The sequence below is a fragment of the Caenorhabditis remanei genome, chromosome II, assembly GCF_010183535.1.
Source record: "Caenorhabditis remanei strain PX506 chromosome II, whole genome shotgun sequence".
Classification (NCBI taxonomy): Eukaryota; Metazoa; Nematoda; class Chromadorea; order Rhabditida; family Rhabditidae; genus Caenorhabditis; species Caenorhabditis remanei.
Window position 1 is genome coordinate 1425261 of NC_071329.1, and position 66116 is coordinate 1491376.

The 66116-nt window shown below is 37.6% G+C and overlaps 9 protein-coding genes across 9 annotated transcripts in view; 6 read left to right on the forward strand and 3 right to left on the reverse strand.

Moving 5' to 3' along the window:
• Positions 1-9935: 9935 nt before the first annotated feature.
• GCK72_003908 (uncharacterized protein) lies at positions 9936-10424 on the forward strand (the record flags this gene model as incomplete). The annotated part of the gene is made up of 1 exon (XM_003100288.2): positions 9936-10424. One exon carries the CDS (start codon positions 9936-9938, stop codon positions 10422-10424), a length of 489 nt encoding a protein of 162 aa, XP_003100336.2.
• A 6011-nt stretch (positions 10425-16435) lies between these two features.
• GCK72_003909 (uncharacterized protein) lies at positions 16436-21283 on the reverse strand (the record flags this gene model as incomplete). Its single annotated transcript, XM_053724326.1, has 6 exons — positions 16436-16453; positions 16849-17184; positions 18409-18549; positions 18598-18836; positions 20056-20289; positions 21217-21283. The coding sequence occupies 6 exons, from the start codon at positions 21281-21283 to the stop codon at positions 16436-16438; spliced, it is 1035 nt and encodes a 344-aa protein (XP_053588520.1).
• A 1051-nt stretch (positions 21284-22334) lies between these two features.
• Positions 22335-24042, reverse strand: GCK72_003910 (uncharacterized protein; the record flags this gene model as incomplete). Its single annotated transcript, XM_053724327.1, has 3 exons — positions 22335-22548; positions 22602-23216; positions 24005-24042. The coding sequence occupies 3 exons, from the start codon at positions 24040-24042 to the stop codon at positions 22335-22337; spliced, it is 867 nt and encodes a 288-aa protein (XP_053588521.1).
• Positions 24043-28762: 4720 nt separating this feature from the next.
• Positions 28763-30749, forward strand: GCK72_003911 (uncharacterized protein; the record flags this gene model as incomplete). Its single annotated transcript, XM_053724328.1, has 3 exons — positions 28763-28875; positions 29125-29748; positions 30533-30749. 3 exons carry the CDS (start codon positions 28763-28765, stop codon positions 30747-30749), a joined length of 954 nt encoding a protein of 317 aa, XP_053588522.1.
• Positions 30750-31701: 952 nt separating this feature from the next.
• On the forward strand, positions 31702-33036 carry GCK72_003912 (uncharacterized protein; the record flags this gene model as incomplete). Its single annotated transcript, XM_003100275.2, has 3 exons — positions 31702-31787; positions 32164-32784; positions 32829-33036. 3 exons carry the CDS (start codon positions 31702-31704, stop codon positions 33034-33036), a joined length of 915 nt encoding a protein of 304 aa, XP_003100323.2.
• Positions 33037-34477: 1441 nt separating this feature from the next.
• GCK72_003913 (uncharacterized protein) lies at positions 34478-36322 on the reverse strand (the record flags this gene model as incomplete). The annotated part of the gene is made up of 4 exons (XM_053724329.1): positions 34478-34691; positions 34746-35384; positions 35872-36168; positions 36237-36322. The coding sequence occupies 4 exons, from the start codon at positions 36320-36322 to the stop codon at positions 34478-34480; spliced, it is 1236 nt and encodes a 411-aa protein (XP_053588523.1).
• Positions 36323-37721: 1399 nt separating this feature from the next.
• On the forward strand, positions 37722-39668 carry GCK72_003914 (uncharacterized protein; the record flags this gene model as incomplete). Its single annotated transcript, XM_003100289.2, has 4 exons — positions 37722-37957; positions 38240-38552; positions 39048-39337; positions 39398-39668. The coding sequence occupies 4 exons, from the start codon at positions 37722-37724 to the stop codon at positions 39666-39668; spliced, it is 1110 nt and encodes a 369-aa protein (XP_003100337.2).
• A 1091-nt stretch (positions 39669-40759) lies between these two features.
• GCK72_003915 (uncharacterized protein) lies at positions 40760-42921 on the forward strand (the record flags this gene model as incomplete). The annotated part of the gene is made up of 5 exons (XM_053724330.1): positions 40760-40829; positions 40875-41105; positions 42192-42438; positions 42672-42761; positions 42825-42921. The coding sequence occupies 5 exons, from the start codon at positions 40760-40762 to the stop codon at positions 42919-42921; spliced, it is 735 nt and encodes a 244-aa protein (XP_053588524.1).
• Positions 42922-65344: 22423 nt separating this feature from the next.
• The window catches only part of GCK72_003916 (uncharacterized protein), a gene marked incomplete at both ends in the record, with an annotated part of 3838 nt that continues 3066 nt past the window's right edge, over positions 65345-66116 (forward strand). Inside the window, 2 exons of the mRNA XM_003100290.2 lie at positions 65345-65406; positions 65962-66023. Of these exons, the coding sequence (XP_003100338.2) occupies positions 65345-65406; positions 65962-66023 (124 nt within the window). The remainder of the gene's footprint in view (positions 65407-65961; positions 66024-66116) is intronic.

Here is a 66116-nt window from a genome sequence, read left to right on the forward strand (position 1 = left end):
ACTTATAGGCGGTCACCAAGAAGGGAATACGCATTAGGAGACATCTGGACAAACCGACGCACAGACAGACAGACATCTGGACAAACCGACACACAGACAGACATCTGGACATCCGGACAAACCGGCACACAACTGGACATCTGGAGAAACTACCATATAGACAGAGAGACACTCAAAATGATCAACTTTGGATTTCGGTTGAGGATGAGTCGTGAAAATTGAATCCGATTTTGCTGAATATGAATGGAAATGGACATCCGGACAAAGCGACAGACAGACAGACATCCGGACAATTGGAGAAATCCAAACACAGACTGACAGACACTCAACACACAAATTCTCCGAAAAAACATCAAAAATTTTCCGAATTTTTCGTTGGAAATCTGAAATTACGACAGACCGACATCAGAAATAAGTATACCCGGATATACAGACACACCGACAGACACTAACTTACAAGTATGAGCTCCACAATTCAAGGAAATCGGGACAAACAGACACACAGATGGATCCAAAATCCAAAAAACTAAACCTACCTGGATATCCGGACACACAGACACACCGATAGACCGCCACCAGCTAACTAACTGAGGGAGTAAAAGTGAAAAATGAGCTGCTCTCTTCCCCCCTTTCCACTTCTTTTGACTCTTGACTCCACCCACTTTAAGCCCCGCCCCTTTGATGTATCACACACACCTCCTGAAAAGCAGCAAAGTATAGATGAAACACGTGGAGGTTTAGATAATAGAATAGAGGAAAAAATGTGGAACACTCATCATGACAGGATTAAAACTTCTAGAACGATGCACGTCGACGTCTACACCGGATTTACCTCGGTCAACATGGGATTTTCAGATTTTTCCAGACAAAAATCGGATAAAATCGGTCTAAGATGGGGATAGTGGCGATACGTAAGAATTTTTGGAGCGAAAACATGAAATATGGAGGGAAATCTGGAAAAAATGAGTCAAAATGAGTCGGATTTGACTTGAAAATGAGTCAAAATAAGAAGAATTGATAGAGAAGGAAATGAATCAAATGGGGAGTCACTGAAGGAGCCTAAAGCGCGGAGTTATTGGAAAAATGGTTTAAAATCTAGTGCTCCATCTTCATAGTTGACAACTTTTTTTGTACAACTTGGCCCTGGGGAGAAACGGTTGGTTGAAGAACATTTTTTCCTATTTTTTGGTAGTTACATAAAAAAAAAAATAAATAAAAATGTCCTTTGCGTCGTGTAGAGTTAGTTAATACCTTCATTTTTGTAGTTGACAGCTTTTTTGTACGGGCGGTCCCTAAGAGAGATACGGTAGGTCGAAGGAAGGTTCAAAGTTTTCCAAATTTACTAGGGTAGGATCCCAATAGAGTAAGGCGTCGAGACCTACATATATGGTTGGAAAGGAAATCGGCTGGGATTTCCAGAACTACTTTCAAATTTTGCAGAACGCATCCAGGAATAGAGAAAGATGAGCTCAAAGTTTAACCATATTCGGCAGTGCCTTAGGTGGTCCCATACTTTTATTCTTGTGTTAATGTTTTAAGTACTGTGTAGAGCTAGTCAATACCTGAACTTTTATAATTGACAGCTAATTCGCCCCGGATTAATTTTGGAGAGGTCTTGTGGATTCCAGTGAACAGTAGAACTGACATTGTCCTACCATGCCTCTCTTTGAACCGTAACAAAAAGTGTCAACTACAAAAATGGAACTTTAGAACTACATCACTATCAGGTTTCAGTCAAAACTGAAAAAAAACTCCTAAAAGTGGAATAGGCAGCTGAAAATTAGAATTTTGTCCGCGTTTTGCTAAATACTGTAATTGTATGTTTCTAAATTTAGAAATTTTCGTAAATTAGCACTTGATCTAGTTCCTGCTCCAATTAGTCATAGTATGCATAGTCAGTTTGCATTTTAGTTGATGCAGTACATAGTACAAAATACGCAGTATATGAGAACATGCAAATTCCAAATCAATTTTTAAATCCTAGAAATAGACGTCAAAATTAAAAGAGTGAGCCTTAGCTTTTTTGATTCTAAGTAAATTAATAGCTCAGTAAGCACCTAAAAACATATATTTGTAAAATGAAAAGTCCAGATCTTTGATTTCTTTCCCGAAATCTCCTAACACAAACATAGTAAAAAAATTGTTTCCGTGTCATCACATTGGATTTACGTGAGATGATGATTGACATAACAATCCAATCTTCTTTATTTCTAATAATGTTGTTTGCCCACGTACCAAAACGTACGCTTTTCGACCAGCTAACAAGTTGTAGGGCTTGCACTTAGAAAGAGCGCTAGATAGTGCTTTTGCTTTATGGGGAAGAATGGATTCATGCTGTTTTAGAATCCGGATCTACAGACACTCAGATTCTTCAATATCTTTTGTCTAGACAGGTCAAATCTCGGTCAAAAATCTGTCAACAAACTTAAAATAGCCATTGTTTATTTATCTTTCATTAAGAAGACACCCCCAAAATATTCCCGCATCTTTTGACCTTTAAGACAACAAGTGGGTGGATGTGTACCTTGAAAACAATCGGAAAAAAAGCGATTTTTATTCGAAAAAAGGGAAATTGATATCGAGCGGAAGAATTCCAATTTCCGCCTGGAAAATCATTTGTTTTCCTGGTTTATCAAGAAAAAAGTCATGAGACACCCCGGTTTCTGGAAATCATTGGTGATTTGGGGGGATATTCAATTTCCGGATGAGATGGGATTCTGGGTATAGCGGAAGAAAGTAGGGTACTCAGGCTACACTAGGTAAATGTGATTCAATTTTTTTTTTTTCAATTTTGAGGGTTTGAGAGTTCTATAATCAGAATCGAGACATTTCGAAACCAGAAAATTTTAAAACCGGGATTCTGGATTCTTAAGGTTTGATGGCTCAAAGTTTCACCGTTTGCGTCGAAAATCATGGAGAATTTGACGATTCTGAAAGTTTTCAGCAAATTTTAAGAACATAGATGTTTCACAACCGGTCGTTTCCAAACTGGACCTTTCAGAGTCAATGTTCAAAGCTTGAGGGGTCAAAATTGCAACGGAGGCTTCAGGGATTCGTATAGTGTAAGAACTCTATAAGATTCAAGAATGTTTGAAATTCTGAAATGTTTTATGCCCGGACAAACGAGCCGACCACTGAGCGAAATCTGTGGGTTCTCAAAACTCTGTGTACCTCCAGACACCTACTTTCCAACCTTTCTCTAGTCGAGGTTCTATTTGTTTGTTCAACTTCATTCTGAGTGAATTAGGTTAGTCTGGAAGAGAGGAACATGGGTGATTGGTCTTTAAGCGGGAGGTTTTTTTTAACAAGTTTGCAGAGGGATAGCTCTAATAAAGTTTGAAAAGAACAATTAACAAAATACGATAACTCGAGAGCACGAAGAAATGAATTTGCGCTCTATCGTGCTTAGTTAATCTGAGTATCAAATTAGGAAGCAATGAACAGGCGGTACACATTTTTTGAATGCTTTAAGGTCTTATTTTTGGGCGGCAAAAGCTATTTTCAAAGTTAGGGACGTATCTAAACCGTCTGGAAGCTGGACAGTTTCAGAGCTGACGTTTTAGAACCGAGTTTTAGATGGCTCGATGGTTCTCGAAATTCTGGACGTTTTAAAACATTATCAAAAACATACTGACTTCGGTTTTCAAGTGTCTTCCGGTTTCAAAACAACATTCTAGTTGTTTTTCCCAAAAAAAGCATGTCATCTATCATAAGTTTCATAATTAATTTCCTCCGCCTAATCCCTTTTCCAGCCTAATCCTCTAAGAACAACAACTTGACACATCCGAATCATTTCTTGTTAAAGAAATATGAAATTTGAAAAAATGCCATAATCTGGGATTGTCTGAGCTTTTTCTGGAAAAGCAAAAGCAAAATGTTCAATCTCTAATAAAATAGTGTTCTCTGATTCTTTGAAACTAGGGCGGTACAGGTGAAAATAACAGAAAGTGATTTTTGGAGAACAAATGAAAATATGGGGGAGTTTGGGAAAGAAATTTATTATGCATTGACCTTGTTGGTCTGGAATATTGATAAAACAAGAAATAGGGGTCTTCGGGGAGGGTACTAGGCTGCAAAAGTTAAAACTCAAAAAAAAGTCAAATTTTCTATTATACCATCATTCAGAATTAGAAGAAATTCTGAAAAATCGTTAAAAATGTTCACATTTTCGGGGGAAAATTGGAAAAATGAAAAAAAAGGTAATTTTTAGAAGCCGGTTCTTCGGGCCTTACCGGGCCTGGCCTGGCCGACCGACGTACTTGACAAATATGTCGGTCGTTAGTAGGTATGTTTGTCCGGATGTCCAGGGGTTTGAACAACTGATTTAGAGTTACATGGTTATAACAGATCCATCTGTAAAATAAAATCTATGATTCTGCCTTCTCTAGAATTTTAGAATTTTCTCCGAATGTGTTAGTCAGAATACAATTCAAAAAACATACATACATATAAGTGGAAAGATTAGTACATATTAGAATGTCGTCTCGCGAGAATCAGTTACAGCACTTTGCGAGAATTTCAGCTGAATCCAGCATATTCTCGTCTCGTTCTGTCTCGTTTTGTCCAGCATAAAGTTCAGCATATTCTCGTTCAGCATAGTTCAGCAAAGTTCAGTTACAGCATATTCCAGCACGTTTCATTTATTTTTCATTCCCGCATAATTTCATGCTGGACATTGCGAGAATCTAGCGAGACAAACGTGGTCCTTCTTTTGTATAAAAAATATAATTTTGACGTTTCTACTCATTTTTTCATTCAGATTTTTACGAAATGAATGTTGAAAATAAAGCAAAATTGACATTGTTAGAACCGTGACCTTCGAAAAAAGTTCAAAAAGTAGGAACACTGTACTTGATTCACAATGAAAGATCACGGAAATAACACTTTAGCATAGATTTTTCTATTTTTCTCACAGAAAAATAATTCACGTTCGTCTCGCGAGATTCTCGCAATGTCCAGCAAGAAATTGTGCGGGAATGAAAAATAAATGAAACGTGCTGGAATATGCTGTAACTGAACTTTAGCTGAACTGAACTTTGCTGAACTTTGCTGAACGAGAATATGCTGAACTTTATGCTGGACAAAACGAGACAGAGCAAAACGAGACGATTGCGAGAATATGCTGGAATCAGCTGGAATCGTCTCGCGATACGACACTCTAGTACATATATCTTAAGAATGCATTGAATTTTAAGAAATCTCTGTCTCCTTCTTTCCATGTACCGGTTGATTCTCACGGGTCCAGCAAAAACAAAAATCATTAAAATTTTTATTCATTTTTGACTATTTTCTGATCCTGATTTACAGAATTTTGATGGAACTCTATTTGAGATTCGGTGATCATCTAAAGGAGCTTTAGATTATCCGTGAACAGATCCGATTTTGATGCTGACTTTAACAAGAGAGAGTCGAATTTCGGGCAAGGAGCAATTATGCCTATTATGAAAGTTTTTTGGGATTCTGTGATCATATAAAGGACCTTTAGATTATCTGTGAACAGATTCTATTTTGATTTTGAGATTTGATTTGTTGAGAACGGAATTTGATTTTAGTGTGTCGTTTTTTTCAAAGATCTGTTAAAAGCGGAGGACAATCTTCAAAAAAAAACCACTGGCTTATAAAAAAAATCAATTTGGAAGAAGAAAAATATTTAAAACTTATAGAAAGAAACCTCAAGGAAACAAAAACATGTCGCGTCTCTTTTCAAGATAAATTAAACTAAAAAATTATTCAAAATTTTAGATAAAACATTTATTTTGAACTTGGCGCTAAAATTTTCGTGTAACTATAATAGAAAAATCGCTTGAAAGTAGTGAAGGTAAAACCCGATTATTTCAAAAAAATTCATAAAATTTCTAATACTAATAAGCAATTTTCAGACAACTTGACACTTTTCCCCTGGAAAATTGAGCAAAAACACAAAAATAAAGAAAACGTCTCCTGAAAGTGTCAGGTTTTAGAAAACGAGTCGAAAATATAGCTAAAAAAAAACAAAAACAACTTATCGCCCACAGAATAGTTAAAGCAATTACAGATCCCCCTTTTCAAACTTTCCTTATTTCATTTATTTAGCTTTCGAAACTATAAAATGTGGAGAATTTTTCGAAAGAGAAATTTTCGAAAAAAAGGAATGCAATCATCGCCGTTTTGGAATAGGAATAGATATGTATGTAGAACAGAATAATAACAAGGTTTTCGTTAGGCCACCATTTGAGAAAGTTAGGCCACCGTTTGAGAATGCTAGGCCACCATTTGAGACTAATAGGCCCCCAGTTGAAAATGTTAGGCCACCATCAGGAATGTTAGGCCAGGCGTCTTTTTGTTTTGCAAATACGGTCGGTATTATGTAAAGGCGCGTGGAATTTTGGCAAATGGGCCAAAACTTTCAAATACCGATAAAGAAGCCGAATAATCAGGCTACATATTGGAATTTCATTGATTTTTCCGATTTTCAAGCGATTTGTTTTTTTTTTGGAGAAAAATAACTAATATAGTCGTTTGTTAATACGGTAGCACTCGTTTCAGTTGTGTCAAATGATGTCATTTTCGTGGTGAGATACCACCGATGGCCGAGTTGTCAGGTTCAAAGCCACGACTACCCTTTTTATACCAAATTAATAAGAGTATAGAAATTTTGGTCGGTGTGATGGCCTAGTTGGTGTATCCTAGGTCAAGACTTATTTTTATACTATTAGAGACAACAAAACATACCCTGACACCTAGTTAGTTATAACAATTTTCGTTCTGTTACAGAAATCTAGGCCACCTAACTCATCTCTATTTAACCAACAAAAAATGGTCTAAAAACAGCCTTGACATCTCGGAACTCGAAATTTTCCTCGTGTCTAATGGTTTTTTTCGAGGTTTTTTTCGAGGTTTAATACAGAAATGTCTGACTTTTACCTAGCCTCACAACCGTCCACCTGTGATCTTTGCTCCATTTTCCTGTTCCTCCGAAAATTGATCCTTGTTATTTCTTATTTTGGTCCCTTTCCTCTCCATCTCCACCTTTACATGGGTAAGACTTCAATTCCTGTGAATTGGGAGTTAAAAAAAGAATTTCTCGTCGGGGTTCCATCCATCAAAAAAAAGGAAATATATTTCTTCTCACTTCCTAAATTCATAGAACCTTTATAATGCTTTGGGTGTGGTTAAAAATAGGAAGTTATTGGGGATGACAGAGTTTCATATAATTTAAAGACACCGGGAGTTAGCGAAGAAAATAGTGTGCGAAATTGAGAGACTCAGAGAAAAAGCGGCATTTTCAAGGGCATTCCGGTGGAGCGCAGTTGTGAGAACTGTGCCCCGAGCAAATCGTTTTTTTTTTCGTTTTGGTGATCTAGAGACTTTCTAACAAAAAGATTGAGGACCAGAGTTGTGCGGAAATAAAAATCTTGAAAAAGAAATTCATCACAACTCTGTTGAGGACCGAAAATTTCTTGACCACAAGTTTTCTCTGATTTGAACTTTTTAGTCTCCTTAGAACTCCACACGGAGAACACATAAAAAAAGTAAATGACTAGCAAAAAACATATGTATTAGATACACAATATGATGAAAACCGGAAGACTGGGATTAGTGACAATGAGATGACTCGGATATACATATGTATACACGAAAAAACCAATTGGATCAGGTTTTTTTTTCAGACAAACGAAGTAAAAAAAGGAGAAATGATATAAGAGTTAAATAAAGTGCATACATGGGGATCATCTGGATGATTTTTCGAGATCTAATAGGAAAAAATGGCAATTTTTCGGAAATCATCCTAGCTTACGATGGTCTATGATGACAACAGTGATCAGAATAGAATTTATGAAAAAGGTACAAAATGTTGGACATCCGGACAAACAGAAATTTAGAAACTGAGGAGATGGAGAGATAGATGTTCATTTTATTGAAAGTTGGTCTAAAGGAGTTTTCTGTCAAAACGGTTTGGATCATAACTCGGCCAGTTTTGAACGAATCTTTAAGATGTTCATACCATAAGAGACCCCGCATTTTTCTCTAACTATGTGACCTAATTTCGAAAAAATCTGGTCAAAGTGGCGCCCGTTTGAGACAGTTTTGAAAGTTGGTGTAAAGGAGTTTTCTGTCAATACGGTTTGGATTATAACTCAGTCAGTTTTGGATGAATCTTTAAGTTATTTATACGATAAAAAATCCACATTTTTCTCTATCTATAAGGTACAAAATGTTGGACATCCGGACAAACCGAAACTTAGAAACTGATAGTGAGGAAAGGGAGAGATAGGATTAGGACATTTAGTTTATGTCCGGCAAAAAATTGGTCAATCTAGGTGTCTGGATGCCCAGATGTCTTATTTCGATGCAGAAAATACTGAAAATCCGGTCTCCGACCGCTGAAATCGCCCATATTCCGTTTCTGACCGGCGGAGACCTGTCCATCTGTGTGTCGGTCTGTCCGGATGTCATGATAATCCCAATGACCACAAAAATCTCATATTCTGATCAAATAAATCTCAAAATAGAATTCGAATTTTTTGGAGTCGAAAATCCCCCCATCTCGTGCAAAATACATTGTGCTAAAAAATACAAAATCATTTATTTGGAATTTCTGGAAATCCGGATTTAAACTACAAAATGGTAATAAAATATAATAAAATCATGTAGATCAAGTATATATATGGTAGTCAAAAAAAAGAGGGGACTCTTGTTTTTTGATCTACACGCTAAAAATATAAAGAATGGGTAAACAGATGAGAGGGGGCTAGATCTCTCTCGGAATTCAAGAATTTTCAGAATTTTCAAACATAATGAGGTTATTTTTATGAAAATTGGGTCAATTTCAAGTCAACATACATCCGGACAGACAGACACACCGACAGAACACGATTTCAATTTAATTTTGGACATCCTGACACACCGACACACAGACTCACGTCCTAATGAAGTGCTGCCCGGTACCTGGCACCCTCACAGGTGTCTTTTCCGTCAAAATGTTTTTTTCATTTCTTTTTCACAAATTAAAAATGAAACGCTGAAACAGCTGAAACATGAATTAACGATCATTCCCCGTTATATTTCTCTCAATTTTCTCCCCGCTTCTCCTCCTGAAAATTAGAATTCATAAATTATTCATGACGAATTGTATTAACAGAACATCTCATACACCTCGGTGAGTTTTTTTCAGGAGGGAAGAAGAAAAAAGTGATGTGTATTTGAATGAGTGAGTGAGAGCAGGTTATTTCTAGAGATCAAAAAGTGTTTTAGGTTTTAGCAAGAGGGGTCAGGCGGGATATATAAAAGTATGATTGGTGATAGAATAGGTGGAAAGCTTACTGGAACAGATTTTTCACAAAAGATAAAATTGTTCCAAAATACAGTAATATCTGGGTCAAAACATAACTTTCACTGTTTTGCAATGAAATAAGATATATCTTTAGATTTGGTTGAGTTTCCAAAAAAGTTAGAAAGATTTGAAAAACGCGAAAATTCTTGTACAAAAATTTCGTTCAAGTAAGTTAGACTTTTGAGCTTAAGGCTGCACCAAAAACATAAAATTTATGTCTATATGTCTATCGGTGAGTCCGATGTCCAAAAATCCCAAAATTTGGTTATGTTTCCAGAAAGTTGAAAAGTTTTTAAAATGCAAAAACAATTGTGCGTGTCAAAAAGAAATCTATCATTTTTGCAAAACTTTGACCTTGTTTTTCTTGAATCCAGCCCTTGAGGTCAAAAACTGAATATATATTAGGAATCAGCGTTTTCTCAGCTTTCCATTGATATAAGTCACGTACCATAACTCCAATTAGACTCCATGACCTTCCCTAGTAAGTTATTCAAAAATATGAAATTCTAGTCAATTTTCCAATTTTAACGTGTCCCAATCACTTTTTCCTCTCTACCTGTCCCTCAATTCACTCTCCGGAATTCATTTCCTCCATATCAATTCTTCACATATTCCTAACAAAATGAAAGCATCAAAGTCACCATCAAAACAACCCAAGAAAATACCGCCGCCAGGAGAAATTGAAATCGAAAAGCTCGACGACAACTATATGCAATGGACATTCGATGACGGAGAGGTAATGTTAGTGAGGATGGATGACCCAGCGACCCATTCGAGAGTCGGCAAGGAGGCAATGAAGAAAGCAGGTATTGAACCAAAGGGAAAATATCGGATGGATCTTGTCACGGATGCCCCGCCCACTATTGGTAACTATGAAGGTTTGGAGTCACTAGAGGCGGAACCTCAAAAGAAAACGGATAGTGACTATTTGGCAGTGGAGTTGATAGGGTTGAATGATTGGAAAGTTGAGGAGAAGCCGAAGAAATGTGATCCAAAGAAATCAATCAATAAATCAAAAGATAAGAAGGTGTCGGTGGAGAGGGATGGGAAGAAGTCGAAGAATACGGAGAAAAAGAAGGAGAAAAAGAAGAAGGAGGTTCCAAAGAAATAGTGAACTTTGGATAGTGTGATTTTGAGATAAAAGTATGCTTTTGTTATTTTTTGGTTATCTAGAAACTGAAAATCAGGAATTTTATAAAACCGAAGCATTCTAAAACTAGGCCATTTGGAAATCAAAAGCGACTTCAAAACCTGATAGATTGGGTTCATGACATGATTTTTAAAAGGCATTCACCATTTTACTCACGTTTCGACACGATTTCAAAGCGTCCAGTTTTGAAACTCGCCTTGAAACGGAAACATCTCAAAACCAGAGATTTCAGAACCAGATGTTGTGAAACCGGTGTCGAATTTGAGCGAAACTATTGGCTGCGCAGCGGCTTTGAATATCTGATACTGAACTTTTTAAAGTTGATTGAGAATTGGGACTTCTCGAAACCATACGGTTTAAAACCAGACCGGTGTCGAATAAAAAATCTGATACGGAGCCATTGATATTGCTGCAAGCTGATAGCGTAACAGAGCGCACTTTCATAATGTTTATCTCTGACACTAACGTATTTTTCATGTTTTTCACAACAAGTTTTTAATATTCCAATAAGGTGATTTCGAAAATCCGTGATATGATGATCCGTCTAAAAAAGTAATCCCATACATTTAAATGACAGAGATAGGACATCTGTGCATACTTGAAAACCATGCCGGCTACTAAAACAACAGGCTCAAAAATGAAGAGTTCAACTCATACTTGCAAACCGGGCCGAAACGGGCCGACACGGGCCGGCGCGTAACTCGCTTCAACCTGAGTTTTATGAGCTGAAAAATATACCAAAATGTAGATCTCGACGAGTTCTATCTCCGTGGCCCACTACGGGCCGGATGGCTATTTGTTAATGTGTCGCGGGCCGGGAAAAAGTACCAAAAAACGCGAAAATGACCAAAAAAGTCATTCTAGACCTGCCCGCGGCACATTAACAAATAGCCATCGGGCCCGGAGTGGGCCACAGAGATAGAACTCGTCGAGATCTACATTTTGGTATATTTTTCAGCTCATAAGACTCAGTTTGAAGCGAGTTACGCGCCGGCCCGTGTCGGCCCGTTTCGGCCCGGTTTGCAAGTATGAAGATTTGGACTTGATCAATCTAAAAATAAACATTATCCCACTTTTAGACACCTATTACAAAAAAAAAACAATGACTGGAACTGAAAAAGTCAGTTTTTCGTATTTTTGCGATTTTCGAAAATCTATCATGAAAGTTGCATAAATCGATATTAGCATAATGATTTTTGCGTTACAATAATTTTCACAGTCCTAGATCCACAATGAAAAAAGTTACAACCAAAATCACCCGGGTCGTATCCTTTTGCACGGTACTGTATCCTACATGCTTGCTAAAGCCTGAGTACACCTATCTATAGTGTTTTGCAGGGTCTTATTTAGCCACTATTACATTTTTTAGAGACCACAAATTTTTATAGTTGCATTAATACAGAAAACCTAGATGTCTACCTACCATAGTCTGTGTCTTGGCTACGACTACATTTCCTCTGAAGCTTCACGATGGCAAAACCTATTTTACGTCCTAAATAGAGACCGTTGTCATGGCGTAAGTTTTTCCAGCATTAGGCCAAACATATCCTCTTGTTGGCTTCTAGACCATAACACACCCAACTTCCTCTTCTCTACACTCTCACACAGCCCAGCTAACATAACAAAATAATAAAAAAAGCTCGCAACCTTCCAGAATAATAAGAAACGGAAGGAAACAATAAATTACTATGAAACACATGGAAAATAGAAAATAGAATGAGTGTTCTGTTTTTCTCGTTCTTTTTCGAAAATTGGAAAAACTATAAATTTATGGAAAAAATGATGGATTGGTGGGGAGGGAATGATGAATAAGGGTAGGTTTTGTGGACATCCGGATACATGGACATATAGACAGACTGTTCTCAAAAAATATCCAACCAGCTGAGAAAAAAAGGCTGCAAGATTCAGTGAAAAAAAAGAGAAGACTTAGAAATTTCCATCTCTCGAAATTGAATTCATTTTTTTCTGATCTCCGCTTCTTTTTTTTGCTATTTTGTTATTTTTTTCGTCTTTCAAGTGGACGTTCGTCTATACTACGCATAGTAAGAGTGGAGAGAAAGAAATAAGGAATGAAAAATAAGGAGATGGAAGGGAAGGAGGAAATGAAATTGGAGAAAAAGGAATGAAAGGGAATTAAAAATAACACAAGAGAGTTGGGAACAAGGGAGGTGGCCCAACTTTCCACTTAAAGGAGGACTGAAGTCGTATTTTTTTATTTCAGATTCTGATACTTCAGAAAATTCTGAGCAACTTTCATCAAATTCCCGTTTTCCCGGCTCAAATGTCTAGATGGAAGAATTTTTTTTCAATTTATGACGTAAAAAAGAAGAAAAAACACGAAATTTTGTTGAAAAAAGCAAGAAATCGGGAAATAAAAAGAATTAATTTTGTCCGAGAGGACTACACGGGGCAAAAACTCGCGTGGGGAAACTCTTTCACGAAAGCTCAATTTGAGCTCGAAAAACGTGAATTTAGGGCGTTTAGAGCGATTTTTAGCACATGCTGCAATGATGAAAGTTGTTCAGAATTTTCTGAAATATCAGAATCTGAAAGAAAAGAATATGACTTTAGTCCTCCTTTAAGTGGTCTGGATTAATTGGAGCAGGACTAGGAATTGGACAGAATTTTCGAGAATACGCAGTGGTGTTTATAATAACCAGACTTGCAAGGCCGAGTCGGGTCATTTTGAGAATTTTCACCAGATGCGACCCAAAAATTTAAAATTGCAAAATTTTTGGATTTTTTTTACAAAAAAGTCGACTTTTTGGCTATGATTTACAAATCGATAAAACTCAAGCGTATATAGATAGAAATTTCAAAAATTTTGAAAAAAAAACATTTTTTGGCACCGAGACGATAATTTGCTATTATTATCATACACGTCTGATAATAATAGCCTTATTTAGTGGATGATCTAACTAGGGAAGATCATGAAGTCAGTTTGGAAATATGGTTTGTGATCTATATAACTGGAAAGCTGAGAAAACGCTGATTCCAAATATGTAAACAGATTTTTCTCTCGAGGTCCGGTATTTCAGAAAAACAAAGCCATAGTTCTGAAAAATAACATAATAATCTTATTTCTGACAAGCGGAAAGCTTTAGCAATTTTTTTTGCAATTGTTTTTGCAAGTTTGTCAGAAAGGAAATACATTTTTTTAAGGGGAGGGGCCAGTAGTTTTTTTTCTCAAGGAAATCTGGATATTGTGAGGATTTTTGGATTTTATTCAAGATGTGCTGAAAATATGGGAGGTTCCTATGATAATACTCTAAAAACTGAAAAAAAACCGCAAAGACAGGAGTTTTTTATTTTCCCGAAAACTCTCAAACTAAACCAACTAATTAACTAAATTACACAAATAAGTGAAATTCAGAAAATAAATTGTTATTTGAAAAAAAAAACCTGATGGTGCCCTAAAACCCCTTGTTTTTGACACATTTTTCCTGGGAATATCTCTCGGAGTTCCTCTCTTTTTTATAAATGAAAAAAAGAAGAACCAATTTTCAATTACAATTCATCACACGAACCCTTTTTGTTTTTTTTTGAAGTGTCATCATCCAAAGCACATCTTCAGAAGAAGAGTGAGATCATAACACAAAAAGATTTATGACCATGGGAAACATGACTTTCAAAAAGTCATGTGTTCTTATTTGATAATCCTTTGAAGGTGAGCTTTCGAACTTGTTTTTACGTGGAAGGATCAAGAAAAAAAAGACATTTGAGTATCGAGGGGACTGAGAAGATTCCGAACTGTAATTATACCTCAAGAATAAGAAAAACACACTAAACTCAACATTTTTTCCCCAGAAAATGTGTTGAAAAAGCGAGAAGAATGACAGTGGAAGTAATGGCCACAATTCTGACCACTTTTGCCGTTTCCCCAAGTTAATTTTTAATGGATCGTACAGATTAAAAGTAGAGCTCCATTTTTGTAGTTGACAACTTTTTTATACGGACACTCCCTATAGAGTTATGGTCATTTTAAGACGGCAGTTTAAAAAGCGCACTGAAATGGGTCGATTTGACAGAGAAATTACTTTGACGATACATAACTTGCTAGGGAGCGTCCGTACAAAAAAGTTGTCAACTACAAAAATAGAGCTCTACGTTCAATCTATATGATTCATTAAACATTTTTATGGTGTGACATTCAGAATTACTACGGCACACTCTCAAAGTTGGTCATTTTCCACTCAAAACAGCTAAAGTTGATACCTTTTTGTCCGGTACTGTACATATCAACTTTTTTGTACGGACACTCCTTAGCAAGTGAAATGATCATAACACTCTGGGGAGTGTCCGTAGAAGAAGGTTGTCAAATACAACAATGAAGCCCTACTTTTGATCTGTATGATTAGTCGAACATTTACTTGGTGGGGACATTTTCAACGGAAAACGGCTAAAGTTAGTGATTACTGTAAAAACTGCCCATCAAAAGTAAGTTTATTGGCTTTAAAATGGCGATTTTTCAAATCTAAATCACTTCTGATTTGGGCACAGTTATATTTCTGGTTGTTCTCATTCGAAAGGTTTCAATTAAGGACAGCACTGTCGGACAGTCGTTTGAAAAAGAGGCAGCTCCAATATGGGAGAGCTCTGATGAAACCACGGTTTTATAAACAAAAGAAAACATTATCACAAGTTAAAGAACAGCAACAACTGACTAATAAGAGTTTTGACTTGTAAAATCGGTTTTCATGAGTGTGACCCTAATTATTCAGAAGGCCTAACCTGAATTCTCCTCAATAAAGATGCCGAGACATTTTGATACCAAACTAAAAGTGTCTAGTTTCGAAACGTCCCGTAGCCCACTAAACTGAAAATCTCTTTTTTTTTTCTAAATTACTGAAGCTTCTCTTCTCCAAAAAAGAAAAAAAAAACAAAGAAATTTGTCATTCATGTCTTAAAAACCAATTTCCTCCCTTTTTCCTTTTGTTTTGATTTGTGTCCCCGTGGGGGAAGAGTCATAGGATTTTTTATGAATTTCCGTTCGCTTTTTTGAAAAAAAAGAGGAAATGGAGTTTGTGAACATCCGGACAAATTGGACAAGCAGACAGATAGACAAACAGGCGATGCCGACATTCGGACATCTGGACACACATACAGAATTTTCTTATTTTTTCAAAAACACTACTTTGGCTCAAAACCAATTTTCTTAAAAGAGCAAATAAATTATGCTGAAAAAATTTCATACCTCTGGTCATCTGAACTTAAACCAACTATAATAACAGCTACTATTACAATAAAAAGAGAGGACTCTACCAGAATCTAAATGATACTAATAAGAGGAAAAGAGAATTAGACAATGGTGGAGGAGACGGGGGAGGAGACGCTCATTTGAATTTGACGGATCCTCTGAAGGAGAGAGAAGAAAACGTGTTTTTCATTTTAAGAATTTTCAAGAATGACAGGTGGGTGGGGGAGGGGGGAGGTCCTAGGAATTCAAATAAGATATAGTGGTGGCCTAGAATCTGACGGCCTAGAAACTATAAAAAGAAGCCAGATCAGAACACATGTTTCGAATCGAAATTCGAACTTAATTAAACACCAGAGCTGTGCGGAAGTACAACTTTCAAAAAAAAGAAGTCGAAAGTAGGGTTGAAATTCCGCACAGCTCTGTTAAGCACCTTTACTTTGAAATTTAATAAAATGTTGTCAGAAAAAAGTCCCCATTTCTGAATCCGGACCGAGCCGGGTCGGCCCAATTTTGACAAGTTTGCAATCTACAGATCCGTCTGTCGGTTTTCTGTGTTGCAAGCCAAAACTCATTTTATAGTGAACTGATTTTCAGAAGAGAGATTGGAAATTTTCCTCAGTTTGATGATCGGATCGATGGGGAGAGGGTCATACTTGCAAATTTACGGCCCGGCCCGGCCCGAAGGTGCGGCTTCGAAAAAGGTACCTATTTTTAACCGAATTTTTTGAATTTTTTTGAAATTTCATATTAAAAATTTCAATTTTTTGATGCATAACTAGCTTTTGATTGAATTCTGAAGTATAGTCAAAAAGTCGACATTTTTGGGAAAAATTCAAAAAAATTCAAATTTTGTTCAAAATTTCAGTTCGAATTTTTTCAGCCGGGCCGTAGAAATTCTCGTCGCGGCCCGGCCCGTTGCAAGTATAGAGAGAGTTGGATCCTAGCTTTTTCTTTTCTTTTTTATATCAACTTTCTAAAAGATTGTGAAAGGAAACATTGTAGAAGTTTTTTTCGCTACCACTTATCACTTATTACAAACTAATTTTCTAAAGTGAAACTTGCTCAGCACATCTCACGAGGCACAACCTAGTACTGGAGAGCGCGCCTAGAGACGGGGGACGCTGTCAAAAAATGTGAAGATACCGTCAGGCATCGCACCGATTGAAATATGTAGGGGAAAAAACTTACTGTTGGAAGAGCTGGAGGGTTCTTGACAATTATATCGAATTCGAGGGTGTCTTCTTGATTAGCTAATTTTTGTTGTGAGAATGGATGTTTAGATGTAGCTAATTCAAGAATCGATATTCCTAGGCTCCACGTGTCGAGTTTCAAAAGAGAAGCTTCGGTCATTGTTTTAGAGACGGCTTCGGGCGGTTGATAGGAAATTGTTCCAGCTACGCTTTGTTTTTTTTCATCAATTTCGATGTCTTCAACGCGTGCACAACTCCCAAGATCTCCAATCTTTACGTGGCCATTGTCATCGCATAGAAGATTACCAGGTTTTATATCCCGATGTATTGATCCCTGAAAATAGAGAAACGTTGACAAAACAACTTCCACAATCATTGGTTTGTTGTCACACATTGGCACACCCGCGTTAAAACAATGAGACGCAAGAGGTTTTTCGCTGAAACACAAGGCAACTCTACTTTAAGACGACTCTTCATCAAGGCTGTGGAAATTGGGAAGTTCTTACGTTAAAATCGGATTTCATTTTTAAAAAAAGCTCACTTTTTGTTGAAATTATTCTATATTGACTTCTTAAAGACTGGTTGTGAGAGTTTTGTCAAGATTATGATATTACCAGCCTATCTGCCCCGCCTTCGGCGGTTCATCCGGCTGGTCTCACCTCATTCACGTGACCAATCCTTTTAAAATGTTCCAAATTGTTTTCGGAACTCTCGAAAATTTCCGATTTTCGAGAAATCTTTTCGGGAAAACTTTTTCCGAAATTTCATATATTTTCAGGATGATAAAAAAGGAATTTGTGCGGACTCAAACTAAATTGCTCCAAAAACAACGTGAACAGTGTCTAAACGCCTATCCTGACTAGGGAAGGTCTCCAGGTGACCGTGGAGATACGGGACGTGACCTATATGTATCATTGGAAAGCTGAAACGGTGATTTCAAAAACATATTCAGTTTTTCCCCTCGAGGCCTGGAATTCGAGAAAAACGAGAAATTGGTAAATTTAGAGTTTTTACACAAAACTTTAAAAATTTTTTATCAAAAATAGGCAAAAATCCTATGTACATTCAAATTTTCATATTTTTGTACTGTAACCCGGGCCGACCGGGCCGGTGAAAATTCTCAAATCGACCCGGCCCGTTGCAAGTATGGGGGTGTCTGTCAATCTGTCCCAACGTCCGCAAGTTTGGAGAAATGATAAAGAAAGGCGGCCGGCCCAAAATAGAACCTGTGGTCACACCGACCACCGCCATGCGAATACCTTTGTAAGAAGGTGACAACGTAAAAGAGGAGAGACCAGCCTGATGAACCGTCGAAAACGGGGCAGCCAGGCTGCTATATAAAAAACGCGTGTGGGCGCTGTGTATGGATTTTTTTCAGGGTTTCTGCATTTTACTTTCATTTTCAAAAATATAAATAAGAATCGAAATAAGTTTTTATGTAAACTCGAGTAGCATAGCCACGAGAAAACGCGCCGTAAATTTCAGTCTTAGCTGGTATATAAAGACAATCATGTTTTCGAAAAGCTGGTGGAAACAAACACTTTAGCTGAGAACTCACGAGGGCATCAAGTAGCCAGTGTAATCCAATGGTGATATGAGCAATCACAGCGCGGAGGGCAATTTCTGGAAGTTTGATCTCCTTTTTAATGAAACAGGCGAGACTGCTTCTCATGGGCTCCATGAATATATCCACATAATTCTGAAAGAATGTTTAAATTTTTTTAGTTGCGAACATTAAAAAACTCACAGCTCTTTCGAGGAATCCTCTAAAAAATATGAATTCGTCACATCCTTTACACATTTTCAAAAAGTTCAATTCACGAACTACATCATCGATTTTTGTTGTCTTTGGAGTAGTCCCGATAAGAATTGACTTCATAGCCACTTTGAATTTTTTGTATTCAACGATTTCAACTCTACCAGAAACTCCTTCACCTTTATATTGAATATGAGTGAAATCTTTCGGAGTAACGGTGACCGATGAAGCTGAAATATTAGATATTTGTTTCAAACACGACGTGGGTTGAAATAGGAGAAAACTTTCGCATTTTCCGCAGTTGAAAAGGTCACAGTTTTTTTTTAAATTTGATTTTATGAAAATCAGATGGAATGAAACCATCTCTACAAAGAAGTTTGGTCATACGCCCATGTTACACATCAGCCAAACTGATCCGTTTTAGCTGATTTTCAAGTATGTTAGTACTCTAGGAATTCTAAGAATTATACCATGCTTTGCTCCCTTTGAAACGATCGATTGAAGTTTAAAAATTAAAAATTTTATTTCGAAAGATAGGATCAAAATTTTCTCAGAATTGGCAGCTTTATTTTGTGCATTTCGTAAAATAACAACTAATTTTCAAAGTTGCAACGGACCGGGCCGGTTCGGCCCGAGCCCGGATTTTCAGTACTAAAAAATTCAAATTTTTAAAAAGAAAATTTTCTGATTTTTTTGGAAAAAAAATTTTAAAGGGGGACACAACTACTTCTAAACTGAGGGTTTTTTTCCTTTCAATAGAATTTCTCTTCGTCGTGCACGAGAAACCAATATTTTCAAAAATTTTCAAGAAAAATTCAAAAAATGTGATGGAGAGCTAGAAATTACTTGTTATTTTCAAAATGCCCAAAATAAGGATGCCAATTTCATTCTGAAAATACTTGCATTCTATCTTTCGAACTATCTTTTCATTTTTCAACTTAAATCGATCGTTTCGGTAGATCAAAGGGAGCGGAGTCTAATGGGGTATGGTATAAGATTCTTAGAATTCGTAGGGTACTAAAGTAATAAAAAATCAGTAAAAGGGTCAGTTTGGCTGATGTGTAACATGGCCTGGAGGGTAGAGTGAAAGGCTCCGCGAAATGGTTTAACTATTGCTAGTTTTACGTAGTTTCGAAACGTCAGAGTTGCAAAACGTCGCAGTTGCGAAATGAACAGTTCCGAAATGTCGCGGTTGCAAAACGTCGCGGAGCCGAGCGAGACATTGACTCTTAATAACAAAAATCTATCCAAAGCTAAGAATGACATTTTTAGATGATCGGTGCCCTCTTTTTCGAACACCATTATTTCCTTGCATGGTTGAGCGGAATTCCGTCTAAAAATTTTTATTCCGCTTTCCACCTCCCGCCTTCCACCGTTTCAAAAATCGTATTCCTCTCAACCCTGTTCCCTAACCAACAAATTGTTTTACTGAATTATTTTAAAACTTACTTGGAAGGGTGAGCAATCCGTTATCTTCTTTCAGCTGCTCATAAGTATTTTTCACAAAAGGAATTGTGCCATACACTTTCAGATTAACATTCTTATCAACTAGATTCGAAGTTCCAGCACATTCATTTACGGTCTCAACTTCTTTCTTGAGTCTTTTTGCTGGTGAGGTCTCTAAGATTTCTTCACGTCTTTCTTGTGGCCTTCCTGGTTTATCGGGAAGAGAGAATTTTCCATCTGAATTTTCAAAATAATTTCTTAAATCTTAGAAACACCAAACCGTTCTCCATATTAGTCAATGGGAAGGAAGACAAACGGAACGTGAAGGTATCGTTGGGATTTGCAAACTGATTTCCAAAGGAAATAGCAAGTTCAATAAGTAGAGCACGTGAACTAGGGTGCTAGGCCAGGTTTCTATATCTCACGGATATAATAGTCTGTATTTTCATTTTTTGCTGTATTGAGTCCGCTAGACTTTTTTCACGTTTTAATTCAATTCTTTCACTTTTTGCACTAAAAATGCAGCATTTTTCAGGTTTTCAGACGTCGCAATGAACGAAAAAAGTGTCCCATCCATAAGAATTGTGAAAAATTATATTTTCTATCTTATGAGCGAAAAAACGAGAGTTTTGGTCAGAAATTGACTTTTTTGATACAGAAAAACCAATTTTCAGAAAATATGTATAACTTTGGCTCTTTATTCTTTTGCCCGTTGCCAACGAGAATTTTCGGGCTCTCGACCAAATTTTCATAAAGCCAAACGCAAGATCAATTTTTTTTGTAAAATTGATATAGATATCAGTGCGCACGGGACCAAACCCTGCCATCCCTCTCAAAATCCTTAAATACTCTTCATTATAGTCACTGCTATTGCCTCCATTTAAACAAAAAATCTCCTCAATAAAATACTTTCACATGTCAAAAAACGACAACAAAAAATTTCAGATCGGGCGGGAATGAACTCACCAGTCTATGCGTAGGAGTCATCTGTGTAGACCACTACATCTAAACCGCTGGATCGCGCGGTCGGCCTCTGTTGAGGAGGTTTATAGGGTTGGTGAACCCAAACCAACTCAAGAAGTGAAAGGTACGGATACTTAGAAGGCAAGACAAAGAGGAATAGATTAAACGGTTTATTATAGTTACACTTAAGATGATAGATACCTTTGTTGGAGGTTTTGGAATGACGACTACCGATGGACGTGGTACTAGAAGAGCGAGACGAAGCCATGGCAGGTAGACGAAGCAGCTGGGATGCTGTTGGAGCGAATAACTGATAGATACTGATTAGATGTTTCTCGAGAGCTTCCGTTGACTTTGCAACGTAGTAGAGGTCGTCCCGGTGAGGAGATGTAGTGCATGTCACTCGGTCAGTGGGTAAGGTAATTCATCAATCTTTGAGGGTAACGATAAGTTTACCGAAGTAATCTTTTTACTTATACGTGAAGGTGTCTTCGAGTAAGACTGACCCAGTTGGGGAAATATAGATGGAAGCTTATTTCCACGACAGCCTCCCTCGAGAGTGCAATTAGTGCTAAAAATGTCATCGTCTCCGGAAGACGCATAAAAAAGGGAAGCTCGGGCATCAACTAACAGTAAGTCAATATTCGGGTTTTTAGTTGTTTTACCATTTTTCTAAAATGAATGAGTCTTTAAAATGCTTTTTCTTACTGATATTAGAAAGAACGGACCGCAGAAAGTGAGGTGAGCAACCAGAAATTAGTGGGTCGCCTAAGGACCGTATTCCCATTATTTATAGATGTTCGGAAACACCTGGGATGCGGATCCGTAAGGAGTCTCCTTTTTCGTACCAATATGGTCCGTGCGCGATTGCCTGGAGGAGAGGTAACAGATTGCGAACGACCTGTTTACACACATTGCGAACAACCCCACGCAAAAAGTGTTCGAAGAAGAACCTTAGACTTCGGTAATTTAACCATTTATTGAAAGAACTTTTAAAAATTCAAAGAAATATAGAAGTATAAAAGTGTTACGGGGCTATTCAAGTCCAAAAAAAAAGTTTTTCACTATAAATTAGGGAAAATGAGGAAGCAGTAGGCGTCTTTTTTTAAACAAGAGGGGACGGTACATGATTGTGCAGGGAAAAAAGGCAAGTAAAAAAATTTTCGAGGTTATTACTGTTATTAAATTTTTTCCGAAGTAATAAACAAATGCGTTATTTAAAAAATAGACTCGAATCGTGGTCAGTCTACAACAAGTGGAAATACAGTCGTCAACAAATAAATATGCAGGCGAAATCTGTTGATTGTTATGAGTAATAATTAATCAAAGTTGAATGTGCGTTTAGATAATTGGGCTATCATTTTTCCATCTGGATTGTTCGGCTGGATATGAAACCATCCAATTTTGTTGTTCTCCATTGTCACAGTTGCAATGGACTGATCCGGACGAGTGAGATGATATCCTGTTTTAAGAACAGCTCCTAATACGGTGTTTATTTCTATTTCAAATCGATATGCTCGGATTTTGTTATCCCTGGAAAACAACTGCGTTAAATTCCACTCATATGTATTTATATTTCTTCTTACCTCATAAGGACGTTTCTATAGTGATCCTCTCTATTAATCTCAATATACGAATCAGAAATATAGGCATCTATATTCAACTCTTCACGAAATTCTATCATCAAATCCTTCCAAGTTGGATTCCACCCATTTCTCCATTTCACCACTAAATTCTTGAAATCTGAGTTAGTGAAATTTGATCTACTAAGGTAAACAGATTCAGATTCGAATTCCAGAAGTTGCTTATAAGTTATCCAATTTGCGTATTTGCATTTGATGCAGCTTGGAATGTTTCGAAGAAGCTTAAAATCGAACACGAAATCCGTAATCGGTTGAAACAATAATTTAATTTTTTCAGTTGCGTTTTGCCGTTGCAGAAATGAAATTATGGCATCCTTAGATTGATTTAATTCCTCATTATTTATCAATTCGACATGTTTCATCGAATTCACATCGGTACAGTAGGCATCCATTATTTTATTGATTGTTCCGTTCTCAAAACAATTATATTCGAGACTAAGACTCGTGGGTAACACATTGAATACATTGGAAAGATAAGTGGTCCACTGGTTGATAGTGGGGACAAGATTTCCAGAGTAGTATAGTTTCAAAGTGTATTGAGGTACAGAGGGGAGTTGGCTGAAATAATTCGATAATATTTTTATAATCTGTGAGGATCCGTCCCCTCGGCAATCGAGGAATGACGTCATGACGAAACAGCGTAATAATTTGGGAGAAAATTTGGCTCTATTCCAGTTTAGATGTCCTTTGAAAACTTGAACGTCCCAAAAAACACTTAGACGTCCTTTCGGATCCCAAATATGTTCAAAAATGTTTAAACGTCCCAAAAAACATTTAGACATCCCAAAAAACGTTAAGACGTCCCATTAAATATTGAGACGTCCCTTGAAGTCCGAAAATTTGGTTTTAAATAATTAGACGTCCCAAAAAACAAGTCATTGAAAGTGTTCAAGGGACGTCTGAATATTTTTTGGGACGTTCGAATGTTTTTTGGTACGTCTAAACATTTTATGGGACGTTTAAACGTTTTTTGGGTCGTCTAAACTTTTGAAAGGACGTTTAAAAAACATTAGAGTTTCAAAGGACGTTTAAGTGTTTTAAGGGACGTTTGAGTTTTTAAAGGACATCTAAACTGGAATAAAGCCGAAAATTTGATTTAAAAATTATTTTTCGATTATCAAGCTGTTTTTTTCTTTTTTCAGCAAAATTATTAACAATCTTTAACATTTGTTAAAAATTGATGATAAAAAAGTTAAATAACATTCAAATTTCCGTCCCGAAATATTACGGTAGCACTCGTTTCAGCTGTGTCGAGTGACGACATTTCCTTGGTGCGATACCATCATGAATTGACGGAATCTGGACCAGAACCTCTTTTTTGTACAAATTTCAATTATAAAACTTACTGTGGCCATAATCTAACACGATTGATTTTGTTTTCCATTATTGTCCAACTAGAAAAATAAATACCGGCGAACTCAAATAAACCATCGCCAATTTCTAAGCCAATTTTTTCGTTTTTCAATAACTCAAATTTGACCGAAAATTTCTCGGAAATTTTTTTGAACGTCAAGATTATCTCATTTTTTAAAGAGAAGATCACTTTGAATTTCACTATTTGATTCCTCATTCTTTCAATATTTCGGAATCTTTTACAAATTGAGTTGGACGATTTGCTGCAGAGAGATAGAGAGATGCTGAAATATAGAAACATCCCATTAAAAAATTGAAAACGAATGTTCAAAAAACAGTGAAACTTACAGTTCAATTGGATGCATTAACTCTAAAACCACATTCAATACAACATTCGGAAAGCAGTAAAGTTTTAGTCTAGACATTTTGCTGGGGGCAATTCAAAAATTGTTATACATTGAATCTCATAAAAATCAATGTCCACAAACAAAGGTCCTGCAACGAAAAGTGAAGGGTACTGTGGGAAAACTGGCATGACAGCCGGCTGAGAGCAGACTGCATAAGGCTTCAGAAGAGAGTGTCTACATATAATGTTGACATAGAAAATATTACTATATTTAAATCAGAAGCACACAAGTTTATAAAGGTCTAATACATTCGGTTAAAATAACATTGAAACCTAGTCGTCAAAATAATTTAGTATCTCTATCTTGAGCGTTTGAATAATTTTTCTGTCAAGTTTCATTTATGTGGCTACTATGGTTAGCTTGGATTTCATGAGTCCGGAAAAATATCCGCCACCCTGTAAGAAACGTGATAAATTCAATTTCATACTCTAGGCGCATGATCGATGTTTCAGAGATGTTTCAGCGAAGCCGCATAACATGGTTTCAAGTTTTTTAGCCATACCCATGCATTTTGGGTAAAAATATTTTATTTTGAGCAAAATTTGAAAGTTTACATGACGAGTTGTTGTTCCTTGAATTCTGAGGAATAGTAAAAAATTTGACATTTCTGGGAAAAATTCAAAAGATTTCAAAAATTTCGTTCAAAAATTAGTTTTGAAAAATTTTTGAATATCAAACCCAGGGCTGACGGGCCGGGCCAAGAAATATTCCAATTTCGGCCTGGCCCGGCACGTGATAAGTTTGTTATTCTGGATCGTCTAAATTGGTAATAGAATGTTGAAAAATTGGTATGAACCCCATTACAACTCCTAATGTCTCTGATTTTTCCTGCTCAGCCATCCCTTCAGCATCCTTTATCACTGTCCTCCATGATTCTGATTTGTTTGCTCCGTGGTAATTGAGAATTCCTTACGAAAACTTCCGCATTGCTGTGATTTCTCACCCCATTCTGTTAATTTTCTTCTTATCAAGAAATGCGCCACCTCCCTTGCCCTTCCCCTCACTCCTGTTCGCTATAATTCAGTTTGAATGATTCAACTCAGGAAAATTATCAAAAATGAAATAAAATTTATTTTTTCGAAGATTTTTTTATGGTATGATCAAAAACTGTCAGCACTGGGTAATAGCCATGAACCTCACGAAAGTGCGCTCCGTTGATGCCGGAACGCGACGCGGCGGACGGCACTGGGAGCTTTGAGAAATCTACTTTTTTCCACTGAAAACGTAATAGAAAATATTTGTTTTGAAGAAAAAGGTCAAAATCAACTAGGATAACATTCTCCTGTTTCAGAAAACACAATTTTTAATATAGAATTAAAAAAATGCGACAAAGGCAGAGCATTTTTAAGAGATTTCAGACAAGGAAAATTGTGAGAATACTCACAACTGGTAACGTTTGCAACGAAAAACTTTTGAGCAACAACAATTTTTTATTGAAAAGGAGAAAAATCACAGCAAAATTAGAAAAATAATGAAAAAATTACACTGCATTTCGAAGAAGCGTTGTTGCGGTGAAATCGAGCCGAAGATTCACAATTTCAGCTGCTTTCAAGACGTAGAAGTGGAAATCTGAAAGTTTTTTCATGAATCTACGGGAAAACTATCTAAACGAAAAAAATACGTGGAAAAAATAACCTGTTCGCCATAACCTGTTCGCAATGTTCGCCTTGACTTGTACGTTGATTTCGACCATTTTTCGCTGCATTCGTTGACTGAAAATAGGTTTTTTTCGGTTCTGTAATAGTATTTCGAACGAAAAACAAAGAAAATGTACGAAAATCTGGTTTAAAACGACAAAAAATTAAGAAGATTAAGCTTTTTCGAAGAAAAACGAGCTTCGCGGCTCATCATTTCAAAGGAGCCGCGCCGCGCACGCAACGCATCTCTCTCGGTGTCGATTTACGAGAGGAATTTGAGGTTCATCGCTGTTACCCCGTGTGTCAGGACTGAAATGAAATAACATGGCAAAATAAACAAACTAAAACTAGCAAAACCATTGTTTTGGAAAATCAAAAATGATTTACTGAGAGTGCTCGAAAATTAAAATTGAAGGTTTTATCATACTTCCCGAAAAAGTCGTTCTTTGGGTTCGTCGATACCAGTAGGGGCAACATGGTTCCAATACCAAACTTTACGTAGATTCCAAATTTTAAATAAAAAAATGTTTTCTTTTCGGGTCACCGCCGAGATAAAAACGATTTTAAGGAATACCCCCAAAAACATCATGAACTTTGAACATTCTCACAATGAAAGTGTTGAGCTGGAATTTTCTTCCGAACACAAAAAATGCTCAAAATAGTGTCTCCAACGATTTCCTGTTGAGATTTCATAGCTAACTATTTCAGTAAACTTTTTTGAGAAATATCGATTTTTTATTTTTCTACGTAGGTGACGGACCTGGCCAAAAAGTACCCCAATTTGTTGAAAACACTTTATGCTATTTTTATTAAAATGATTGACAAATCGGATTTAGTAAACTTTTTTCGTGTGCCCATAGTCAGCTGTTCGATGCTCGATTGAGTCATAGAGTGCGTCAAACACATACAGTGAGTTGTTGGGAATCGGCTGTCATCATAGTTTTCCCACAACCCATGAACATTTTCGTTGCGAGACCACTATTTGCCTTCATTTGATTGCTATCGATCCCTTACCCCTGGTGCCCCCTTTCATCGATATTTTCTTAAGTGCAACAGGGATGGCCGTTGATTCAAAGTTTAACGTTTTCAATCTTCCAAAAGTTGCACTGCATGTAGTTTTACGCTTGATGCATCCTATTGAATTGTAAGTTTATTTATAATTAAAGCAAGAGAGAGTCAAATTGACGACTTACCATTTTCAGTACCGCTCAAAAGTATATTAAGTTTTGCCTTTTTCAGTTGAAAATGCCCAACTTTGAGAGGGTGTCATAGTGAAACTAACTGGCCCACAAAATAACACAGTTAGTTTTACTATGAGAAAATAAGGACCGAACAAACCAAAAATAGAACTCCATTTTTGTAGTGGACAACTTTTTTTGTACGGACAGCCCAAGGGAGTTACATATCGACGAAGTAGTTTCTCCCTCAAGTCGACTCATTTCAGCGCAAAATAGTGCAATTTTTGAGCTGTCCCCTTAAAATGACCATAATTCTCTAGGGAGTTTTTGTACAAAAACGTTGCCAATTACAAATCGGAGCTCTACTTTTGATTTGTACGATCCATAAAAAGTCTACTTGATGGGTTAATCAGTATTTAAAAAACATTTAATTTGAGCCCGGCCCGCCCCGGCCCGGTCCGTGACAAGTTTGATAATTTTCTATTTTTTTCTAAAACTTTGGCGTTTTAAAATGTTAATAATTCTCTGTTTTTCCTATCTTTGTCCACGGTTTTCTCGAAAACCAGGCCTCGAGGGCAAAAGCTGAATATACACTTGGAATTAGCGTTTTCTCAGCTTTCCAACGATATAAGTCACGTCCCATAACTCCCAACTGACTCCATGCCCTTTCCTAGTTAGACTGAGAGACGTTCAAAAAGTTCTTTCAAAATTTGAATTCGCGCCGAACATGCGAAATGCGTCAACAAAAAACGCCAAGTACGCAAACCAAAACACTCTAAAAGCGTGAAATTTTACACTATTCTATTCCAGAATTGCTTTATCCCTGTGCAGTATACAATCAAATTGGAAATGCAAAAGTTTCACTCGGAGTTTGAAAAAACGAATCGAAACATACAAAGTTTCGTTTTCATGGAATAGTAACTTACGATTGAAGTTTAAGAGTTCTTCAGAAACTTTTGATGTTGTATTTAAAGGAGGACTGAAGTCATATTTTTTTATTTCAGATTCTGATACTTCAGAAAATTCTGAACAACTTTCATCATTGGAGCATATGCTAAAAATCGCCCTAAATGCCCTAAATTCACGTTTTCCCGGCTCAAAAGGAGCCTAGATGGAAGAGTTTTCCCACGCGAATTTTTGCCCCCGTGTAGTCCTCTCGGACAAAATTATTTCTTTTTATTTCTCGATTTTTCGTTTTCTTGCTTTTTTCAACAAGTTTTCGTGTTTTTTTAAATTTATATCGTAAAAAAGAAGGAAAAACACGAAAACTTGTTGAAAAAAGCAAGAAAACGAAAAATCGAGAAATAAAAAGAAATAATTTTGTCCGAGAGGACTACACGGGGGCAAAAATTCGCGTGGGAAAACTCTTCCATCTAGGCTCCTTTTGAGCCGGGAAAACGTGAATTTAGGGCATTTAGAGCGATTTTTAGCATATGCTCCAATGATGAAAGTTGTTCAGAATTTTTTGAAGTATCAGAATCTGAAATAAAAAAATATGACTTCAGTCCTCCTTTAAGATGATGGATTTGATGAAAGAAGAGCGGCCAATTGTGTTGGATGGTCTGTTCAAGTTAGATGGACTATATTTTTCAAGTTGGGTACCGCGGGAAGAAAATCTTCTATATAACAGATTGTGGCCCGAGTAAGTTATATATTTCGTGTATTCAAAGTAAAATCCAAAAAAGCGAGATGGTCTGGCAAATTTGCAAATCTGGTCTGTTCCATGATAACATTTTTGTATCGTAATTTCAGGGTTTGCGCGAGTTCCTTAATATAACAAAAATTGTTTGAAACTTCAAGTGTCAGCCCGTTCCGGTCCGATTTTAATTCATGACCTCAAGTATCATATTTAGTTGTAATTCTATACGAATAACCTTTCCTATTCTTTCAGTGATCCAAGAACTATACCTCAATACTCGTTGAGAATATATTATTTCAATGATGTCGTCTCTTCACTCAAAACAATGTCATTTTATTTGTCGAACCTGTTCGGTATGCCACCAACGGCTCTCTTCTTTCCTTGTCGTTTTTATGAAACAGATGACATCAAGAAAATTATGGATATCTATTGCACTAAGGAGACTAACATTAATTCTCTAGAATTGAGTAATTACCCGAGAAATGCAACAACTGATGATGATGAGATTCTCACTTTAATTTTGAAACAGCAAAATGCCACATCAAATTTGCATTTATTATTCAAACCTACTTTGAATTTCACATTCGATTTCAACACTCTTCGGAATACACCGAAACATCTAGAAATCGAGTATTCTGCGTGGGTAACTTGGGAACAATTACTGTCACTTGAATCTGAAACTGCTTGTCTACTGAAATCAAACTTCCCGAGCTCAGATTTCAAAACTTTAATTGAGTTGTGGAGAGATGGTTGGACACCGAAATGGAAGAGTTTGATGGTAGAGTTTAAGACGAGCTTGGATATCGATTCTTATGTTTCCGATGAGTTCAAGGAGATCGAATCGGGCAAAGAAAGACAAAAGAGCATTTTTTTGAGGTGAGTTAGATGTTTTTTACTAGGGAAGACCTCCGGGTGACCATGGAGTTATAGGGCTTGGCATATATCATGGAAATCTGAAAAAACGCTGATTCCAAATATACATATTCAGGTTTTTGCCCCCGAAACCTTGTATTCGAGAAAACATAATCAACGTTCCAAAGAATGACAACTTATTACCATACTTGAAAACCGGGCCGGCGCGTAACTCTCCTCAAACTCAATATTATGGGTTGAAAAATATACCAAGACGTAGATCTCGACGAGTGCTATGTCTGTGACCTACTACGGACCGGATGGCTAATCGGTAATGTGCCGCGGGCCGGGCTAGAATGGCTTTTTTGACCATTTTCGCATTTTTGGCACTTTTTCCCGGTCCGCGGCACATTAACAAATAACCATCCGGCCCGTAGTAGGTCAAAGACATAGAACTCGTCGAGATCTACATTTTGGTATATTTTTCAGCTCATAATATTGAGTTCGACGCGAGTTACAAGCCGACCCGTGTCGGCCCGTTTCGGCCCGGTCTGCAGGTACCCTTCTGACACGCGAAAATTTTTTGCAATTTCTTGCAATTTTGCTAAAAATGTAGCATTTCTCTGTTTTTGCCGAACTTTGACCTCTTTTTCTCGAATACCAGTCCTCGAGGGCAAAGACTGAATGGATATTTGAAATCAGCGAAATTTCAGCTTTCCAATCATATAAGTCACGTTCCAAAACTCCACGGTCACTCGTAGGCCTTCCTTAGGCTTTTAATAAACCTGACAAATTCTTTCCGTTTCAGAAATAGTTCAATCCAGGCGTACCGATTCACAACAAGAATCATCACAGCAAGAAACGTTGTCGACAAGACTGGTTATCATCTCACACGATCGGATCAAACAATTGCTACAGTTACAATGGAAAATGAGAAAATCGGATGGTTTCATATTCAATCGAACGATCCAAATGCGGAAATGCTCATCCCAGTTACTAAACCGGAACTTTTATTTTTCAACTGAAATAGAAATGACCGAAAAGTTTATGCATGCAGTCTATCGTAATAATTATAAAATATATTGTCTCCCTGCTTTTTCGAACTGTAAAGAAAATTATGGAAAAATCTTGTAATAAAAAAGTTTGTTCACATCTAAAAATATGAATACCTTCCCCAGATTTCACTGTCCAGGGAAATATGATCAAAAAAGTGACAAAAATTTATGAATTTCCACCCTCCTCCATGGTAAAGTGTGACTGACTTGAAGAAAATCAAAAATATTTCTGAATTGAGTTGTTCAGGGCCAAAATAAGAGACAAGTCTACCCATGTTTCAGTGAGTTACAGAGACCTCATAGATTAGCTTCCAGCTTTTTTTTAGTCAAAAGTTTGAACTCTTGCAACTTTCCGGATTATGATTCAAAATCTTACAAGGGAAGTCTTTGGAGACGCCACTTTCAAACGACCTATAAATTTGGTCATAGGCACTTTTGACTACGGGGAATCCATTTCTGCTGTCAAAACCTGCGAAATGACTCTGCGAGCCAAGTTATGAGCTCTCAAACTTTTCACATGGTTAAGCGTTTTCACATGAATTCAAGGCTGTCGCACGGCCGGCCGCGGCCCTCGGCCTTTAGGGCCGCCGAGGCCGCGGATTAACCAAATGGGCTGAATTTTTGTATATCGACTAATCTTTTGGTCCTCTACAAGGCCGCCTTTGACAGCCTTGCATGAATTTCCAGATCGGCGGTATATACCAGAGTTGCATGGAAGTGAAATTTTCTTATCCGGAAGTCGGAAGTTAATTTCCTTATCTGGAAATCGGAAGTCGGAAGTGGGAAGCGATTTTCCTTCTTTCCCAGAATACCGTTCGTTTTTCGTTGCAAGACTCACCGTTGTTGCCCCTATTGGATGTCTCGTTGCACCTAGCTCGCCCCAAAATCAATATTCCGTTATTATTAATCTGTATTCCATCCAATGACGACAAATCATGCATTTAAAATCTTCCATCTCCCGAATGTTGCATTGAAAGCCGTTTTAAGTTCCATGAACCCAGTTGAATTGTAAGTTTAATTCATTTGCGTATAGTCATTTATTTGATTTCAGCGTCGCCCTATCCCTCTGCACTAAAAAGACCAATTTAATATGTAAAAACCACCGGAAAACCAAAAAACTAAAAGAACACATCAAAAATTTCCAAGTATCGTTTTCATGGGAAAATGATTTGAAGTTACAGTTCAAAACTGCTTCCAATTATTTTGATTTTAAAGTAATAATACAAAAATTTCACAACGAAAACCATCAAAAAACATCAGAGAACCTTTTTTCCCTTGATGGATTATATTTTTACAATTGGATTCCACTAGTTTGGAATAACCCTTACAGCAAATTGTGGGCGGAGTAAGTTTTGTTTTTTTTGTCAAAAAATTGAGTTTTAAGCGACCCCACTTTTGTACGTGAATACTCAATTTTGATTTACTATGCCGGAGATGACGTCGTGCATTCTTTCAACACAATTACCACCTATCTATCAGACCTTTTTGATGTTCAACCATCGTTTTTGAGCTTGAATTATAAGTATTTGCAAGATGATATCATTTCGAAGATTATGGATAATTACTGTAACGTACACAACTTTGAATTAAAGGACGACGTCAACAAGGATTACAAAATTGTAAACTATAATGATCAAATTATAGTTTCAATTCTTAAACAGCAAGATTCCACGTTGCAACTGAAATTGTTATTCAACCCACCGCCTGAATTCACTTTCGACTTCAATAGTTTACGGAACACGCCTGTAGTAATTGAAATTGAACACTCCCACTGGATAACTTGGAACCAACTTCTAGAAATAAAATCCGAAAACGTGTACCTGTGCAGATCAAACTTTTCAAACTTGGATTTGAAGAATTTAGTTCAAATATGGAAAAACGGATGGACTCCGAAGTGGAAGTGGCTGATGGTGCAGTTTAAGGAGGATTTGGATGTGGATACCCTAATTTCCGAAAGGTTCATGAACATTGATTTGAAAGACTGTCAAACAAGTTTTATTTTGAAGTAAGTAATCACATAATATAATACTTTATAAAAAAAATTTTCAGGGATATTTCAACTCACGCGTATAAATTCAGAGCAGAATTTCACACTTTTCAAGGAGTCACTACAAAAACTGGATATCATCTAACTCGTCCAGATCACTCAATTGCAACTGTTACAGTGGAAAACAATAGAATTGGTTGGTTCTATATGCAATCGAACGAGCCGAATGAGAAACTGATAACTAGAGTAACCAAGCATGCATTTTATTAGAAACCAGCTCAGCCGAGTGGCCCAAAGCAGCAATTGCTGCCCAGTGAACGCGAATTTGGCTTTGGCCTCTCTTTTTTTCGTTTTTCCGGCTGGTGTTTCCCAATAGTGCTCGCAACTGTAACTTGATAATTTGTTTTTTTAAAATAAACAAGCACGTTATTACTTAGTCATCTATTTGGGGACGATCCAGATGGGTGTTTCGAGTGAAGATTCATTTTATTGAAAGTTTTACCCTGATTCCAAAACTTCGTTTAGTTTTTGCAACGTGGACATGTTTCTAGAGTTTTCTTTGGCAGTTTCACAGTTTGTATAAAATTTAATGCATGCTTCCAACTAATTCTATTTGAAGGTACATATGGATTCCTAGTTTTGTGGTTCATAATTTTGGTATGGAATTTTAATTACGGTTATGTTTTCACACAAAAGGTTGTAAGCAAGATTTGTCAAAAATTGATTAGACCAGGGTGGAATCGAACCACCATCTACAAGTTGAGTCTCTGCAGCACTACCATCCTTCTACCGGTGTGCTCGAAATTCGACTCTCTCCTGCATGAACCTTATAGAGCATATCAAACTTCCTGCATCAGTGACAATAGTCCAGGACGGCGCTCGATTGGTTACTCAAAATACTCTTAATAAATGTAAATAGAGTAAATTGTTCTTTTAGACAGTATTTTTTCATTTTCATTTTTGCACAAAATGTCACAAAATATTACAATATGTCAGTTGCACTGTAATTTGAATATTGAGTTGCTTAAATGCGTTGCGTCGGTAGTTGACGCCATGGTGAAAAACTGTCGGGAGACAGAAATGTTGTGTGTTGAAAAGATGGTGAATGCTGGTCCAGAAGATGAGTGAGCAGTTGTGAGCTGGTACGAGCAGATTTGACCTGAAAATAGAATGATTGGCTCATTAAAAAATAGCACTAAGAAGCCAAGTCTTAGGAGACGCCACGACCTATAAATTTGGCTATAGGTATTTTCGACTACGTGGAATCCATTTCTGCAGTCAACAACTGCTAAATATCTATGAGAGCCGCGTTCTGAGCTCTCAAACTTTTCATATGATGAACCCAGTTCACATGGAATTAGAAATCGGCTGCAAACACGCCACCGCGCGGTATTATTTGTGTTCCCCAATAATTTACCTGTGCTCGTACGTAGGAAAGATGAGAAAATCTTGCGTATATTACTTGTCGATTTGGAATCCCATGTGAAATGGCTTCACCATATGAAAAGTTTGAGAGCTCATAACTCGGCTAGCAGAGACATTTAGCAGGTTTTGACTGCAGAAATGGATTACCTATAACCAAATTTATAGTTCGTTTGAAAGCGGCATCTCCAAAGACTTTCCTTGTAAGATATCGGTAGAAAGTCTTGGCAAAAAATTTTCCTAACAAGTCAGGTTGCTAAAAATCTGAAAAAATGCTCTCAAAATTGAATCAATTAAGGTCGAAAGTGTGTTCGGTTACGCAAAAAGTGAACTCCGCATCCGGTTTAGTTGATTGAATATAAATCCAGCCAATTCTATTATTCTCGACAGTTATAGTTGCTATCGCTTTGTCCAACCGAGCGATGTGATATCCGAGTTTAACCACATCTCCTTTTGTTGTTTTTATATTGTTGCAGAAGCGATAGATTTTTATTAATGAATCCCTGAAAAATCATGACTAAATATGTATTATTATAAATTTCAACAAAAAAACCCACTTTTCAATATAACTTCTTCTATGATTTTCTTCTGAACCAATTGTCATTGACTGACCAGAAACCAACGAATCGGCATCCAAGTTCTCCTTGAATTCCACCATCAAATGTTTCCACTTCGGAGTCCAACCAGCTCTCCATTTCTCTACTAAATTCTTGAAATCCAAGTTCAAAAAGTTTGATCTACATAGGTAAACGGTTTCAGATTGAAATTCCAAAAGTTGCTTAAAAGTTATCCAATTAGAGTGCTTAATTTCCATGCATTTGGGAACAATTCTGAGACGGTTGAAATCAAAATTGAAACTTTTCAATGGATAAAATAACATTCTCAACTCAGAATCTGCATTTTGTTGTTCCAGAATTGGGATCAAAAACTGCTCATAATTATCCACTATTGTACCCAGATACCATGAAAAAGAATGTAATTCAAAGCGGTTAATCGGTGTGTTCTCTGCATCACAATAAGTGTCCATTATTGTTTCGATCATATCCCCTTTCAAATACCAATAATTGAGACTGAGAGTTGTGGGTTGAACATTAAAAAGATTGGACAGGTAGGCACACCAAGATTGTAATGAAGAAAGATATTCCAAGTTGGAATTATACAGTGTTAGAGAATATAATGGTATAGTTTTGGGATCGCTGAAATACGAATTATTTATAGTATCGCCATTTGATTTTAAACTTTTTTTCTAAAAACTTGAGTAACTTATTTCCTTTAGTTATCATATATCCATACCTGTAAACCTGGTCGTCGCGTAACTCTCCTCAAACACAATATTATGAGCTCAAAATATACCAAAATGTAGACCTCGACGAGTTCTATGTTTGTGACCTACTACGGGCAGGATGGTTATTTGTTAATGTGCCGCGGGCCGGGCTAGAATGGCAGTTTTGGCACTTTTTCCCGGTCCGCGACATATTAACAAATAGCCTTTCGGGCCGTGGTAGGTCACAGACATAGAACTTGCCAAGATCTACATTTTGGTATATTTTTCAGCTTATAATATTGAGTTAGAAGCTAGTTATGCGGCGGCCCGTATCGACCCGTTCGGGCCCGGTTTACAAGTCTGGTTATACCTATAATTTGGAAAAACTCATGTTTTTTACCCAACATTAAAAAACGTACTCTTGCTGCCATCTATCGTGTTTAAGATTGTAGTTCCATGGAATCCAACTAGGAATGTACAAACCTTCGTCATACACAAAAGCGTCTTTCAATTTTAACTTGGCTTTCTCTCTTATCAATTCTTCGATTTCAAATTCTACTTCAAACATATCAGAAGGGGTTCTAAATCGTAATTTTATCACGTTATCCCATGAAAATAACAATTTGAATGTTTCAACTTGTTTCTTCATTTTAGAAGTGTTCCGGAAACTTTTGCATTTCCAGTAGCATGATTTACTGCAGAACGATAGAGCAATTCTGTAATTTTAAGCATTGAAACTCAAAAACATAAACAAAAAATTGAAACATTTGTCAATATAACTTACAGTTCAATCGGGTTCATCATGTATAAAACTGCATTTAATGCTATACTCGGAAGTTTGAAAATTCTTAATCCAAGATTCGTTGACATTTGGTTACTAGATGAAGAGTTGAGTTGTATCCAAGAATAGTTGTTAATAGTTTCTAAATATTGATTGGGTATGCAAGAAGGAAGATCCGATAGGTCTCGCAGGGAAGGTACTCTGGGAAAATATAAAAAGGAATTTTGGGGGATTACACACTGTGGTTTCCCAGAGCAATGCCGTTTGCCTAGACACTCTAGATTAACAAAAAGGGCAGTTTGTCCCAAATCGATAATCTCCTTATTCCTGCCCTTACAATACTTGTCAACCGGGCCGACGCGTAACTCTCGTCAAAATGAATATTATGAGCTGAAAAATATACTAAAATGTAGATCTTGGCGAGCTCTATGTCCTTGACCTACTACGGGCCGGATGGCTATTCGTTAATGTACCGCGGGCCGGCAATAAGTGCCAAAAAACGCGAAAATAGCCAAAAAGGCATTCTAGCCCGGCCCGCGGCATATTGACGAATAGACATCCGGCCCGTAGTAGGACACGGACATAGAACTCGTCGAGATCTACATTTTGGTACATTTTTCAGACCATAAAACTTATTTTGACGCGAGTTACGAGCCGGCCCGTGTCGGCCCGTTTCGGCCCGGTCGACAAGTATGGCCCTTACATTCTAATTCCCACAAAATCTCTATTTCTTTTCAGGCATTCCTCAATTCAATGTGTTTCTGGAACATCGGGTCCCCCACTCCCAGCTATCCATGCATTTTTTGTGTAAGTTTGAATAAAAGTATTTATTGATTTCCTCCATTCAGATCATCAAATCGATACTATTCCCTCCGAAAAAGAAGAAGCCATTCCCACTACTCCATCTTCCATTCGTCGCATTGCACAATGTGATAAAAATGATGAATCCACATGAATTGTGAGTGAGACTAGTACCCATTTGCCAGTGGCTGACCGCTATCTCAAAGTTCTGCCCGGGAACGCGGAGTGGGTCTCGACGCGCCGTAAATAAAAATTCCGCACAAAACCCACACCTCGTCGCCGGGTCGAATTTTGAGCAAGCGGCGAGCCTCTAGGAAACGTGGCCGGCCGAGATAGGGCCGCGGCCGGCCGGGGCTTTTTCTTGAAAATCTCAAACCGTCGCAGTCGGCCCAAAAAAGAACTGGCACCAGCGGGGGTGGAACCCTGGTTGTCAAATTGTTACCAAAAAGTCAAAAGTATATCAAGTTATGTATAGAAAACCGCGGCTGTTTGAAGATTTCAAGAAAAAGCTGCGGCCGGCCGCAATTTCTGACAGCTTTGGCAGTTCTGGAAGATTCTATACACAGAGTCTAGAAACGCCATTGATCGGGCGCGCACCTAAACAAGATTCTTAATTGTTACGATAGGTCTTCGGACCTTTGCGAATTCTTGGGCTCGGGTGTACCAAATTAAAAAAAATTATCAGAAATGTGTACAATTTTCAGAGCAAAACTGTCCATTTGTTCATACCGATTGGAACTACATCTTCGATCGTATAAACGAAAGATCGACCGTATTCATATCCACTTGAGTAACACGTTCTATCTACTCGAAATGTTCTATTTAGAAAACCGTTTTGGTGTCTGGTTCGAAGAAGAGGACGAAAATAAGAATTTACCGAGGCCAATGAATACTGTAACAAGATTGCGGCAGTTTAGTGGAAGGTAATGGTGGATGTCCGATATACAGTACCGCTCAAAAACTAGTAAAATTTTGTTTTCTGGTCATATTTTCTTAAATCTGTAGACCAACCCGACCAATTCGAAAAAAATTATGACCAAAAAACCAAAAGTTAACAACTTTTTGAGCGATACTGTTTTATTGGTTTCAAAACGTCTCGTTCTCGGAGTTTCCCCTTTTTCCGATTCTAAACATTTTGCAAAATCCTTCTGTGATCCGAGTTATGAGCCGTCAATTTCTCTCTATAATTATTTTTTGCGTTTCAGCTTTGAGGCGGAACACGATTGTCTTCTCATCTTATTTCAACCGTTCCCGCCTTCTCTGTGTTTCGACGTCTCTCATCTCCTACTTTCTCTATATTCTTGCCCTCTTATCGATTGGGCTTTTTACCTGAATCAGCTGGAAATTGAGACCGTCCGTCGATACTTGGATATAATCCTTCAGGGGAGATGCGAACAGATCACATTCTTTCGAAGCGAGATGAGTTGTGAGTTTTTGACAGAGTTGATGGACAAGATACCATTGGATAAGAAATTGAAAATCGATTCCGGTATTCCGGCGGATTTCAGACATCCTAATGTGAGTTTTTTGTTCTGCAAGCACGTAACTCGCTTCAAACTGAGTTTCACGAGCTGAAAAGTATACCAAATTGTAGATCTCAACGAGTTCTATGCCTGTGCTCTACTACGGACAGGATGGCTAATCGGTAATATGCCGCCTGTGCTAAAATCTGGTCAACTACAAAAATGCAGTTCTGGATTTGGTCCATACGGACGTTTAGTTCTCTCTACAGCTTGGAAGACCCCGATTTTCCAAAATTCAATACTTTAAGGCCCTTTAGCTAAGCAAGCTGTATAATTTATGCACACTTTCTACGTTGCCGCTCCTAATCAAACCACCCGGATCTGCTTTTCGACCATTTTTTGGTCACTTGATCGTAGTTTGAGTTAAAAACGCGAAAATGATCAAAAAAAAACCATTCTAGCCCGGCCCGCGACACATCACCAAATAGCCATCCGGCCCGTAATAGGTTAGACACCACAAGTATGCTCCCAACTCTCTTGTTTCTTTCAGGCTCTCAAATTCTACGGTTCGCAATATAAAAACGGGCGGTGGATTACACTGGATGACCTGAAAACGATTCGAAATGTCTTGTATGTCTACTTAGATTCCACTATTTTCAATTGTCACGATATCAATCAATTCCTTCACTATTGGATTAACTGTGACGAAAAGATGTTCGTTCAAATGAATTTACAGTTGGATGATAGCGTGGAAATTGATGAAGATGCTGTGAAAGACGGCTTGATCACCGTGCAACCCAAACAACTGGAAGAACCCGATGAAGTTCTGTGCTTATATTTGTAAGTTGGGGGGCGTCTAGGAAATTCGGACATTCCATTTGATTTTCAAACTTATTTCAGAAAAATGAAGAACCCGAATAATGAACAATGTGATATGTGTTGTTTGACAATACTCAAGGATCATAATGCCAGATTCGATTCTTGGAAATCTGATGAAACTTCAATAAAATCCGAAGTACTTGAATTACTAGAGAAGAAAAAGAATCTGGAATTGGAAAATGAAGATTCGGAGACTTCGGAAACGAGGAAACAGGAGATCGCAGAGGAAATAGAGCAGTTGATACTTCTTGCATTTGAGAAGAACGAGAATTATTATGTTTTTGAAGTCTAGCTTTCTTTCAGAAAACACTTAATATTGTTAATCATTATCAATATCCCCATGTTTTAATATTTTCGAAAACTCAATTAGAGTTGTTTCATCATTTCACGAGACACCCTTTTTTTATTGCTCCCAAAATAAAAACAATTTAAAACTGTACATTTTGATGATAATAAACTAACTAGAGAAGGATCCCGGAGGTTACATGTCAAGACATTTATCACTAGAACCGAAATTTTGCATTGATTTCAAATCTGTATTCTGTATTTTTCAGAACGATCTCCTGAAAAAAATTATACGTGTTTTTGTGGCCCCTCTGCGCAAAAATGGGATGTTGTTGCAATGTTTGTGTATTTCTAACATGCACTGTTTATGTTGGAACTTTCGAAAATTTTCGGACTCATTTTTTTGTTTGATGCATCATTTTTGAAAATTTAATGACTTGCACAAAATTTTTCTGAAAATAAGTTCTGAATACGAACTCATACGTACAACACAAAAAAAATTGAAGAGAAAACATGGAAAATGTTAGTTTTGTGAGTCTTTCGCACTGAGAAGCCACAAAAACCCGAATAACTTTTTTCACGACATCGTTTAGCAAAAACCAGATACAGATTTAAAATCAGGGAAAATTTCCGTTCTAGTGATACGGTACCAGCAAAAATGATATCATATTTTACCTTTTTCAGTTGGAAATGCACTCTCAAAGTTGGACAATTTCAATTGAAAACGGCCAAAGTTCGTATTGATTTTTGCACAGTAATGTATCTTTCTACCTGTAACTCTATCTCTACTCGGTATCCTTCCTCAGTAATTTTCTCTATTAACCGTCTTGCTTTTTTTGATGTTTCTATCTCATTCAGTTAAAAAAATTCCCCATTTTCAAAAAATTTTGCAAAGATCAAGAATGCAAGTTTTCCGTAGTATCTACCTTGTTTCCGTTTTCCACTCCGCCAACAGCCTAGAAAAGTAAACGTGTAGGTGTTTCCATCCACAATGCCTATCATAAAACTCAAAAGTTGCGGTATTGCAATCGGGACATAAAAAGCGTGCCCGATATATAAAACTGAAACCACTCCGACCCTTCCACATCATTCACAAAAATGAAACGGTGGATCATTTTTGCAGCTTTCTTGTTTTGCATCGTTCGGGCGGTTATTATAGATGACAATGGTGAGTTTCCTTTTTTCAGAAATCAAGCCACGCCCCCTTTTTCAGAATCCTGTGAATCCGAAGAGCACGAAGAGAAGCAAAAGATGAAGTGTCCGAAACACTACAAAGGCTACTACCGTGTTCCAAGCGCTGCCAACAATCAAACCAAGATGTGGTGTATTCGAGTGGTGATGGTTAATGTGTCGGTCTCGGAGCCCGCTGCTCAGCAAGCGTGTAATGGAGAGGGAGCTGTGCTTACGACGTTTTCAAGTTATGATGAGCAGAAGCATATCGTTAGTGAGTAGAGGGTTGGAAAATTACCGGGACAGACTAAAAATTGCGCGGGGATGGTTAAAATCGGTAGTTTTTAAGATCGCGTCTTGAACCTTGGTTAGGTTTTATGATCCTGAATTTATATAGACTTTATATTTCATAACAAGTGCTATAATTTTGTAGTTGACCATTCTTTCATAGGTCAAAGTTGGATTGGCAGAAGTGAAATAGCTTTGATAAAATAGGTTAAGTTTGAGACCCCGTCTTGAAGCCGGGATAGTTTTTACAATTTTAAATTTGTAAAAATTGTGTAAATAAAGCTCAGGGCTTCATTTTTGTAGTTGACAACTTTTTTCTACGGACGGTCCCTAGAGAGCTACAGTAGCCCAAAGTACTGTAGATTAAAGTCAGGAAAGTTTTGCTTACCTTTACCCTACCGTATCTCTCTGAGCGCGGCCCGAACAAAAAAGTTGTCAACTACAAAAATGGAGGTCTAGGGGTGATCTTTGCTTTAAATACAAATACAATACAATACAAAAAACTGTTCCTGGGGTACCGGTACCGTAAGACAATGGCAAAATCGATAAAGTGTTTAAACCTTACTTCAACCTACCGTATCTTGCAAAGAACCGCCTGTACAAAAGACTCCTTAATAGCGTTTGACATACTGTAAGTGTTCTGTATCTTAATTCTCAAAAAAAAAATTGAGTTACGACCGTTACGCAACCGCGCTGCACGGCCCAAACTTTTTAATTTTCTTCAACTTTCTTTCATTACCGATTTGCTTGGCATACTGTAGCCTGGCAAGTGTAAAGTTAACTACTGATAACTATTATTAAGAAGTTAAAATATAATTTTACCCAAAATAACCTTAAAAATTGGAAAAACAGGTTAAATTTGGAAAATGTGGGTTAAGACCAATTAAAATCAATTAAAAATGAAAAAAAGGCAAAAATTAACTTAAATCCCAGGGTAACCTGATTAGAACCGTCCCGGAATAAAACAGGTACATATTAGAACCGCCCGCATAAGAATTTGCTCCTGAATTCAAACGTTTCGGTTCTATACCGGGTGTTTTTTATTCGGACGGTTCTGATCCATTCTTTCCAGGACACGCTTCCAAATTCTTCCGTCGCAACAACATCACCCAAGGATCCATCTGGCTTGATGGTGTCCGAATCGAGGAGTGTCGTACCCTGAATGTCTCTAAGCAGATATCTGCTCCATGTAACGATAAAACAAGAGTATTCGATATCACTGATCCGAGGACCGATCCAAAGTACGCATGGACTCAATGGTATCGGACTGCACCGTCCTGGGCGTATTGGCCAATGAGGACCGAGGAGTATAGTAATTAGTGAGTTGTGGGAAGAGGGGACATCCGGACATGTATGAGAACAGACAGACAGACAGACAGACAGGTGTCTGGACATACAGATAGGTATACAGGTCTGCAGATAGGCATAACTAACATTTTCCTAGTTTTCACTGCTGACAAACTTATAGCCGGATCCTAAGATCTCAATTTTCAAAATCTGGACACCCGGACACACCGACAGACACCTTTACACACCCTCACAAATTTTCCAGCCCTACCCCAGACTCCATCACCGCTGACTGCATAAATATGTGGATCTACCCTGGAAACGATGACCGTAACGGACAGCTTCATGCTATGCAGTGAGTTTTTTGTTCTGGTGGCCTAGGATTCATGGCCTAACTTCCCAAAATTCTAATTTTCAGCTGCGACATGGCCGTTCCACCGTATGACTTTGAGAAGGCGCTCAACACAAACTATGGATATGTATGCGGACGTCCGCCGGTTTTGAGCTTTTATTAAATTATTGATAACTGTATTTTTGATTTTTATCTGCGGAGAATATTTATCGTGAAGAATAAAAGTTCTGGAATTGTTATTCTTATTTTATGTCATTTAAAGTTACAGGTTGCGTCCGTTAGTTCAATAATTACATGGTGCTACCCACAGAAATCTGGACTTTTTCTTTTTTCAGCATTAAAAAGGCTCAATTTAAAATTTCACGGTATTTCAACCTGAAATTTAAAAATTTGCAGCTTTAGAAGCTTGCCACGGCCTCATTTTTGTACTTGACCATCGTATTGTACTGACTCTTCATTAAAAATTATAACAGAGCAAACTTGCACTGGTCAAAACTCCATATTTTAAGATTATTCACTTTTGAGGTACCGTTTCTCTTTATGGACAGTTGTTACAAAAATGTGGTCAACTACAAAAATAGAGGTCTAGACTTTAACTAATTATATACAAAATTTCCGGTTGCTAAAGTCAATATCGGTGTTGTGACGCTTTCTCAAAAATTAAATTGATGAAAAATCAAAGAAATGTGGTGAAAATAAATTTTTATTTCAATTTAAAATCTGATAATTCTTTTTATGTTTCTGGTTGTTCAAATCGTCCGATGATGTCTGCAAACAGCAAAAGCACAAAATTTCAAATGCATTTCGTAAAAAAGTTTCTGCCCTGATGATTTTGATCTAAAAAACTTTTAAATACCAAAAAAGAACCAAAAACACGATACACTGCGCCTCCCAAGATATTACTTATGTTTTAGCAGTGCAAATTCTTACTGTAGCTTGAACGCGCATAGAAAACAAATTTCATACAGTATACAAAAATTACTCAAGACCTTTGGTTACACTAACATGTAAAAATTGGAGTTTATAAGTTACATAAGATTTCACTTTTTCCGAATTATTCCCTATAATTTTTCAAATATTCTGAAATTTCCCTTCAAATCATGGATACTCTTCAAAAAACGGTCATCTGGATATTTGGAAAGACATCCAGACATACAGGGACAGACTGAAACTTCTGGATAAAAAGCGTTCGGTTTATACAGTACCGCTCAAAAGTATATTAAGTTTTGCCTTTTTCAGTTGAAAATGCCCAACTTTGAGAGTGTGTCATGGTAATACTAACTGTTCCACAAAATAAATTTTTATGGATCGAACAGACCAACAATAGAACTCCAGTTTTGTAGTTGACAAATGTTTTGTACGGACACTCCCTAGCAAGTTACATATCGACAAAGTAATTTCTTCCACAAATTGACCATTTTCAGTGCAAATTAATGCGATTTTTAAGCTGTCGTCTTAAAATTACCATAACTCTCTAGGGAGTGTCCGTACAAAAAAATTGTCAACTACAAAAATGAAGCTCTATTTTTGATCTGTACGATCCAATAAAAATCTACTCGATGGGACAATTAGTATTACCATGACACACTCTCAAAGTTGCACCTTTCAACTGAAAAAAAAAAACTAAACTAAATATATGTACTTTTGAGCGGTACTGTAATCAAAATTTTGCAATGCCAGATAGAATTCTAATTTTGAAACATCTGGTTTCAAAATGTCTCGGTTTTCAAACGTCCCGGAACCGATTTTTCTAATTTTGTGCCCACTCATTTCCCTCCTATCCATTACCTTTCCATTTCCTCCTAATTTTCCATCCTTCCGCCCTTTCAATTATCTCTGCTTCTTCTTCTCCATAGTCTCAGCTCGATCAAAATAAAAACCCGCGAAAAGAAAGAAGTATCCCGACACCCCGCAATCTGTTCAACTGGTAGGTCCCCCCGTATTCTCTGCGTCTCCTCGATTCCCATTCTCTCTCTCAAAAGTCCCACCGTCTGTCACCAGCTCATACATTAGCGGACTCCTAAAACGGGCGGCTCCTCTCTCCATCCTCAAGTGCGGTAAGATGTTCTAACCGACCAATTTATGTATCCGACCTCATTAACCACCCCCCTTCCTTATGCCACTTGTCTATTGTGTCAGTTTTCGGTAAGAGACGGACGGTCCCCCCATCTCTTCAGATTCTTTTTGAGGTGTCAAGAATCCTGGGGTGGCGGTCCTGACTAATGACATCAAAGGACACTGATTTACCGGATGTATGTTGTATGCTAACAGTAACCATTTTTTAGCGAGATGTTCCCGACACAGGAATCACGCTGTGATGGGCGACACTGCGGCGCCGTTTTGTAACTAACAGGGGTGTATTTGTATATTTGTATTCAGTTTTCACACCTTCTTGGTCGGGTGAGTGGAGAGGAGGAGAGAGAATTGTAGTCCACGTGGAGAAGAGAGAAAGCGAGTCTGGGAATCTGTGTGAAGTATGTAATGTCCAGACATCCATGAACTATAGAAATTGAAATCTGAAAATGAAAATAGTTAAAAACATACAAGAAACAAATACAACGAAAAGTTTTTTCAAAACATTTTTTTCCAAAATTTTCCAATTTTCCACAGCCCGTTACAACTCCAATTTTAACAATAGTAACCTAAAATTTTGTTTCTAATTACCTCATAGATAGGTCTCCATTTTTGTAGTGGACAACTTTTTTGTACAAACCGTACCTAGGGAGATACAGTACCCCATATGTTGAACATGTGAGAATTTCGAACAATGCAAGTTTGCTCCACCGTAACTTCGCAGGGTGTACCGGTACAAAAAAGTGGTCAACTACAAAAATGGAGATTCAGGTGGGATCTGTACAAAAAATGTATAATTGGGTATGTGGGGCGCCAGACACGTCTTCAATATTTGCAGGTTTTCAATTTTTCAGTGAAAAAATGAAAAAATGTCAAAGGTTTCGGACTTTTAAGGAGCTGAATGTAACAAAAATTCGGAATATCATAAAATTTGAATTGAATCTTATTTAAATTGTCTCAAAAACATGCTCATTTCAAAAAAAAATTATAATTGTACTGTTTTCAAAATATAAAATTCGTTTCAAAAATATGCTTTAAAAAAAATTGTAAATTTCTGAAACAGTAGGTAATTGTGAAACTTGGGGCATTCTAGCTTTTTACATTGATTACTGACTTCATAAATTCAAATTTATGCGGACATCCGGATACACAGACACACAGACGCAAAACAAGGCAACTTGGTGAAATACAAAAATACAAAAACAATCTTTTATATTTTTGAAAATTTCTGAAACTTTAGGTATTTCTGAAACTTAGTGAACTCTATAGCTTGATATTAATTAGTGAATTCATAAATTCGAAAATATGAGGACACAAAACAAGACCAAATGGTAAAATACAAAAATTCGTGCTCACCAGGCTCAAAATAATCCAGAAGCTTCGAAAATAATTTTTTTTGTTAATTTTCAAAAAATCTCAGTTTCAAATGTATATAAGCCTAAGCTATAATTTATTCGTTAGCTTATAACACTGGTTGATTCAAAATTATGCGGACATCCGGACAGACAGACACAAAAAAGGCAAAAATTAAATGGTAGTAGTAAAGTACAAAACCTTGTGCTCACCAGGCTCAAAATATTCCAAAAACTTAAAATTTTTCTTTAGAATTTTCAAAAATTCTCAGTTTCAAATGTATATATGCAACATACACCCCTATACTCCAGTCTATATATTTCCATCTCCTCCCCAATGATACTGCTTCCTGCCGCGTTTTCTCTCAACCCCTACTCATTCATTGTCCAACTTCCGGTAAACATTTCTCATGTCTTTCCAAACCCTCAGATAAATTACTTATATTATTTTCAGCCCCACCGCCATGGCACATCCCATGAATTAGTCCAGTCATCTCATTTTTATCCCGTCTCCGAATTTCAATCTTCTTGACTAATTGATGTCTCAAGACAATCGTGTAATTGGTTTGTCTTGTCCCCCCACCTTGGCGCGCACGCAATTGAATGGTACGATAAGCATTTAGTGGTGGTGGTGAGTTGACAGGTGTGTGATGAAAAATGACTGGTGTATTTAGTGTTTATTGGGACGAATAAGGGGGGGGGGCTGTGCTAAGAAATATGAGGATACGTAATTGGTGAAGCGGAAGTCGAGTAGTGACAATGTAGGTGATGGGGTACTGTAGTTGCAATGGGGTACTGTAGTAAGACGGTAAGTCCAAAGATATGTACGTCACTGTTATCGTAACTGTGGGTACTGTAGTTAGTCCATATACTGTAGACTCAAGATATGTAACTTCCGAATAGTTATGTCACGACCCACCTTTTAGCACAGGAAATGTTGTGGGAATGGTAAATAAATACAGTAACCCAGAATCTTATTTACTAGACTTTGGGAGCCTTTTTAAAGCATTTAGCGCGTTTTTTCTCAAATTTTTGTTCTTAAACCTACAATTGGGACGTTTCGAAACTGGGTTTTACATTTCAGAACCAAAATTTTCGAGACCGGGTTTCAAGGCGTCCAGTCTATACAGTCTCATTTTCCAAAAATCTTATTTCGCGAAAAAAAGACTTCTGGAATTTTGCAAACGGAGACACAGACAGACGTTCAGACAAAAAATTGAGTTGAATTTGTAAAGATTGTGGACATCTGGACTTCCGGACACACAGACAGACACCAGGTTGAATTGAAATTCATTAAATCGAAGTTTTTTCAAATCTTCTTAAATTTTACCTTCAAATCTTGGATACTCTTCAAAAAAAGGACATCAGGACATCTGGACAGACATCCGGACAAACATGAGCACAGACCGAAACTTCTGGATGAAAAGCACACTCAAATAGTTGCATTTCAGATGGAAAATTCCAAAATTTTTATAAAAAAGTGGAAAAGTAAAAAAGTGAACAAACTGCACACCCTTTTGAAATCTGAAAATCTGAAAATTCAGACATCCAGACACACAGACACACACCCTGAATCATTATCATCCCTAACCGGAACCTCTCTATGATTCATTCCCCAACCCTAACCCCCAGAATCCTTCATCCACGTCACCCCATTTCCTGCCAAAACACATCAATTTTTTCTCCATTTTTTTCCAGCAGCCTCACATGATTCCATCTCCATCGTCCTCCTCTCCTACCAAACAGCTTCTTTTCCAACCAATGAGCCCCCCACGAGTCTCCGCCTTCCTCTCCCCCCCCTTCTCCAACACAGAGGCTCCGCCCCCTCACAGCTCCTCGCCTGCCTAACGGGAAGCGCGACGAATCAGATACAGGAAAAGGAAGCGGATGCGAATGCAAGTCGTCTCGTCAGCCACGCTTCCACCGCCGGGCGCCGATCTTGTCGTCGTTGGCGGAAGATCAGTAGCAACGGATGAGGATGTGATCAAGTATTCGACGATTCAATCCGTCAAACAGGAGCAGCAATCCAATACGGCGCTTCCGCAGACGCCCTACAATTTTGCATTTTTCGTAAGTCCTCATTAACATAATCTAGAAGGGTCTCTAATTTTCTTATTTTTTGTAGCATGGCATGCCCAATGACTTCCCACCGACAAATCGTATGGTCTACAACGATCAGATCATGCAGCAACAACAGCAACAACAACAAAAAAATGAGAATGGTAAGTCTAAGGGCTTATTAATTTAGGCCGCGCTTCTGGGGAATGTTTCTTGAGTCACACTGTCAGATTTCCTTAGGTTTCTTATGCATAAAACACGTTACCCTTCTAAATTTGGTGTCTCTTAGGTCACTATCCAGAGTTCCTAGGTATCCTCTTAACAATCTAGGTCCTTAACCTTGCTGAACCTTAAACTTGAGACCTGAGCTATCAGCTAGGATATGAAACACGTTTTTGAACTAAAAATTTGGATTTCTAAGCCATCACCTGAAAACTTAGGTCATTAATACTTAGACCCTTTTTTTTTGGTGTCTTTTAAGTCACTATCCTGAGTTTCTAGGTAATCCTCCTAAATATCAAGGTCATGTTCTTTATTACCGATTCATTACTTCCTTAACCTTGCTGACCCTCAAATTTGTGACCATACGCTATCAGCTAGCTTATGGAGAACGGTTTTTGAAGTCCTCTTAAAAATTTAGGTCATCATTACTCATTTTTGTCCGGATTTCCTCAGCCTTGTGTTTCATAGCACTTAACCTCAATATCTAAATTTCTGGTGAATTCAAAAATACCTCTAATCGCTAGAGCTGATTCTTACGAGTATTTTGGTAAATTCAAATTTCAAAAAAGATCATTTTTAGCCGAGTTATGAGTTATACAGTCGTAAGACTCAAAACCGCTATTGAGTCCTGGAATAGCTTTATGGCCTAGGCTGGATCCCAAATTTTGGATTTCTAGGCCATCATTTCCTATTTTCTTTGTCTGACTTAACTTTAGACCACATGTCTCTAAGGACACCTTGACTTTGCCTTAATGAGACCAGAGTCACGTTTTTGATAGGCTTGGATTTCTAGGCCATTTCTGGGCCTGGAAAAACTCTGCTATTTCCTTTCTTTAGTTCTCCGCGCTACGAGTTCAGATTCCTAGGCCATCTTTTATATCCAGGGTACTTTCTCGTCAAAAAACTGTTCCAGTATCACCTTCCCTAACCCCCCTTACACGGGAAACTAACATTTTCCTACTCGGAAACTTTCTTCCCCCCTCTTCTCCCCCTTCCTTTTCCCCTTCCCTTTCCCCATCCTTCCCGTCATTCACTTTTTTTTGAATCGACGAAAAAAAATCAAATTTCTTTCCCCGTAAATTTCATCTCGTGCTGCTCCTCTCCTTTAACTTTTGTTATGGGGGGAAGGAGAAGACGATGGGGTAACCAAATTTCCTGCTGATTCCGCCGATGATTCTGAAGACGTCGGAGTAGGAGGCGACTCACTCTTCACTTCATTTTGTGTTTCTTGTGTGTGTCAAGTCTTAGGTTTGTATTGTCTTAGATTCCTTGTTTTATTTTCTAACTACCGTAACCCTACCTATTCCAGACCATTTCACCGGTATGAACCTTTCAACATCCGGCACTTCTGACTCTGCCACTTCAAAGGAACAGGTAAGGGTAATTGCAGGTTCCCCCCAATTCTAATGGATAGCACTTACAGAACCGCCGAAATCAATTCTATACGGAAAGCGGCGGGGGTAATAGCACTGGAAATGGAGCCGCCGCCTCGGCCGGAAGCAATGGATCGGGCTCGAGTAGTGGAGGGGCTAAAAGTGGTAAGTAGTAGCCAAAAGGCAAGGGGTGCTAAGATATTTCCTCAATTTTCAAAATATTTAGACGTCTTCAACATCTCAATGAACGCCTTCACCTCGAAGAACGATGATCAGATTCCTAATTTCAACATGTTGAGCTCGTATTATACAGGAGCATTGAAACTTAGCAATTCCACATCGTTTGCTAGTCCAGGTATGTATGGAGAGGGGACTAGCAATCAAAAATAAGAGATTTGGGCTCTTAGGCCATAAGACCATCTATTCGTACATTTTATCAATCAAAACAGCGATTTTGAGCCTTAAATTGGCTAAAAATCGTCCGTTTTAAAATTCAATTATACCAAAATACTCGTGAGAATCTGTACTAGCTATTAGAGGCATTTTTGAACTTACCAGAAAATTAGCTGTTAAGTTTAAGATCCATGAAGTATAGTCAAGTCTCAGATTTTGCGCCAAATGTTGAACTGAGGCCGGATTTGTACTAAGGACGGTTGATTAACGCAAAAATTTTGAAATTCTAGCTCTTAGTACCGCCCGTTAGGCTTATGACCTGTGTTAGCCTAAATTTTGTCAGACAAAGTTCAGGAATGCAAGCTCAAAGGGAATACAGCTCAAATATGATTTATTTTTTGGTAAGAATAAGATTTACCGTTTCTGAATGGTCTAAGCGGTCTTTCTGAGATTTTACCGTAAAACCTGTAATAGAGGCGCACCTAGCAGTGCCTGTTCGAAGCGGTATATCTCGGTTGCCAAAAGAAATATCAAAAAACTGCCAACTGACAAAATATAGCTTATTATTCATAAAATATTTCTTCAGTTGAAAACATTTTTCCATTTTTATGACTTCCGAGAGAGGATGCTCCAAACTCTTGCCAGCGTGTACGCTACTATTACAGGTTTTACGGTAACTTGGATTCAAAAAATCCTTAGTACTAAGTTCAGCACATATACTTGATAACCCACCTCCTCTTGTCAAAATATAATATCAAATGCCTGGAAAACCCCTCCGGACATTGAGCCTTCTTTCAATTTCCTGTTTTCACCCCCCGCCCACTACTGTAGTATCTGTCCCAACTAGCTCAAAACCAAAACAATCAAGACAAGGCGCGCATGAATGCGGCCCTAACAAACTGCCCCCGTCTTCTTCTGTTTGTTCTTCGTCTTCTAACACAAAACTACCGTAGTTCTCTCTCTTCTAGACACTGCGGACTCATTCATCCATCAAAAACTCCGAAGAGAAAGAGCAAGAGCGATACTTTAATTGCGTCGCGTGTCGATAGAGAGAGGGGGTTGTGAATGTGCTCCATGAGCACATAGTTGGAGGGACTAAGGCTTTTGCCGACAGACAGCTTTTACTCCCCCCTCCTATTGTGTGTGTTATAAGCAGAGATTATTAGGTGGTTAAGATGAGGGGGAGGAGGGCAATTATGTTATGTAACATACTCGCCGAGAGCTGCTTGTCGGAACGATGTTCGGCGTTGAAGAGGGGGAGAAGGAGGAGATTACTGTATCTATTAAAAAGAGACGGGTGGAAATAGGGGCGAGGTGTGAAAAATCGGGGTCTTGGGGTACAGTATCCTTAGCAAATTGAATTTTTGAGTTTTCAGCTAATGGACAGAGTTGTCTGAAAATTACAGTTTCGGAGAATACACTTAATTTTGAAGGCGGATTCTAAATCCTCAAGTTTTCTGTTGGAATTCCAAAAATGTTCACCTACAGTTTTCCATAGAATGTATGTTAGGCTACAGTAATACAAATTAGTTCAAATTTTGTGTCAGCCTTCAAATAGTCCTAAATTTTATTATGCCAAAATTTTGACATCTCAGGAAAACCGGGCTTAAAGCTCACATTGCGAAACTTTGAGGTACATTTTTCAATTGTTTGTATCTCAACTTATAGTAACCCAAACTATTTTAAATGTGGTTTGAAAAAAAAAACACCCTAAATTTGGTTAAGAATAAATTTTGAACTTTTTAAAAGTCATACCGCTAGATTCTATGAATTTCAGAATTTTCAGGTTACTCGGGTTACTGTAGACAAAGTTACTGCAATTTGACTTTTCTCTCTATCATCTCAGCCAAATTTAACGGTATTTTTTTGAAATTTGACAAAAATTTAGTACATCTGCACTCTCGATCTTTTTTGTCATATTTTCCCCATAACCCAAAGTATTCCAATTTCCGGTGTCAAGGTATAACCGATTTCAGTAGCCAACCTATTCTCAAATAGAGCTCTTCCTGTTCTCATATTCAATCTCATCTTCTTCTTCGCAGCTTCCGGCTCACGGCGGCACACCTTCTGAGAAATAATTGCGAGCGAGAACAATTACCTTTGCGCGCGAAAATCTAGCGGTGTATGGAAGATGGATGATGATGTAACAAGACAGATGGGTGACTGTAAGAAGAAGAGGGGACATGAAATGAGTAAGTAAGAAGATAGTAAATCCGTCTTGGCAAACAAAGCGGCGTCTTCTGGTGTCATGGAGGAAAGAGGTGTCGGGTTTCAGAATCATCCCTCTGCCATCCATTTTGTGTTGTTTGCTTCGAAGAAGAAGAAGATTTTAGGGGTTAAGAACATCAGGAGGACTAAAAATATCATGAGATTGGACGGCTTAGACCTTTAGGCTTATACCGTCAGGCTTACTAAGGTAAGGCTTACTCAAGTTAGGCTTACAAAGTTCAAACTGAGGCCATTAGGCTCAAACCGTTAAGCTTGTTAAGTTTAGGTTTAATAGGGTCCGGCTCAGACCGTTAGGCTATTACACTCCATAAAAGCCGCTTCCCGCCAAAAATGTTTCGTGCACCAAACCCATTTCGTCTTCTTAATTACCCTCCTTCTTCTATGGCGCCTCCCTCGTAAATAATCAATGAGTCTCTTCTCTAGTTGTCTTCGGCACACAGTGATTCCCCAATTCCCCCCCTGACATGACACAATTGCCTTCCTAGTTGGTTAGTTAACAAAAGGGGTCAAGATGTGTGGGAGGGAGTAGGAGTGATGAGCCAATTAAAACAAGATGCTCATGTTTTTGCTTCCTGTCAGGTGGCGGCTCCCTGCCGGGGGCAATGGAAGACAAGATGTCCTAAACAATTGAGCACTGATTTGAACGGGGGGAGAGACAAGACGAGACAAATTAAGGAAGGGGGGACGGGAGATTGACAAATGGGTTATGCGGGCATGAAATTGACGGCATGGAATTTAAATCAGGAAAAAAGTGGGGTAAGGGGACCATGACCTAGAAATTTGGGGGGTCGGAGTGTATAAAAATCTAGGGAATTAAAGGTCTTGAGATTCTCTATAAAGTGGAATAGTTCTGAAATAGAAAAATATGAAGCCTGGGATGTTAGAAGTCGTAAAATCTTAGGTTCTCTGACAGATCACGATTTTGATGAATTTTCAGGGGAGTTTTCAGTTTTAACAAGATTTTCAGTCTGATATAGATGAATTCTTGAATTAAAATTTGTATTTCCGGATAACTAGCGTCGTGATTATTCTGAATCTGTATTTAAATTATTTCTGCGGTTAAAACGGACCGATTTACATAGCTTTGAATTTCAGTTTTTTTTTAAACTTTTGTCCTAAACACTCTAAATTTAAAAGCTTTGTAACTCTTCTCAAATCAACCATCTAATAATGTTGAAAACAGATTCAGAATCCCCATGTCTTCAGCTTTCCAATCATATAGGTTTCCTTATAAAAATTATTCAGTAAAAGTTGTTACCATTGTTCTTTTCCCCTTAATTCCAGTTTTTTACAGAAAACTTCGATCAAATCCCAGAAACTCAACTTTCAACCCCTTGTATCTCACTTCATTTTTATCTGAGACAAAATTTGAGCCCAGATTCAGAATCCTCACGTCTTCAGCTTCTTAAACATGTGTGTCTGTTAAAAATGCATATCATTGAAAAGCTGAAGACGTGGGAATTCTGAATCTGTTTTCAAAATTAGCAAAAGGTGACAAAGAGCTGAGATACAAAGCTTCAAAGTTTAGGCATGAAACCTAGAGTCGCTTTCTTCAGCCTCTTGCATCCAATAGCTACAATACTCCTACCGTAACCCTACCGTACCCCCTTTTTCCAAAGTTACCATAACACCTGCTCCTCTACTCCACCTGCTCACACCCCCAGTTATTCTCCCTATTCATCTTATTCAGCTTCTCCCCCTCCTTATTCCACCAATTAAACACACTAAGAACAAAAACCCAATGAAGCAATTTGTCATCCAACACACACATACGTTTACCCAAGACTGTCTTATCCCCCTAAGCTAAGACCACCTGTGTGACATGTGTTCCGAGAAGAGGGGAAAATAAATATAATTGAGTTCTCTTGCATCACTGGGCATGGGGGTGTTCGCGCACTCCTACTTGGATAACTCGATTGACTTCGTGATGAGTTGCAATCAAAACATTGCGCAGCGCATAAGAATGGGATTTAGTTATCTCTCTAAACTTGACATTCCTTATTCCAGACCCCTACCAAATCCTGGGTCCAACCAGCAAGAACTTGGCTCACTCTGGCTCCGGACAAACCCAACTCTGGCAATTCCTTCTGGAACTTCTCTCCGACAAACGCTACTCGGAAGTCATCACTTGGGAGGGTACAAATGGAGAATTCAAGTTGGTCGACCCGGATGAGGTGGCTAGAAAATGGGGAGAACGGAAATCCAAGCCAAACATGAATTATGATAAAATGTCGAGAGCTCTTCGCTACTATTACGATAAGAATATAATGGCGAAGGTGCATGGAAAGAGATATGCGTACAAGTTTGATTTTCAAGGTAAATATCTGTGCCGGTTGGCTGAAAATTGCTGAAATTTTTTATGAATTTCAGGAATCGCTCAAGCCCTCCAACCACCCACTGCCACTCACCCACAAGACTATTTCAATTCACATGCCATGGGAAGGATCGCTCCGGATTTCTCGTCATGGACCAGTGCTAATTATAGATCTCTGAATATTGCAGCAGGCTTTAATGTGAGTTAGAGAGGTCCGGTGGCCGTGAAAATGTTCGGCCACCAAGAATTTTGAAAATTTCGGAAAATTGGATGATGACCTAACTTTGGGACTAGGCCACAGATGCGAAACTCGTCAAAACCACCCCGAAGACTAGTTTTTTTCAAAATTTGGATTTCTAGGCCACGAGTCGAAAACTCGGCCATGAACCAAATTTGACTTTTTCAGTGACTTTTAATTGTTTTTCATTCTAAACCATCAAAATCAGCCGTAAAGCACCTTTTTTGACCTCGGAGACTAGATTTTTTCAAATTTTGGATTTCTAGGCCACGTATTGAAAAACTCGGCCACGGATCATTTTGGGTGGTTCAGCCACAAAAATCGAAACTATTTTGATGGAAAACTAGTTTTCGTATGGGGCCTAACTTTCACACAAGCTGAAAAAGTTCGGTCACCTAATTTTTTTCTCAAAAAACTACATTTGCTACCAATTTTTAACAAAAAATGGTGGCCTAACTTTTGCATTGTCAGAAAAAGTAAGCACAGAGTATTTCTAAACATTTTTGTCGTTTTTTTTTGTCGTTTTTTAACCAATTTTTATATTTAAAACGTATTTTTCACTCATGATGACCGAACTTCTGCAAAAAAAATGGGCCACCATCGAATTCCAACATGCTTCACAATCAGAAAATCACAAATTCATCATGAAAATGGTTAAAAACTATTATCTTTCATCAAAAAGTATTCAAAAAAAGCCTTCAAACTCTTAGTAGCCGAACTTATTTAAGGGCTTCACACTATCTTCTATAAAAACTACGCTCTACCAAACTACCGTAACCCATTTTAATAACTTTCAGAACAGTAGCACAATCTTTAACCCTGCAGTCAATTACAGTGCATTTGGTGCAGCCGGCTCATCGAATAATCTCTCAGCCGCCCGAACTTTCCCCCTCTATCGATAATTTCTCATTCCATCCGGAACACATTGATCTCTCCTACCTTTTGCAGTGAACGGGATTTCTCTACAAATTTCTATTAATCTTTTTTTAATTAATTCTTGCTTTCTGATTTTTTTTCAATTATTTTTCTGATCTCCGCAGTTTTTTTTTTAAATCTAGTCGTCCGTATTGTACAGTCTCTACTTTGTTTTTGCACATACCTCATGATTAATGATTAGCAATCAAACTTTAAACTCTTGAAATGAAAACTTTTATTTTTAAAACTCTCTGATTGGTGGCCTAACTAAGGCTAAAAAGAGGAAGAAAGAAGAATGAACAAGGAATGGAACGGAAAAAAGAACTTGAATTTAATTAGCTAGAAATATGGAGAAGAGAAAGTGAGTGAGAGTGGAGAAGAACGGAATAAGAACGCATAAGAACTGCTTATGCCTCCTGAATATCTTTTCGAGGAGGTGTTTTGTTGGAACCTGAGGAATACACTTCCCTATACGTTTTTTTCTCACAGGAAAATGTTTTGCCTTTTTTAAAATACATGAAAATATAGTTTAAGAGTATGTGCTTCCCGTTGCAAGCCTAAATAACTGTGACGATTAAATATTTGAGAGAACGTGAGGCAGTTTTTGTGAGAGTTGAGTAAAACAAACCAAGATATTCCCTTTTGTAGTTGATAACATTTTTGTACGGACCTTAGCTAGGGAGTTACGGTAGTTCAAGGATAAGTGATGTTGAGTCGAAGGAGCAACCTTACTAGGAAAGGTCAGTGTGGAGTTATGAGACGTGACTTATATCATTGGAAAGCTGAAAAAACGCTGATTCCAAATATATATTCAGTTTTTGCTCTCTGTGAGGGATTGTAGAAAAATTGCAAATTATGTATATAGTAAGAGAACCATACATAAACTATGTTTTCATAAAAATTTAAATGACAAACTTGCAAAGTTTAAAGGTTTCCACTAAAGGCTAGGTAGGGATCAAGCTACTCTGAGTGTTTACTCACTGTATCTGACGGTATGAGAAAGTTGTCAGTTATGAAAATAAAGTACTACACGTGAATGATAATGTCACAAAACTTTAGAACTAAAAGGCAACGTGGGATAATGTTACAAGTTCTTAAAGTTGTTCTAATTTCTTTAAACTTTGGAATTATGTTAACATAAAGAATGCGACACATGCAGTTTTTAGTTGAAAATGTTCAACTTTGTGAGTGCGGCACGGCCTCCTTGATAGTCTCACAATATTGATTGTTTATGGAATATACAGATCACAAGTAGAGCTTCATTTTTGCATTTGACAACTTTTTTGTACGGGTACTCCCTAGAGAGTTACATATCGTCAAAGTAATTTCACCCTCAAATCGACCCATTTTAGTGTAAAATAGAGTGATTTTTGTGCTGTCCCCTTAAAAAGACCATAACTCTCTAGAGAGTGCCCGCACAAAAAAGTTGCCAACTACAAAAATGAAGCTCTACTTTTGATCTGTATGGTCCATTAAAAATCTACTTGATGGGACAATCAGTATTACCATGACAAACTTTCAAAGTTGGACCTTTACAACTGAAAAAAACCAAAACTTAATATACTTTTGAGCGGTACTGTGCATATGTACGTCCTTAGGAAGACCCCGTACAAAAATGGTTGTCAACTACAAAAATGTCTTTCAGTGTTTAATCTACACTAAAATTTAAAAAGTTTAACAATTTCTCGGACTTCTGCACCGTACATTTCTTATCAAAACCGAAACAGAATGATTTTAACAACAAAAAAATTTGCAATGTTCTGCCCTCTGACTAACCCATTCTTACGTCACCAATTTCCCTTTTCAGCGAACTTACATGATTCACACTTTTTCCATTATCTACTTTATAAATACAAGTTTATCTTATTCAATTTCCAAAAGTTGCTGTCAAAGATCCGCCTATCAAAGTAACCAATCTGACCATTCCCCCCTTCTTTTCAACATTTTCTTACACTTTGTAATTTCAGATTTAATCTGAAAACGACAAGGTCTATTTAAGTCTCTTCTAGTCTTTAAACTAGATCATTTCATTCCGTTCGGGTTATGACACCATATAGAGAAATCTAGAGAGAATCTGTTTCCATTTTCTTTTTTCTTCCTTCTTCCTCTATTATTTTGTCAAGTGTATCGGCCTTTCTTCTTCTGGAGGAGGGGAGTAGTACATCTAGTAATTGTGACGTTATACAGTCATTATTATATCCGAGAAACGAATGAACCGAGACGGATCTCTGTTTTTCTGATTCATTTGTCTTTGGTTTCTTTGTTCTAATGGCCTTCTAAATGTCATCAATTTTTTGAAGTTGGCAAAATTAACTTTAAAAAGTTTTCTGTTTCAAACTGTCCCGGTTTTACAAACGCTCCAGTTTCAAAACAGGTTGTTTGGAAAAGTCCGGGAGCCAAAATCTTGATTTTTGTTCTTTAGAAGGTCCTCTATTGATGAGAGCACCGGTTTGTCCGGATGTCTGTAAGTTTCGATATCTGTTTGTCTGTCCGTTTGTCCAGATGTCCGAAAAGTTATTCATTTCTCAAAACAATTACGTAGTATAAAACTAATGCGCTCCGACCAATTCAACATTTTCAAAAGTTTGTCTGTCTGTCTATTTGTCCGTTTGTCCAGATTTCCACATTTTACAAGAGTTTGTATGTTTTCCTGTTTGTCCAGATGCCCGCAATTTTTAGTACGTTGTGCGTCTTTCTATGTGTCCGTTTGTACAGATGTCCTTTTTTTCAAAAAAATTGTTTGCGCTTTTTGTCGGTCTGTGTGTCGGTTTGTACAGATGTCCGCGCATTTTCAACTAACAAATGCATTATACAGGACTAATTTACATCAAATATACTTTTTTTAATTTGTAGGTTTAAAAAAATTGGACTCAAAATTTTGATTTTAAAAAAACTATTTCGAATTTCGTCGATACAAACTCAATTAGTGAGCCATGCATCCACTTGCTTTAAATTTCTTGTCAGGTCTGTCAGTCTGTCTGCTTGTTTGTCTGTTTGTCTTTCTGTCTGTCTCTCCCGATGTCCAAATGTCCCTTATAAGTTCCAATACCATAACTCTCCTGTTTTTCTGTTTATCTGTCTGTTCATCCAAATGTCACGCCCTAATCCCGATCTTTAAATGTCACTATCCCCGATTTAACCAAGTCACAAATCATACCCTCTGACCCCCCCCCCCCCCTCCATTTTGCGACTTTTAAGATTACCGTAATCCTCTCTGTCCCCCCGTTCCCTTTTCCTTTCTTTCCTTACGAAACAATAACATAATGTCTTCTTCTTCTTCTTCTTCTCAAAAATCTCCTCTCCACAATCTTTTCTGGAATCTATCTTCTCAAAAATTCTCGTTCTCCTTCCTCCCCTTCCCCCATGCCATACAGGATTAGTGCCCCACCCAAAAACATACATATACATCGGCTATTGTCTCGGCTAATAAATTACGCGATAAAATACCTGCCCTCCTTTTTCTTAGATGTCTTCTATCCAGAAGCAGAAGCTTGAAGTGACAAAAGCGGGGCGGAGTGAAAGAGAGAAAGAAAGAATCTCTGCCCGTATCTTCACCGGTTATTCCTCCCCGCCGTAAATCCTTGAAAACGTTTTCTTTTTCACTCATGTTGCTATATGTCACTCACTTTTCTTTCCCTTCTACGGAATCTTTTACTGTCGCTTCTTGAATTTAGGGGGGTAATCGTATAGACGTATTACCTTTCACCCTTTCAGTTTCTTTGATAAAAAATTGAACCGCATTAGGGGTCAGTGGCATAAATAGCGTATATAAACGATGTGAGTAGCAAAGATTTACTGTAAGTTACGGCAGCAATTCTTACATTGGTTTTGAACCGTAACAACCCGACCACTAACGTATGTATAGTTTAACTTTTTTGAAATGGCTAACTGGGGAAGGTCACGGAGTTAGTCTGGGAGATATATAGCCTGTCATATATCATTGGAAAGGTGAGAAATTGCTGATTCCAAATATATATTCAGCTTTTGCCCTTGAGGCCTGGTTTTCAAGAAAAACGAGGTCATGTTTCATGTTAATCTCATCTTGATTTACAAACCTTTGGTGAAATCTGACTTCATTTAAAATCTTGTCTTATGTTACTCGAAATTTCTAAATTTTGATTAGCGAATAGTTAAAGTCTAGATCTCCATTTTTGTAGTTGACAACTTTTTGGTACGTGCGGTCCCTGGAGAGATATGGTCAAAATTGAGGTGGCAACATAACAGTACCTATCTTTGACCCACCGTACATATCCTCAATAGGGAAAGTCCGTACAAAAAAGTTGTCAACCACAAAAATGAAGATCTTGATTTTTTTCCTAGTGTCAGGACGCTGCCTAGAAGTTTCCTATCTCGACTTAAACTGACAAATTTTGAAAACTGACAAATTTTAAATATCCCCAACCGTCTCCCATTTTTTTTCACTAGCCACGGAATTTTTATGAGTATATAGCTCGTGTATGAACCTCCATTTTTGTAGTTGACAACTTTTTGGTACGGACCACCTTCTGGTTTAACAGTGCCTATCTTCAACCAACTGTATCTCTCCAGGAAAGGCTCCTACAAAAAAGTTGTCAACTACAAAAATATAAGTCTTGACTTCAGAAATTTACATAGTATCTTTTAAGACAGTAAAGCACATCTCGTTTCTCAAAAACCATAACTGAAAACTTCCAAAACCTAGTTTTCTCTCCTATACCCCATTCTACATAAGCTATCTGAGGTTATTCAAAGATCTTCTCAAAAAGTGTGACTTCCCAAATACCTTAAGCTTAGTACGGTAAAGTTTATGTCACAAAAATATGATCCGAATCTACATCCCCCGTTCCGAGAATCCCATGCATAATCGGTGGATTATGATTTGTACTTGGATTTTAAAAGTTTAAAAGTCGCATTAGGCTTTTGATATGAGACTTATATTTTTCGAAAACTTAGACCTGTAATTCAAAATTGTCAAATGCCACTGAGGGCTGAGATGTTCAGGCTACAAGCTTGCACTTTTTTTTTTCACTTTTTCGGAAAAGTCGATTTCAAATTTTTCTTACGGTATTTTTCGTCGTGGAATTCTACGTCGACCCATATACGAATGTCCCCAGATTCTGCTACTTTTTGGTCATTCTTCGGATTTCCCACTGATTCTTTTACCTTAAATTTGAAGCATTCAGTTTCCCAAAACCCCCAGAATCCCGCTGATTCTCCCATCACCTCTTCCATCATGCCAAATCACGGCTAACAGCTAAAACAGCATCCCCCCCTCACATTTCTGAAGCCATCAATCTCATTTACGTAACACGCATGACGAAATGAAAACTTTCTTCTTCTTCCCCCTTCTCTTCCCGCCAAAACCATCCATACCATCCAACAGGATTCTGTTTCCCAGAGACCCCTGTTGGGGTGAAGTTTTCGATTAGTTTCGTCTCTTTTTGTTCTTTTTCGAATTGTTTGCGTTTGGCAGGCAAATGAATAAAGTAAGGAAGAAAAAAACGGGAAGGATGCAAATGACCTTCGGGCAAGATTGAAATGAACGCGGTAGATAACTTGTAGATTTGGGAACACGATTAGATTTACCTCATTCTTTTAATACCTTTTTTCTTTTTCAAGTGGTGGCGTTTTTAAACTTTTGGACACGATGAGACCGGGTGGTCAAATAAGGTATTGACCACATATACAAGTGTTTTTTTTTCACTAAGATTGTTATTCAAAATTCAAAATTGAATATGGTTTAGTACTTGTTGTCGAGACAGTAGGTATGATCATTTCCTGTCATGAAAGTGTTATCTCAGACGGCACACATTAGGTAAATTGACTGTGTGTGTTCTCAAACTTTTCAAAAATATAAAGTTGACAGTGTCCGCGATTTTCAGTTTTGGTACTCATGAAAATTGGAAAATAGGTTCGGAACCATCACTTGTTCGGATTAATATTGAGGTTATAATCTTTGGGTCTTAAACTTATATATTGATATTCTTTTATGGATTTCAATGAGTTCTTTATAAGGATGTAAAAAAAGCGCAATGGGACGTCCCCGCATCATAAAATGGTCAATAATACACCAAATTTCATGAACCTTCATAAATCCTGTAAAAATGTGCGACTACCTTAGAATTCACTGTTTTAAGACACGTCAAGCCCTAATTATTCATAAAGAGTTCTATAAATGGAATCTTATCAGTAGAGCGCACATGGCATTAAAAAATTGTTCTCCCAATTATTTCATAATACTAATAGGGTATGTAGATTAAAACATGGTCTGTATTTTTGTAGTTGACAGTAGTGAAAACCTCAGTGCCAATCTTTGACCCTCCGTACCTCTCCGGTGAATGTCCGTGCAAAAAAAGTTGACAACTACAAAAATGGAGATCTAGTTTTAGTACTGGTGGCAACCATGACTGGTCCTCAGAGTATGTGTTCTACAGTCCGTTAGATAAATAATACAATTTCGGCCGTATTCAGTGGAAAACGTCTAACTTTGTTAAAACTAACTTTGTATAAACCATACAGATTGGGCAAGTGGGACTCCCTTAGATAACGGCCAAGTAATTTCTCCCCTCAAATCGGGCCATTTCAGTGCTGCCTGAAATGACTATAACTCTATAGGTACATAAATGTTATCAACTACAAAAATGGAGATATGATTTATAAGAAAAAATCACTTCGAGAGGCAATCCATCACACATTATTGGGCTTTTTCAACTAAAAATGCCAAAATTTTCTATTTTTTATGGTCCCATGACACCAAGCTTCATGGGCATGTATACTAAAACCTCATTTTTGTAGTTGACAATTTTTTTGTACAAGCCGTCCCGGGAACGGTATGGTGGGTTAAAGATAGGTACAGAGGTTTTCACTACACCAAATGTTTGTAACTTCCTGGAAATACCAAAAGGTACTGTACATACCTTTTCTCTAAATTAAAAAAAACATTTGCTTATCACTCCCAAGATTTTTGATTTTCCAACAATTCGCTCAAAAAACTTGTCATGATATCCGAGATCTCATGATCACCGTTATCCCCCCTTCTCTTCTTCTAACATCCGAAACTTTTCCTTTTTTCTCTTCTATTGCCAACCAATCCAACCCGAAACCTACACAAACTAACAAGCTAGTCACTCCTCCCCCACTCGGAAACTTGTCTCATACTATTCTTCTGCTTCTTTTCGGGATGCTTCTTCAACCACATTCCGGGGAGGGTCATCACAATTGTGGTCAGTATTCAAAGGGAAAAGGAACGGGATTTCCTTCGTCAAATGCTAACTACTAACTGATTTGCATTTTGACAAGTTGTTCCTCCCACTTCTCTAGGTATAGCTTTTTTCTTCTTTATCACAATTTATTTTCCTTGAAATGAAATCTAAAATAAATCTATATCATATCCCTTCTCTACTCAGAACCGGTCGCTTCTTGTCAACGGACTCGCTTTTTGTAGTTCTGACACTTTGAATGATTGAAATGATAAGGGGGAGAAGCTTTTTTGAAAAGTGATAAGGGCAGTGTTGTGGTGATTGAGATTATCAGAAATGAGACGAGGAAGCTTTTTTTTCTAGTTTTATAGATTTCGAAGGTTAGGAACTCTTTTTAGAAAATGTTTGAGAGTTTGTTGAAAACTGGGTAGTTTCGACCATTCTGAATGGTTACTAGTTTTCTTTAGTTTCCGAGAAGCTTGTACCATTGAAGAACTTAAGTGGTAAGAATTCTGATTCCGCTTTCAAATTTTGTCTAGAACGCAGATTAGTCCAGATATAAGTTATGTATACTTACAATTTACGTTATGTATACTTACAAAGGAAGTCAGGAAGGTTAAGCTTTTTCTCATGGAATTCCAAATCGACAAAGAGTATACGCAAGATATTCTCATTTTTGCAACGTAAGAGCACAGGTAAACCGCTGGCATACATACGGCCGATTCGAAATTCCATGTGAAAAAGCTTGACAAGTCTAAAAGCTCATAACTCGGCTCGCAGAGACATTTAGCAGGTTTTGACTACAGAAATGGACTCCCCGCGGTCGAAAATACCTATAAGCAAATTTGTAGGGCGTTTGAAAGTGGCGTCTCCAAAGACTTCCCTCGTTAGAGGTGGTCATGCTAAATTTAGAGTCTTTACTTTGTTAGCTATCTAGAGATTCGTCTGCTGGTGTGTCCGGATTTATTTTAGGATGTCTTGAAAAAAAAAATTAGAAAATTTTGAAAAATACCCTCCCTGTGACCGCGGACATTACCGTCTAACCACGCTTGAGGGGTCCAGACACACTAAAGAAGAAGACTGACTTTTTTTGACAGTGATAGTTGAAATTTTTATAGAATCATCTGTATTAAGGGAAAGGGATTCTGATTTCTGATTTGGGTTCAAATTTTGCTTGATGTTTAAGTTTCGATGTTTTGGAATTCTCAACTTTTGTGAGTTCAAGTATTAGTCACAATTTGAATTCGATTTCAGAATTTTCACGTCGTCAGCTTTAGATTGTTCTTACAATCAGTAACTACCTAAATTACCTTAATTTCAAGTTACCTTAATTTTTATGAATCTGATGAAAAATCACATATGTTCTCTAGATTTAAGTTTTTTTGGCTCAGATTTGGTAAATGCTAAAAAACATGAATATAAATATTCTTCTAGCTTTCTAATGTGCACAGACTTGTAAAAACTCAAAATTAGAACCTTTAATACCGTAACCTTATGAACATGTCCATCTACAACCTTAGCTGTTATATTTGTTGTTTTCTCTAAGGAATTTTCTTATATTTCATGCAAAAATCTCAATCAAGACATTTCTGTGACTATAATTACAGAATGACCTTCTCCTTCTCAAAAAAATAATTACCTTTCTCTCCCCCATTCCACTGTCCACTTTTAAATTAACTTTGCATTTCTTCCTGGCCCCCCTTCTCCCAATACGGAAATTCCTCGAAGCAAGTGATCATAGGTGTCTGAAAGGAAGGCAGTGTAACACCTAACCCCATTCAACTTAACTAACTTATAAACGACCTCCTGAAATTAACCAATTCTCGACAAAAGTTATGTACACCTTGTCTTCTGCTTCTTCTCCCCCTCCCCAAATAAGCCCCGCCTCTTTTGCCGAAATTCTCTTCTGCCACCACCACTATCAAGTCCTTCCCCTCTCCTCCTGTGTACCGCCCGTCTTCTTCATCGTCCTTTTTTGCAAATCATCACGGAAGTTGTCGAGAAGACATACACAGACGATATCAAGAAACCTGGGGAGGGCTGCTTGATAAAATCCAGTTCCGTCTTCTTCTCTTTTTTTTTAATCACTACTGATCCAATGATATCGTTTGTGTTGTCTCTTTCACTTATTTGTCCATCCACTGGCAAATCTCTATTTTTTCTCTGGATAGGCCTAATTTGATAGCATTATCTTTGAAACGTCATCTATTTTTCTTTTAAACTTGAATTTTTCAGCAAAACATGAAGAGGCTGCTCTTACTGGCAGTTGTGCTAGGTGTCGTCGCAGCTCAGGAGGAAGTCAAGTGAGTTTTTTTGCCGGCGGGGGTGTCTTGGGCGCGTTTGGATGGTTTCCCACCAACAAAGTGTTGGTAGCCTAGTTGTTTTCTTTAATGCCAATTTCTAGGCCATCGCAGATTCATAAGTGCTTTTTTTTGTCGTCTGGGGTGTCTTTGGCGCGTTTTTGTATGCTGAGAAGCTCATTACTACCAGATTGTGTAAAGTTTTGGTAGCCTAGTTTTTCTCTAATGATGATTTCTAGGCCACCACAGCTTTATAAGTTTTTTATTCAAAAAGGGCTTTAATTTTTCACGATCCTCATGAGACAGTACTTAGGCCTCCCGAAAGGGCCATAAATGTTTTCCGCTAACTGGCATGATCGTTTTTTTTTTCTCTAAGAGAATTTCACAGATTTTATCGCAGTTGTAGAATAGTGTTTGCTCTATAATTTCCAAAAATGAGAAATTTGTTAAATTCCGAACAGTGGCCTAGCTTTTCAACCAGAATCCAAAAATTAGGCTACAAGCTCATAACCTTAAAAAACTGGCCTAGGCCACCCCTAACAACCTCCAAATTTTCAGAACCATCGCCGAACGAGCCATCTCCGAACCAGGACAAGGAGGAGACGACAAATTCAAAATCTGTAAGTTCTTCTCCTCCTAGGCAGCAGTATGTTTCATTTCGTACACGCATGATTAGGTTTTTGCATTCATCTCTCTCTCTGTTCTTCTATTAT